General features: G+C 43.1%; 4 protein-coding genes across 5 annotated transcripts; 2 read left to right on the top strand and 2 right to left on the bottom strand.

Moving 5' to 3' along the window:
• The first annotated feature begins 1452 nt into the window (after positions 1 to 1452).
• Positions 1453 to 7244, top strand: RBIS (ribosomal biogenesis factor). The gene is made up of 5 exons (XM_082234083.1): positions 1453 to 1603; positions 3384 to 3500; positions 4673 to 4789; positions 5118 to 5195; positions 6901 to 7244. The coding sequence occupies exons 2-4, from the start codon at positions 3387 to 3389 to the stop codon at positions 5184 to 5186; spliced, it is 300 nt and encodes a 99-aa protein (XP_082090209.1). The 5' UTR covers positions 1453 to 1603; positions 3384 to 3386; the 3' UTR covers positions 5187 to 5195; positions 6901 to 7244.
• Positions 5245 to 19770, bottom strand: E2F5 (E2F transcription factor 5). Its single transcript, XM_082233915.1, has 9 exons — positions 19267 to 19770; positions 14294 to 14403; positions 13325 to 13486; positions 12470 to 12513; positions 11585 to 11649; positions 10481 to 10742; positions 9975 to 10163; positions 9145 to 9189; positions 5245 to 5977 (listed from the first exon to the last, which is right to left on the bottom strand). Exons 1-9 carry the CDS (start codon positions 19456 to 19458, stop codon positions 5868 to 5870), a joined length of 1179 nt encoding a protein of 392 aa, XP_082090041.1. The 5' UTR covers positions 19459 to 19770; the 3' UTR covers positions 5245 to 5867.
• A 3302-nt stretch (positions 19771 to 23072) lies between these two features.
• On the bottom strand, positions 23073 to 43834 carry LRRCC1 (leucine rich repeat and coiled-coil centrosomal protein 1). 2 transcript variants are annotated; one of them, XM_082233770.1, is made up of 19 exons: positions 43689 to 43834; positions 42669 to 42874; positions 41194 to 41259; positions 40511 to 40678; positions 36785 to 36954; positions 36463 to 36663; positions 35286 to 35479; positions 34399 to 34594; positions 33396 to 33544; positions 31017 to 31221; positions 29628 to 29767; positions 28744 to 28945; positions 27847 to 28032; positions 27496 to 27670; positions 26742 to 26905; positions 26245 to 26453; positions 25910 to 26047; positions 24793 to 24928; positions 23073 to 23303 (listed from the first exon to the last, which is right to left on the bottom strand). In XM_082233770.1, the coding sequence occupies exons 1-19, from the start codon at positions 43745 to 43747 to the stop codon at positions 23181 to 23183; spliced, it is 3087 nt and encodes a 1028-aa protein (XP_082089896.1). In that variant the 5' UTR covers positions 43748 to 43834; the 3' UTR covers positions 23073 to 23180. The 2 variants fall into 2 exon arrangements, with proteins under 2 accessions (XP_082089896.1, XP_082089897.1); XM_082233771.1 differs by having other exon boundaries at positions 42669 to 42869; positions 43689 to 43775.
• Positions 43835 to 51855: 8021 nt separating this feature from the next.
• On the top strand, positions 51856 to 60383 carry SLC7A13 (solute carrier family 7 member 13). The gene is made up of 5 exons (XM_082234931.1): positions 51856 to 51979; positions 52348 to 53645; positions 56818 to 56949; positions 58191 to 58555; positions 59578 to 60383. Exons 2-5 carry the CDS (start codon positions 52922 to 52924, stop codon positions 59809 to 59811), a joined length of 1455 nt encoding a protein of 484 aa, XP_082091057.1. The 5' UTR covers positions 51856 to 51979; positions 52348 to 52921; the 3' UTR covers positions 59812 to 60383.
• The last annotated feature ends 10167 nt before the right edge of the window (positions 60384 to 70550 follow it).

Below are 70550 nucleotides of genomic sequence, written 5' to 3'. Positions count from 1 at the left end.
AATTGCGGTCAATATATCACACAAAAAGAAGACAGAATTCTGGGCTGACCCATGTGCCGTTCAGCAGAGGTCCAGGCAAGCTGAACACAAGCCATTTCTCTTCTTTTCTGTCTATGACTTCTTTAGCATTGTCTACAGCAGTTCTGGGCAAAGTGATTGCTTCTTAAAGGTGCATCCATGTGGCATTTAGAACAGCACATGAGTGTGCAGGTATGTATGTATACATCCAGTGCACACGTCATATCTCCTTATCTGAAATCCTGGACAGCCAATGCTAGTCAGTGTAGACGATTCTAAGATAGATGGACCAATGGTCTGTTCAGTATATGGCAGGTTCCTATGTTCCTTATCCTTATTCTACAGCATGTGTGGAATAGACCTTAAACAAACTGTGTGAGCTAAAGGGAACCTCTATTTGTGCCCCTAAACACCAGTTTTTAGGGTAGAGTAGACTATAGTGGTACCTCGGGTTACAGATGCTTCAGGTTACAGACGCTTCAGGTTACAGACTCCGTTAACCCAAAAATAGTACCTCGGGTTAAGAACTTAGCTGCAGGATGAGAACAGAAATTGTGCTCCGGCAGTGTGGTAGCAGCGGGAAGCCCCATTAGCTAAAGTGGTACTTCAGTTTAAGAACAGTTTCAGGTTAAGAACGGACCTCCAGAACGAATTAAGTTCTTAACCCGAGGTACCACTATATTGCCCTCATGCTTTACTTGTAGGCTTGTGATTGGCCACTGGCTGAAACAGGATGCCAGACTTGTGCACACAATACAGCTTTTAAGCCCATTCGAAGCACATTTCACTCCTCAAAGAATTCTGGCCACTGTAGTCTGTAACTCTGTGAGGTGTAAACTACAGAGTCCAGAATTCTTTGGGTGAGGTGGAAATGTGCTTCAAATGCGGTTTAATGTGATCCAGCAACTTTCATCGAGTTTTTAAATATATTAAATTTAAGAGCGCATTGCCACCTTCAGTTTGGTGCTGACATTGCAATTTGGGCTATGTTATCCAAAGTGCCTAGGCAGGTTTTCCCCAACAATTCCATTTTAAAACTGAGATTCCCAAAAATATGTGATCGTCTGCAAAATATACAGTTTTCTACCCTTATTTTCCGAGCATAATTGCCTCTACTTCCAGTGTTCAGACACTGAGTGTTGCTGCTTATGCAGTGAAAGCCACAAGAGAGAGGTGTCAGCTAGCTTGAGGGAGCCCTGAGGCTTGCGAAAATACTCAAAATACCCAGTGAATCTCCTTTTAGGAACTGCCAAAACAACCCAATGAAGACTGAATATGCTGAACGGGTAGGGAATGCTGACTGTGTGCATATGTAATGTAAAATCAGGTAAAAACAGAAGTTAGTGGCTAAGATCTAATCAAACACGCAACCCTGCAAGCTTCCTCCAGGCGGGCACAGGCAAAGATTGCGCCACCCAGGGGAGCTCTCCGCAGACACACAACTTCTGGCTCGGGCATGTAGCTGGGGAACTCCCCGTCGCTTTCGGATGACGTCAGGCGCCGGCGCCGCACGTGGTGTAGTAGGCAAGGGAAGAGCCTGGAAGCCGGACGAGTTTGCAAGGCGTTGGCTGTGCGTGCAAAGAAGGTAAAGCCGTGGGAAAGGGGGGGGGCAGGGAGGGAGGCGTGGGCTCGGACTTCAGGGTGTACCCGCGTTTTACTCTCGTGCAAGCGAGATATATAAGCGGCGCAGAGTGCAACTGCGGAACTTCGCCCCCCCGCAGGAGGCAGTGACGGCCACCAAGTTTTGTTGGGCAAATATGTGAAGGGCTGTTAATGGCTCCTTACCCACGATGGCTGTGCTCTCCCTTCAAGGTCGGAAGCAGCAATGCGCCTAAATGCCAATGGCTGGGAACCGGAGGAGGGGAGAGGGGCTCTTGCGCTCACCGGGTCCTGCTCAGGGCCGGATTTAGGTTTGATGTGGCGCTGAGGGTTAAACCACAGAGCCTAGGACTTGCCGATCAGAAGGTCGGCGGTTTGAATCCCCGTGACGGGGTGAGCTTCCGTTGCTCGGTCCCTGCTCCTGCCAACCTAGCAGTTCGACAGCATGCCAAAGTGCAAGTAGATAAATAGGTACCACTCCGGTGGGAAGGTAAACAGCGTTTCCGTGCGCTGCTCTGGTTCGCCAGAGGCGGCTTAGTCATGCTGGCCACATGACTGTATGCTGGCTCCCTCGGCCAATAAAGCGAGATGAGCGTCGCAACCCCAGAGTCGGTCACGAGTGGACCTAATGGTCAGGGGTCCCTTTACCTTTAAGCTTCTGAAGGTAATGGGGCCCTCTATATGTCCAGCTGCCCTTTGCCAACAACAAATTGTCGCTGTCTTTTGTGTTGAATATATGCTATGTGGTAATTTATGGACCACCTAACAGGTATCTAAAGCCATTTGCACACAACAGAATATGTATTTTATCAAAGTAATTGTTGAAGTGAAATACAATTAAGAGGAAGTACATTAATAGTGAATTGGGGGGGGGGCAAGAGAGGGGGCCCCTAAGCAATAGCTTGTTTAGTTTATACGTACTTCCAGCACTGGTCCTGCTTGAGGTTTTCCTGAGGACCTCTGTGTGGCCTATAGGAGAACAGTCTGCTGGACTGAATGGGCCTTTGGCCCAACCCATCAGACTCTCCTTGTCAATGTAATGTTGTAGTGTATCCTCAGGGCCTAAGAGGAGTGCTCCTGTTTATAGCTGCAACCAGCCCGGAACTCTTATTGGGGAGATTTTCTTCTTCTCCCGTATGCAGCCCTACTTCCCTTGGTGTGTTGTAGTTTCTCAGATGTTGGACTACCGTTCCCAAGATCTCTGACCATTGGGCATCCTGGCTGGGGCTGATGGGAATTGTAGGTTAGGGACTCAAGGTTGGAAAAGGCTGTGCTAGAGGACTGCCAACGCAACTGGACATTTTATGGCTGTGCGTGAGAAAGGGCCCACAGTTGTGGAGAGGATATAACTCCTTTTTCTTCTAGTGCCCCTTTATAGAAAGGATGGGTGCGACCCTGGTTCTCCAGATGTTGTTAGGCTACAGTTCAGATGATGGTCGCAAGATCTGGCTGATTCAGATTACTGGTTGCACCCTGGTGGCCCTTTAAACTTGTTGCTTACAATCTTAATACACTTGACTTAAGTGTGCACTTGAATTCTGGGCTGAATTGTGGCTATTATGTGTCGTTTCTTAGCACTTGAATAGCCAGGAATCTGGGTTTATAGCTTCATTTTATGCAAGTCTCAGTTGCTTTAATGGGACTTCTTCCCACATTAGTGTGTAAAACTGCAGCCTTATTTGCATGAAAGATTCAAGGAGCTTTTAAGTATTATTGCGTACTACAGCCAAAACACATTATTTAAACTCTTGAAAACAATATTTTAGGCAATGGGCAAGAACAAGGGGAAAAGTCAGAAGCCGATGAATGTATTCCATGTGGCCAACAAGAAAATTGCGAAGGTTAAAAGGAAAGCAAAGCCAGTGACAACAAATCTAAAAAAGGTTAGTTTTAGAAGATTCCTTCTTGCTATTGTTTTAGATTCTTCATTAGGAACATCTTAACAACCTGTGCTGTGCATGATAAATGGAAACAACACTAGTTTATGGCATATGCCATTCTTTCTCAACTGTGGGTCCTCAGGTGTTGAACTACAACTCCCATCATCCCCTTCTCACTAGGGATGATGGGAGTTGTAGTCCAACAACACCTGGAGACCCAAAGTTGAGAAAGGATGGCATATGCAATTGCAGAGTGATGGAAGGTACAGGACATTCTACTAGCCCCATTCTTGACTTCAAATCCAAGGTGAATGAATGCAGGGGACGGGGAGGGGGTTGTGCCTGCTGACCCAACATCTCCCTAACTTCAACTGAGGTTAGTAAGGCCAGAAAATATGACCCAGTTCTCCCTCCATATGCATGTAAAGGCAACAACAATACTCATAGAATTGTAGTGCTGGAAGGGCAATCTTGTCCAGCCCCCTGCGATACAGGAATCTTTTACCCAATATGGGGCTCAAACCCACAACCCTGAGATTAAGAGTCTCATGCTGTACCGACTATGACTTTCTCTTGGCTGAATAAAGACACAGGTCACTTCTAGATTACCCATTTAATGAGCATTCACCCTGATTTATTTGCTGAGAGATTAGATGACATTGCCTGTTTAATGATTTGTTTGTGGAGAGATTAGATAACGCTTTGATGCAAAGTAATCCCCCATTTTCCAGCCACTCCTCATCACTTGAGATGTCTGATCTTTTGGGAACATGGGTTTGTTTTAACCAGAGCTCCAAATCAGCTTTAATTGTACAGCCTGAATCGGCTGGAATGGGATTGAATTGCCCCAAGAACAGCAACGGTCTGGAAATGCCTGTAGTAATTTTCTCATGTTTAAAATCTATAAGCCTGATTCTTGGAAGTGAGTGATGCAAATCTATTTCTGTATATTTTTGAAAGACTTCACCCTGCCTCAGCCTAATGAACAAGCCGTTATGTAAGAATGGTTCCCTTGGTGAACTTTTGAAATCTTAGTATAGTTTAGTGTCATGTATATCCTCCAAAGTTATTTTAAAACACAACACATTGAGTTTCTATAGCTTACTGCACAGAAAATGCTTTTAGGTTGATCTTGAAATACAAAAGCCTAAAATTTGTTTTCTTTTCCCCCAAAGATTAATATAGTGAATGATGAAAAGGTTAACATGGTGAATAAGGTATTTACAGAAGTACAGAAAGAAGTTAAGCAATTGTCCAAAGCCATTTCATCAGACTCTCCAAAGAGCTTTCAGGTAATTCCTTTGCCTTATACAAAAATAAAGTAAAGCCTCTTTTCACAATGTACTGGAGTTATAAGAGGAATGTAAACCCATTGTGTTACTTGGAACTTTGTGATATTAATTTATTGCATTTGATTTTGGCATGGAAATCTGTTCCTATATGTTTGGCTCTAGATATCCCCTTTTACTCTTTCATTTGGCATCTGTTATTATATTTTGTTGTGTTACTATGCTGCAATTTAGGCTTCAGTTTTCAATGAGTTGGTGGTTATAAGCGTTTTCTTAAATTATACATGGACACTGGACCCAAATCACTGAGCATGTGTGTTTTCCTGATCAGATTCCAAAAGCTATGGAAGGTGAACCAGCCAATGTGGATACTGCTACTGACTTGCTGTCCCAATTGTAGCACCAAATAGTACGTATTACATCAATATTGCACCCCCTGATAAATCGGCAAAAAGCAACTCTTTGTATAGTTTTATTTTAAAAATCTTGTTAATGTACAAGCATTGGCACTCTTTTAATACAAACTACAAATAGTGCTTTCCTAAATCTAGGAATGTGGAATGTCAGAAGTAAAAAAACAGGGAACAAAATAAAGTGCTAATTAAAAAGGCACTCCACAAAAGTGTTCACTGAAACAATGTAGCATAAACTAGTTAATGCCCTTCATTCTACAATTGGCAGTGGAAGTTTTAAGACATAAAAGGGCAGAATTTTGGAATGATTGTAGAGGATTTCCAGGTGTATAAAACGCAGCAGTCTGGAGTTGTACAGGAAGCAAAGTTGGGCTTATGAAACTTTGGTTCCTAAAGAACAAATTAAAAGGAAGTGGGGCTTTCAAGTAACTGTATTAAGCTACTGTAACATCTCTAGGAACACCATTCCCTGCACTGCAGCAAAAGGAAGCTTCTGTTTTACTGAGTTTATAAGTTGGTCAAAATAATGAAGTACAAGGAAGAATGTACACCCAGCGTTGGTGAACTACAGAAGTTTTACATTCATTATTTTAAATACTTGTGTTATGAAATTAAGTCTACAATATTATATCGTTAGAGGTAGATGAGGCAATCTGGCTGCATCAAATCTAGTAGTTCAGTATCTGCACATCAAAGAGGTCACAGACTCCTTCGTTATCATCCAGGTTGAAGTTGTAGTCATCTCCAGGAGTAGGAGACAGCCGTAAGAGGGGGAAGACTGCAGAGGGGAAAAGAAATATCAATTTAAGCACAGTTTGTGCCACACAGCTACAGTACCAGTCCTTGGCAAATGAACACATAACTATCCTGATTCCTAGTTCTGAATTAGCATTATTATTCTCCCGGCCTCCAAAACCATTATCATTGCTGCCACATTCATCCAACATCCTGGAATCACCCAACATCCTGCAATGCTGTTTAGGCATAAGACTCTGCTGAGAATGAGGTTGGCAAAGATCCTGCTCCAGTACTGATCTCCACAAAAGACAAATAGAAATTCATGCTAGCTTTGACTACTGGGTAGAAAGGCAAAGAACTGGTAGAAGGGATACCCATTTTGTTACTTAAAGCATACAGTGCAAAATGTGAAAGTGTCTTTATTTTAATTTTTTTATTATGTATTTCTTTAAGTGTTTAGCGACTCAAATCTTGATGGGTCAGCGCAGCAAAAGTGAATACTGTGCAATGGAATTTATTACCCTCTGGCGAAGTCCACTTAGCATGGGCATGTAGAACAACTGTGTACATTATCTTGTGGAATTTTATGAACAAGTGAAATCAAGTAAAGAATGACACAGAGGTAGTTCCTTGTCCACAAGCAGCCTGTATAAGGAACTCACCTGGACTGCAAGATAAGCTTTGGACCACCACGCAATATACTGCCATGAGACCCTTTTTTACAGGATGCCCCACAAATCATTTCAACACCAAAGCACCATTTTTACATGATGCACTATGGCAGCTTAATTACATTCAAGTCAAATTATAGGAATAAGGAACTAGCAGTGTTGTGCTATGAAATGAGCTTTAAACACATATAATGCAAAAATGTAGATTGGATGATGTTATGTGTTCATTTGCAATACATTTACTGTACTGAAAATGTAGAAATGTTAAATTGTATTTCCCCCACCCCCTCAGGTGTGAAGCGGAAGGGACAGCTCACAACCAGCTTATACAATTTGGAAAAAGCAGCCGGAACGCCTCTGATGGAATCAAAAAGACATGAGATGCGCTGGTCTTCAGGCAACAGCAGAGATGTTGCACGAGTTATTTAAGATGAAGACTCCCATCCATATGGTGCACATATAGAAGGGGGCCAAGTCAATTTTATGAACAGGTGGGCTAAAATTGTGGGCCTCTGAAACAGCAAATGCACTGAAGTGAAACAACCATTTTAAAATAAGCATATCAACCACAATTACAAAATTAAAATTTGTTTGTTAGCTTGTTAATGGAATGCAACAAGGTTACAAAAAACAGCAGTTGTTGAATTTGCTTGCTTCATTCAGAAAAAAAGTTATGACTCCTTCAATCAAGATTCCGTGGAAGCAGGGTGGCATAATAGCAGGGCTATGAAGAATAGTTGAACGGCTGAGAACATCTATTTTTTATTTACAGCTGAAGTGCAAAACCATTTCACCGAAATGCTAAAGATCAGAAACATCTTGGTTTGAGAAAACGTAATCAAAAATGAAGCTTAATTATTATAGGGGATAGTGGGACAACCTAAAGCTGATTTGGTGGTGGAAAGCCCCACATCCTCCTAATTCATGGGCAAATTCAAAAGGGGAAAACACTATATATGGCATTTGAGAAATTGGTTGGGAAAGCTTTGTACCAGGCATGCTGCTCGTACAGACTCCTTGTACACAATTTGGCAGAGCAAACATTTATTTTGCAATGCAGTTCATGCACCACTGGCAATTATTAGTGTTGGAACATGACGCTATTTGGATGTGCAAAAAGAAAACTCAGGCAGAGTCTGCTCAAGCATTTCATAAGGGACATTCTCCTGGTGAGTTTAGTTTGAGATTCATGTTCAACAATCTCCCTGTATTGGTACAGGGGCATCATGGGTCGAATCTTGACTAAGATTGTTAAATTTTAGCCTCCCATGTGTGAAGTGCGAAACAAAATGAAACTTTGGAAAGGAGGAAACTACTAGCAAGGGGAGTAGTAAAACTGGAGGAGTGAAAGTCTATTTCAAATGTACATGTTTGTAGACTGCCCATGCAACAATTTATGATGATCCAACTTCATCCTTGCAGAACAGATGACACTCTTAGAGTGTTGGAAACCAGACTTATTGGGTGATTGTTAGAAAGTCATAATTTATCTCAGGCTAAAGTGAGAAACTCAAGCATACCATCCTGACCTTTGAAGGCTGGTGGGTAAGCTGCTGAATAATTCTGCAAACAGCATGTTGCAGTAATTCACAGGTAACAATTTGCAAGTGGGAAAGGCTGTCAGCTATAGGTTCCCGCGCCATTATTATGAAAACACACTCAATTAGGTTAGTACAATGGGTGATCTGCTCATTCAGAGTCTGTAATAAAAGGATGCTGTTTCAGTTAACCCTGATGAATCCTGGGAGTCTGGAATTGGTATTTAAATCTGGAGGCAATGGGTGGTTGCCTGGTGTTTTCAGTGAGCTAAGCTCCCAGCTGTTTGCTGCTCTGATTTACTCAATGTAAATCTTAGTGCTTCTGAGTAGTGCCATTCAACTTGCTATATTACTCATCCAACAAATTATTCTAGAATGTGTCATGTGAACAACACAATCTGAAGCTACACTCTGATGCAAACTTTTCAGACAGTAAACCCCACTGAAATCAGCAGGACTTACTTCTGAGTAAACACACAGAGGATTGTGTTGATGATTCTACATATTTAAGAAAGTGGGAACTACAGTATAAAATATACTTTGGACCCTAAAGAGGGCTGTGGTTAAAATTGTGGGCAGAAATAATTTTAAAAGCAAACTGCAGTCTTCTACCCTTTCCTTATTTTGTTAAACGTTTTGCATAGGCAAATGGAAATAAAAATGATAATTTGTGTGACTTTGTTCACATATTTCTTGCATTCCTAAGGAGTGTCCCAGCAGTGTCACCCCAGCATTGTTTATAATGAAAGATTGGAGGAGGGCATACGTACTAAAGTTAGGGAAACTCACTGCTTTGTTAACTGCAGGCAGCAGAATGCCCACATGCTCTAAACTCGAACAGGGTAAAATAATCATGATATCTAACTGCTTCAAGTACATGTTCACCTAAAACTCTAGCAAAGGGATGTTGAGCTGGCATTTGCAGGGAACTGTTAACTAGTGAATCAGAGACATCACACTTTGTAAAGAAGGATGAGACAATGAGAACATAAACTTACCATCAGAGGACATCAATTCATCAATGATATCACTGTTAATTATCCCTATGAACACAAAAAGCAAATTCATGGCTATCCACATAGACAATAAGATCAAATTGGCTAAAAACAGGAGGGAGTTATGAGGCTTTCATATTTCCAGTTGGCATGTGCAGTTAGTCAAGTAAATGTGTTAGCTAGCTACAGGTATTTAAGGCTCCTTAAATTTTCCATGGGCTTTTAATATTACATGTAGTCTACTCTCTTTGGATCTCTAGTGAAATGGAAATATAGAGTGGCTTAACACCCAGCAGGATTCTCAAGTGGATTCAGAAAATTACAAAACAAAATGCCAGGTCAGTTATGAATAGTATTTTGTAAACTACCATGCACCACCCCTGTTTAGCCTGCCCTGAAGGAGTAGCTAGGAGCGAATCAAGTACTCCTTTATAGTATTTTCATAATAAAACATGCTTAGTTTTTATGTGCAGTTCTGTTCAAAATGCTTTACATTAGCAGTAATCCTTGCCGTCATCCTTTTAATCAGCCTTCCCCAACCTGGTGCCCTCCATATATTCTGGATTACAACTCTTATCATCCCTAACCATTTCCACCAAAACCATTTGCCCATGAACATCTGCTTCAGCACCTCACAAAACAACTACAAAAGCAAAGATGCTCTCCTCGACATTTAGCCAATGTTAAGACCGTAAAAAAATTTAAATCCCACAGCTCAACTTTGTCATCAAATAGCACTGGGCTGCTTTCTTTTCCTGTTTTACGCTTCAGGACACCAGCAACTGTCCTCCCCCCCCCTTCAAAGTTATAATCAAACGAAGTATGTAATTTACCTCCAGGCTCATCCATCTTTGCAATGTCAAACGCATTCGGCTTCAGAATACTATTTACGTCCAGCGGAAGGAAGGACTGGCAGGTATTTGAGCTAGGTGTAGTTTCTGCTATAAGGCTGTTATACAGCTCAGAATCTGGAATGCCAGCATAAAGAGTTTCAGGAGTCTGGCTCTCCTGCAAACTGATGTCTACAGGGTGGGAAAGTTCACAGTAGAAATCAACAATATTAGTTCAACGCAAATTTCTGGAACACAACATTTCTGATACAGGCACAAATTATTTGTTACCACAAGCTCACATTTTAATATTGGCATGCACTTGATTTTAGCAATGCTAATGTGAATAGCAAAAATATGTCTAACTAATTCTTAATACATGGGTTTTGCTGCTAGATTTTAGAACAGTCACATGTAAGCATTGTCTTCCACCCACAAATCCTTAGCTCAACCTGCCCCCCCTTTATATTTTTAATTTGCTGCTAATTGAGAAAAGGGGAAATCCCTACCTGCTGACATATCTGTAACTGGTGGTATCCGTGAAAGGGATTGACCCTGATGAGGAGGATCTCTAGACTCCAACTTTTGAGGATCTACATTCACTTTAGGGGAAATCAATTGAGCTGGCAACTGAGATGGAGGTTGCATGAGGTCATCTGGAGGAGGTACCGGAAAAACCACTGGCTTTGAGGAACTGGACTCTTTGTTTATAAGCAGCACATGGATAGGCCCCGAATGACTCTTCAGATTGATCTGATATTTGTTTTGTCTCTTTAGAAAGGAAGCAGAGTTAACAGGTAAAGTCACCATTCTTTATGGCAGTAGGCTTAGCAATTAAGCCAAACTGGACTGAAGTAAAAAAAAAAAAATGCAGGTGAAAGCCGTGTACTGAACAGGTGAGAATGTGCTAGTTGAGAAGTTGAATTCATAACGATGATACAAGTACACAAGTATACCCCCTCACCTCTAATCTACACCATAACCCAACATATCTTCACATGGTCAAGCTGTTTGGAAGCTAATTGCACACTGAACACGCATCCTGTCTCAGAACTGCATCAAAATTTCAGTAAATGTTTCTGCTGCCTGTAGTGATAATGCTTTTGCTTTATACTAGTGAAGCGAAACCTCTGGCCCCCGAGCCTAACCAGGCCTGCCAGAGCTTCCCATTTGGCACATGAAGTCATTTGAGCCAAGCTGCAACCACCTATCCTTCTCCTGGTGTCGTATGACAGGTGAGGGACAGGCAAAGTGATGGCTTCAAATAGTGCCAAAGGAAACTTGAAACTGAAAATGTGGAGCAAGTATTTCCTCCTGGAAATTCTAAAAAAAAAACCCCAAACCTCTATTGTGTTTCACTCAGGCTCAGCATAAATAACTATCAATAATAGTTGAAGTGATGAATGCTGCACGTTTCAAAGAAACATAAAAAGTTAACAGAACACAAACTAGGTATACTTTTCTATGTTATTAATTTAGCAAATTTATTCTGTAAGCACAAGCCCCAGTTAGAACATATACACTACTTGGGTCCAAAACCTTTTTTTTTTTTTAAAAAAAAATATTATTATTATTTGCTAACCACACAGATTAAAAGAGTTGTTTATACATACCACATGAGGTACAGGAACTTCTAACTGTGTGCCAGAAGGAGCCTGAATTGCTAGTAGTGTATCCCCTGATTGTGGAGTAATTGTCAAGTGTTAGCTGAATGCATGCACACACATTCCCTTCCAGGGAGGTTTTGTTTTGTTTTGCTTTGTACTGCCTGGATGACATGGCCAATGGGTCATGAAAACATGTCAGAACAAATATACAAAATAAAATTCGGCATACTTGCAAAGGTTAACATGATTAAATAAGATATGCTATATTTCAGTGTGGAAAAAAACAGTACAGGATGGCTACACTGTGTAAAGAGAAATCATGTTTTTAATGGAATAAAGTCTTAAGTGATCCTAAACTGGCCATTTCACTTCCCCATATTCTACCAGCTTTATTTTTCCACTCCTATTGCACACAAAAATCTGGTGCTGTCTTTGCTTTAGCACATTTACTCTGGAATCAAGGGCCACTGTATTCACACAGGGCTTTCTTGTGTTTTAGGTTTGTAGCTGAAGTCCAGGTCTACATAAAGCAGGGGCAGAGAATATGCAGCTCTCCAGATGTTGTGAGGCTGCAACTCTCATAAACCACAGCCAGCATGGGCAGTAATTAGGGATGATGCTACTGGCCTATAAACTCACATCTGGAGAGCCACAGGTTCCTCACCCCTAGCAGAAAGTGAAAGAACTGGCCTGCTAAGGAGTTTTGAGGATTTCTTTTGGAATAAAGGTATATCCTGTCTCTGAAAATCATTCTGAAAAACAGAAAGCTAACAAACACTATTTTAAACGAATGCTATCTGATGAACTTTTAGCACTAACTGATAAGGTGAACACAACTGGGTTTTCTCCTGACACCATTTAACAAACATGTCAAACTTCTCAGCAACTTACCGTTGAAGCAGTCACATATGTCTTCATGAGTGATGTATGAAAAAGTGGTCTGTGTCAAGGAAAGTTTCAAAATAACATGATACTGCTGAGCTTTTTCAAGTACGTTTTAGGAAATTTACCAGGCTAGTTAGGTAGTTCTGTTTCAATATTTTGCCTGTCATACCCTGGACTAGTAACTGAAATTGCAGAGTTAAAAACACATTCATTTTAATCATTAAACAAAATTTATATACCATTTGATTGTAAGAAAGCTGTTTAGCAAAAAACAGTCTCTGCCTGTTTTATATCTCGGGTATTAAAAAGTCCCATTAGCCTGAATCCAAAGGTGCTGTTGCATGAATGGAAAAAAAATCTGTTCAGACAAGTCACCCAATTCACTGCTGCCCAAAAAAGGACTCTGAGGATGAGGGATGATCTGGACCAAGATGCAAGATGGTACAGAGGGCTGCAGCAGTGGGGGAGTAAATGAAAAAGGAAGCACTGCCTTGTATGAGAATGCTTTCCATTCTAGAAACAGCACCTGTGAACACGAGACTTCTGTGTAAACATTGAATGGGATCCAACTGGTAGCTAATGATAAGCTACCAATATACTTTTGTCCTTAGTTGGCCATGTGTGCCATTTTGCCTCCTGATGGGCATTTCACATCCCTTATTATTCCACTAAGGGTCTATGTTCCCACAACTCATTTTGAATAGCCAGACACAAAATTAGTATCAACTGCTGTCAAACCCCTCAAAACTCCCATTTGAGAAAATGCCCACCACTTATTCCATCTCCATTTTCTGTGTTTCACCGAGGCACAGCAGCAATAATTCCATTTGCAAGAGTTACACAGCATGTTTCAAAGGATATCATTTATTTGTGGAATCATCTTTGACATTTTTTATGCTTTGCTGTAACCACAGTTTCTGCTGATCCAACTCCTTTTCTTTTAGCTCCAATTCTTCAATTTCTGCTTCAAGGTACCTCAGTCGGTCTACGACTTCCTTCGTATTGCAACCAGCACCTACACCCCTTGAGAGAGCGCAAAAAAAATTCAATGCTACTGTAAATGAGAAACAAAAAGGCAAAAGTAGAAAAGATATCATAGCAGCAAAAATTTTAATTCCATAAACAGTGTAATATCAAGTAAGTTTCAATTGCCCTTTGATTCTGTGTGATGTGAGTAGGGGGACTTTCAAAGGTTGCGCACAAGAGAGACAATCCATCACTTTTTTCGGTTTTCATGTGTGGTTTTCTGCTGAACTGTGGAGCCTCTGTTGCCCGACCACCAACAAAAGGGTTTGCATTTGTGGCAGGTGAAATATACTTCCAGGTCCTGACAAACAACTGCCTGGAGACTAGTGTCTGCAGAGAATACAAAAGCTGGTACAGTGGTGCCTCGCAAGACGAAAAGAATCTGTTCTGTGATTCTCTTCGTCTAGCGGTTTTTTAGTCTTGCGAAGCAAGCCCATTGATGGCTTTTAGCGGCTTTTAGCGGCTTATCTGCTGATCGGATCAGCTGATAAGTGGCTTAAAAAGGGGGGGAGGGGAAAAAAACCAGCAGGAACTCGCAAGACATTGTCGTCTTGCGAAGCAAGCCCATAGGAAATTCGTTTTGCAAAGCACCTCCAAAACGGAAAACTCTTTCGTCTAGCGAGTTTTCCGTCTTGCGAGGCATTCATCTTGCGGGGCACCACTGTATTGCTGACATATATTGCTTTCATTACATGTATTACCTTATTTTCGTTACATAAATACCTAACAATGATAACATTCATCTGTGAAGGAAAACAGCATTCTGTATTTCTATGTAAGAAAATTAAAAATCAGTTATCTTACTTCCACTGGATGCTGTTTTTTGACTTTTTTTCTATGAGATCTATCCCTTCCAAAACATTGGTGATGTCGTAGATCCGCCTTTTTTGTCTTACAGCAAGTGTGTCGGCAGCCTGGTAAGATAAAGAATAATTTATGCAGATGAAGGGCAAAAGGGGAGGCTCATTAGACAGCTTCAGTGAAGCTGTACAAGCCTCCTAGAGAATATTAATCACAAGCCTAAAAGGGTAAATCTTCAACCTGCCACAGTCACAGATGCACAATTAGATGCGTTAGACCACCCTCTCTGACTCTTGGACAGGGACAGTAACCTTCAAGCAAAATGCCGAAAAGAATGACCTCCTTAAAACATGTCCACAGAATTCCACACATGGGAATGAGTTCTTTCAGAATTAGCCATGCATGAGAACAAGGGAAATGGAAAGTGGGGCTGAAAAGACAACATGCTTTTCTTGATCAGGATGTAAAGGAATAATCTGTCATTTCATTTCTAAATATGGGAACAAGATTTGTGGAAGGGAGTAGGATGACAATTCATTGTATCAAAGGAAGATAGGCTTCTTAATGTCATTTATGGAAGAGCAGTGTTATTATGGGGTTTGCTATCATTCCAAAATATAATGGCAATGGTTAAGATTGAACCTCAGTAACGAACACCACCAAACAAATGAAACCATGGACCTTTTGAGTAAAAGAAGTAATGAGATAAAAAGGGGGGGAATCAGGAATGCTCAAGAGGTATGCTCTAGAACACTTTATGTTGTTGAACTGTTGCTGAAAGCAATAGCATAAAGAGTAAAATTTAACCTGCAAGTAACAGCCAACGTGATTAGCAGCCTAAGCTCTGAGCCTCAAATTTTTGCATTGGCATGGGTCCAAGACTCTTACCAATGTAAATTCTTTAAGGATCAAGCTGCCTGAAATTTTCACCCCCTGCTCATATTTCACCAGAGACAAATTTCACTTTAATATTTTTTTGTGAAAGACTCCTCCTTTGCTTCACCCCCTAATCCAGTTGTTCATTAACCCATATACACTTTTTGGCAACAATGAAAAACACATTTTTCAACTGTAGCTTTTTCATCCATATCTACCAGCGAAGAAGCTGTTACTTTGATCCAACCTACAACCATCAATTAAGGTGAAGGTAAAGGACTCCTGGACAGTTAAGTCCAGTCAAAGGCAACTATGGGGTGCGGCACTCATCTCGCTTTTCAGGCCGAGGGAGCCAGCGTTTGTCCACAGACAGCTTTTCGGGTCATGTGGCCAGCATGACTAAACTGCTTCTAGCACAATGGGACACTGTGATGAGTACCAGAGCGCACAGAAACGCCGTTTACCTTCCGGCCACAGCAGCACCTATTTATCGACTTGCACTGGCGTGCTTTCGAACTGCTAGGTTGGCAGAAGCTGGGACAGAGCAATAGGAGCTCACCACTGTCAAACGGATTCAAACCGCCGACCTTCTGATCGGCAAGCCCAAGAGGCTCAGTGGTTTAGACCACAGTGCTACCTGCGTCCCCTAACCACCAATTAAGGGCTGTTAACAACAGCCTTCCTCTCCAAATTCATGCTTATATTTGATCATTCAACACTAAAGACACAATCCTAACCACAAAATTAACATTCCGCTTTCCATCAGTCCAGCTCCGCTGGAGGGATGTGTGCAGAGAAACCAGACTTTTGCATAGTTGGAATGAAACCTACTGTACAAAGCTAAGAGTTACATTTATTGCTCTTCCCACTTTTGCCTCTGGTCCATCCACTTCTGATACAAGCCTTTTTGCAATGTCCCCCATAAGGAACTTCAGCTCTTAGGTTGAAAAACATTCCTCATTCCTGCTTTAATTGGAGGGAAGATGGAATCTTAATGTGGCAATGTGCACCTAAGACCTAGTTTGTACACTCAAAGATTATTTCCCCAAGGTGGAGTGGATGCACAAGACTCCCTCATCTTACACACATGTAAACCCCTACATAATATATCCCTTCCCCTATCCCCTTTTTTAAAGGGGAAGGCGTGTACATTCTATTGGCTCCGATGAAGTTAGCTAAATTTAAATCCCACTGAAATCTTCAGTACATCTAACTTAAGACTAGATCCATCCCTTTAGGTAAATATGAGGAGCACTCGTGTTACATGCCCTTTATGCTGAGTGATTGATGGAAGAAGGTGAACACACATGCTATTCTGCCACGAAAAAAAGAGACTTCATTTGGGCAAGTGTATGAATCTGCCCTTTGTTGGAGTATAATTATAGTTACGTTTACTTTACCCAGCTGAACATAAATGTCAGCTGAATATCTATTGAAAATACCCTTCATTATGTAGTGCAAGAGCAAAGAACCAGTCTACTTCACTAGCAAAATTATTCTGGTAGGTTGATCCTAGGCAAGTTTACTTGAACACAAGCTTAAAAGCTGGAGCTTATTTCTGGGCAAGCCTGCATAAGTTTACATATTGCTGTTTCTGTATGTGTATAGGGGTGGGGTTATTGTTGAACCTGACGTCTGTTTTTAATTAAGTGGATTACAGACCTTTTGTTACAGGGGACAAATAAAATAAGGAGTAGAAAGTTTACCAGAACTCTGGAGCAACTACACAATTTATTGCAACTCACCTTGGAGGAGGTTGCTAATAGTTTAATAGTAGTTTTAAATGTTTTACAATCTTTGCCTTGTATATTTGCTCAACAGTTCTGGGAAGGAGACCATTGTTATTCTCACAGAAATGGGTGGCAGTTTGCCATGGGCCATCAATAGAATGGAGAACTAAATAGGAATTTGAACCAGTGTCCAATTCCAGGCCTGGTGCCAGCTGATCACAATTCCCCTATTAGCGGTTCAATTAAAACCCCTCAAAATCTCTCAAAAAAGCACTTCATTTTTTGCCACAATTATTGTTATTATTAATGATTAAATTTGTATACTGCAGGTCTCAGGGCGGTTCACAGGATAAAATCACAATATAAAAACACAAAATACATAATCATCTCATCAGGATGAGAGAGAAAAGATGTGGCAGGTCTCAGTCTCAGCCAGGCTATGGCGTATATCCCCAACCATGGCTCAGCTGAAGATATGCTGGGGTAACTTGCACAACGTGGCTTGGCCAATGCAAGTCCCCCAGAACCGGCTTCCTGGTGGTGGGATCGGCCAGAGGATACTTAAACTGGATCCTAACTCTGTTCAGCTCAGTCACGTGACTTGGCAACCTGGCGGAACTTACACTGGCAAAATGGGTGGTGTGAGTCAAAATCTATTTTGTTTCCCTCTGGCAGGCTTGGGCCAGCTCAGGTGGCAGTAGCCGGGCTCTCGAACGGGGTTGGATCTGGCACAACTTTATGTTGGCCTAACTTAAGACAGTGTAAATTACTGTGGCTTCCCATAGTTAGGACTATCCGCTTCACATAAGATTCTGCAAGTTCCCCACTTAGATTATAGAAGAAAGCAGGATTCAAGCCACACTTCTCCAAGGGATTCACTCTATAGCCCTTCTGGTTTTGATTGTTCCTCAATATGTAATACAGTGGTACCTCGGGTTAAGTACTTAATTCGTTCCAGAGGTCCGTTCTTAACCTGAAACTGTTCTTAACCTGAAGCACCACTTTAGCTAATGGGGCCTCCTGCTGCTGCTGCGCCACTGGAGCACGATTTCTGTTCTTATTCTGAAGCAAAGTTCTTAACCCAAGGTACTATTTCTGGGTTAGCGGAGTCTGTAACCTGAAGCGTATGTAACCCAAGGTACCACTGTACCAATGAACTCTACGGCTGAGCTACACCTCCGTTTCTCCTACTCACCCTAAAAAACAAGCTCAATGAATCCAACTCCTTCTAAAAAGCCCCACCAGTCATACGTCTCGCCAATCCAGATATCCTATAAGAGTTCAGAAGTTACACACTTTTCTACTTAAAACCTTCCCCAGGATATATAAAAAGGGGAGAGGGTGTTATATACAGAGATAATAATAATATAATTTATTATTTATACCCCACCCATCTGGCTGGGTTTACCCAGCCACTCTGGGCAGCTTCCAACAAAATATTAAAATAAAATATTCTATTAAACATCAAAAGCGTCCCTCCACATGTTTCAAGAACGCAGGAAGGGTCATGTCCCCAACACTTCCACCAGCTTGTCTCTACATAAGTAGGCTTCTGTGCACAATGGGATAAAGAGCACATATTGGGTAAATACAAGTTTTTAAGGGACAAGCTGTAGGATTAGCAAGTGCAGCGGTTTTCAGGACTGGACTTAGACTAGAGTTCAAATCCCAACTCAGTCACAAAAAAACTTATTGTGCACCTTTGTCTGTGGAGGTAAGAGAGGGTGGGAGAAAAGAGCAGGGGTTACTCCTACAGCCCACAGCTCCTTTAGAGAAGTCAGGTAGACTCTTAATCTGAGGGTGGTGGAATCGAGACCCACGTTGGCAAAAAGCTTCCTGCACTGAAGGGGGTTGGACTAGATGACCCTCGTGGTCTCTCCCAACTTTATAATTCTAGGCTGGGGCAACCGAGAAGCTGGCAGCTAGGAGGAAACAGAGCATCAGTTTGAAGCAACCGAGCCCTAAAACCACTAAACCCACCCAGGGGCAAAAGCAAAACCACATACGCCAAAGCCTGAAGAAAAGGGGTGGGTTATTAAAAAGGTGCCTACTCCCAACATGGAACTTTCCCCCTCACCAGATCCCAGTCCAGAGATCTACCCGCTGGATCCCTCAGAATCTCAAGGTCCATCGCACCGCACGTTGTGTGTGTCTCTCACACAGTGCCGTAGCGTGGGTTGTCAGCACCCGGGGCAAGGCAAGTAATTTGCGCCCCCTAGCCCTAACCTCCAGATGTTGCGCCCGGTGCGGCCGCCCCCCCCTGCACCCCCCACGCTACGCCACTGCTCTCACACGCACATGCACGCCCCTCCCTCCGCGCCCGGATCCCACCCGCAGCGCCCGGACCCAAGCCCCCCACCTCCCCCTCACCGCTTTCAGGTCGAGCACGCCGTCCTTGGCCTCCTGCAGGAGGGACACGAACTTGGTGGTGAGCAGCCCCAGGCTCTTCTCATGCCGGCTGCTGTTGCTGCTGGCGCCCCCGGTGCCCGCACCGCCTTCCAGGCTCCCCACGCCGCCGCCATGGCTACTGGAAACCGACTCCGGCAGCGCCACCGCGGCCATGCTGCATCCCCCAGCCACCCACCCACCTCCTCCTCCGGCGGCCCCACGTGGCCCTCTCCCCCCCGGGCTTGCCCTTCCTCCGGCCGCGAGGGAGCCCGGCTGGTCCCCGCGCGGAGCAGCTGCCCCGCAGAGACACAAGAGCGAGCCCTCGTCCTTTCCTCGCCCCTCCGCCGGCTGGCCTGCAGGGAGAGGAAGTGACGCCGCCCGCGCAGTTGCCGGGAGACAAAGTTTTGTGTAGGGAAGAGCCAGAGGAAAGGGGGCAGCTGCTCCTTTCCCGAGAAGGTGGAGCCTGAGGGGGGAGAGTTGCGGGGTGGTTGCGCCCCTCTCTCGCCCCCCCCGGGGGGAAACGGGGCGGGGAGGGTGAAAAAGGGGCCTTCGAAGCGCCCGACAGTGGTGTTTTCACTCACTCGGGGACTTTTTCCGCGCAAAGTTGCGCTGCGCGAGGCACGGAAGCGCGCGCGCGCTTGAATTCCGCGCGGCTCCCCTCCTCCCGAGCAAACTTTTCCTGGGGCGACACTAAGCAGCCCAGACTCCAGCAAGATGATCAGCCCTCCTGTATTTCCGCTCGGAAAGTAAAGCAACGACGTCAAACCAGGTGACGGCTTGAGTCCCAGGCAGTGGCGTAGCGTGGGGGGTGCAGGGGGGGCCCGGCCGCAACATCTGGGGGTTAGGGGGGCGCAAATCCACGGGTTAGGGGGCGCAAATTACTTGCCTTGCCCCGGTGCTGACAACCCACGCTACGCCACTGGTCCCAGCAGTCGCTTTCCTTTGGTTCCCGTTGCGAAACTCCCTGCAAGTGGTGAGCGGCGGCGGCGCTTCCGCGCTCCGGGCTTGGTGGGGTTTGAACTCCCCTTTTGCTGCTGCTTAGCCAAGCGCCCAACCAGGTTGCTGTTGTGACTGTGTGAGCAGGAAAGGTTGCCCAGGGTGGCTGACCTTTTTTTAGGGAGCTTGCATCACGCTTACACATTATCTCAGTACCTTGTGGCAGTAAACTCTCTCTATTCCCATAGGTTGAAACCACCACAACCAAAATACCCCACCCCCCAAAAAACCCCCCATGCCTTGCAAACAGAAAACTTGCACACCAGGGAGAAATGCTCAAATGGAGACTTTAGGTGATGCTGATTTCCTACCTGCAGGGAGTCATTTGTTTTAATGATTTTAAAATAGAGAGGCGAACATTTAGTTCCTGCTGCAGGCTTCCCATGCCTGATCCAGCAGTGTTCTTGTTTATAAACTCTGGCTTTTTCAGTTAAAAGGATCAGGTGGTAACTAATGGAAAGCTATTACCAGCCAGAATAGACAATACAGGGCTAAATGGACAAACAGTAGTATCTAGGGGGGAAAACTACTTTCTCCACTTTATTAATGCAATATTAAGGTGCCAACTTATTATGAAGTTAACCATTCCTGGTCCCTGGCCCAGATTCTCCAGAATAAACCGACCCCTTTGATTGCATGCTGCCACCCCTGATATTCAGGAATGGGGGAAACCAGAGTTAGGCAAGCAAAGAGGCTTAGTAATCAGATGTCACATTTCTCTCTTACAATTTATTTTAATGGAGGTTTTCTGGTTGGATCTCTCTGCATCTAGCATCAATATGAACATTACAAGTAAACACAACAGCAACTGATCCAAAGATCACCCGTCAAAACCCAAACACTCCTTAGTAGTACATTTACAGAAATAAATAGCATCTCCCTTATCAAACTGAACATATATACCACTGCAACCTTTTTAATGAAAACAATACAATGGTCCAGTTGCTAGTGACTTTTGGCAAAATACTTGCAAGAATGTTTCTCAACCAATAATTCATAATGTTTAATTTGATTATAACTGCATTTCTAAAGATGTTCCAAGTCACCCAGGCTGCACAGGTCAGAGAAAAAAGTACTTTCACACTTTCTGTTAATGAGAGGCTTTCTTTGTTTGCAGAAACCATCCTGTTACGTTCACAAATGGGGCAAGTTCTCATGGGTGCTAAAACTATTTTGCTTCTTGATCTTTCAGTCTTTATGAAAACAGATGTTGGGAGGAAAGCATCCTTAATTTCCTCAGACAACATAATTTATCTCCACATGAAACAAGCCCCAGAAAACCTAAAAGTGGGAAGCAAATACACACACACACAAACAATTGTTGCAGTTTTGATTTCCAGGCAGACCTCCTTAAGATAATAAAATTGTCCCTTTAGGAACTGGGTAATATAACTGCAATGTCTGAGCTGAGGAACAGAATAGATTAGGTAACATGGAAGCTTAGACATTTCCCTTCATTTAAAAAAATCCTTATTGCTAGCTTCAAAGGAAACCCTATAGGAAAGGTTAATTGCTACTAAAAGACCAGGGTAAACACCAGTGTGTGCACACATCTGCCGAAGGTTGCAGTATTGGCGGCCACATGTCACAAAGTCAGATATGAACATGCCGAGATCCTGTCTTCAGTTGACTGGACAATGTGCATTGCTGACACATGGAGCTGCCTTTTACTGGGTCAGGCAACTGAGCCAATGTGGTTGTACTGGTTGTTACAGTGTCGGATTAGGGCCTGGGAGACTAGAGTTCAAATCCCGACTACCACAAAGCTGCTTGGTCCAGTCGCTCACTTTTCAGCCTAACCTGCTCACGAGGTGGTTGTGGGGATTAAAGTAAGGAGGGGGTGAAATAATGTAAGCCACCTTGATATGGAGTATAAATGCAGTCAATAAATTTAGCTCAGTATTGCCGGCACTGGCTGGCAGCAGCTCTCTAGGTTTACAGGCAGGGGTCTCACCCAGCCCTGCTTGGAGATGCCCTTGGGGATTGAACCAGGGACCTTCTGCGTGCAAAGCAGATGCTCTGTCCCTGAGCTACAGCCCTTGCTTAAAAGCAGTGGTAAGATGGTAGTCCTCATGGCTCCAAAGAAAGGGCTGAATTAAGTAGGAACACAAGAGGCTGTCATTTATCAGTCAAAACATTGGTCCATCTAGCTCAGTATTGCGATATTCTCGGCAGTAGCTCTCTCGGATTTCAGGCAAGGGCCTCTCACAGCCCTACTTGGGAACATCTGGGATCGAACCTGGAACTTTGTGCTTGCCTGGTGCCCCTGAGAGCCCGTCGCCCGGTTGCCATGCACCCCTACGCCCGCGGTTAAGACGGCCCTGTGTGTGAGCCTTCATTGCTTATCTTGGCCTCACACTTAGCAGAAATAAAAACACCCTGAGGAGAAGGGTATCTTGTGTCCCAGAGTGCTACGTTGTGCTGCGAGACAGTGGTTTTGAAGAGCATAAGTAAATTCAGACACCTGCCACTCCAGTCAAGAGTGGAAAAAGTAGGTCAGTTGCTGGATGTGGATGCTGTTGCGGCCATCCCTCCTGGCTTGGTATCCCGCAAGATACAGCAGTGGTTCCTCAAGACCATATTTCTCACTTCCCCATATATAGGATTCTTCCTTTCAGCACTATGGCAGAGAGCAAAGACCACTTTTTAAAACCTCTCCAAGTTTCCAAAAGTTATTCAAGCCTTTGAATCGCCTCTTTAGTAAATCAGTAATTTAAGGTAACTATTTATTTTGAAAATATTATACATAAAGTGCAGATATAAGTCATGCCAATATGCAGCATTTTTTCCCCCAGAAGACTAACTTTGAATAAACGGCTAATGTCATAGTTGGGTCCATCAAGGCTGACTATCTTACTGAATTTTGTATGCCTCTACAGGAGTGTCACATTCCCTGTACTTCAGAGCTCCTGCTGAATGTCACTCAAAGCAACTGTCAATCTTTTAATTTTCTCTTCCATGGCCTTTTTATTGCTTGCAGTCTCTTGCAAGAGTTGACGCATTTCTTCTTCAACTTGGTAAACCTGAAATAAAATTTACATCTGTTATAAATGACACCCTTGTGAACTTGTGGTCTGTTTGTGCAATGAAAGATACGTAAAATATAATAGGAACTTACAACATTATTTCTGAAAATGTTATAGAAAGGTAGGTAGAAGTTTGAAATTGGCTGAAGAGGTTACATTTGTGAAAGCACCAACATACATTTCATGTAGACTACATAAAAGGTAATGCCTATCGTGCAAAACCTATTACACTTTAAAAAGTTAAATATATACTTTAAATGTATACATTATACAATACATACCTGAAACATTAATGGGTTGCAACCAGGGAAAAGCATACATACAGCAGCTGATGGAAGCCGATTGCCTTTTCAGATACCTCCCGGCTTAGTAGGATTTCCCAACCCAGAGGTTTTCAACCTTTTTGAGTCCGCAGCTCCCTTCAACCAACTACATTCTCTCTCTGGCATCCCTGTGGGGCTCAGGAGCCCTATTAAGTCACCCCTTGCCTGCAGAGCTGGCAGCCTCTCACCCGTTCTCAAACACCCTCCCCTTGTGGAGGCCTCCTCTCCTCTCCCCTCTCCTTGGGAGTCCCTGGATCTCTGAGCTCCCCTCCATTCGCCTGCGGAGCTTATAGCCAGGGCTGCTGCAGTAGACAGCTGTGCAAGCCTTTGGGAGGCAGAGACACGAAAGAGCATCAGAGGAGGGAGGGAAGGAAAGAGGGACAGAGGTCAGTGTTGCCCGTGGCACCCCGAGCACCATTCAAGGCACCCCAGGGTGCCCACCGCACACTGACTGAAAACCACTGCCCCAACCCTTTTTTTTTGGGGGGGGGGAAGGATATGGGCTACTGGGGAAGAGAAGAAAGCCAGCTTCTGCCAACCCCCTTCTGTAGGCTTTTATTTAGATCCATTCCAATTTTCAGTAAAAGTTCCTCACAAAGACAGAGGACCACTACCAAGTACCTGCACCCACTAGAGAACACATTCATTCTTGAACTAATTTCACACAAACTTCCAAAAGTTTCCTAAATGGGGAAAAAAAGGGTCTCTAGCAGCCCTTTCATTTGATTTTTTAAGAATGAACAACCAACCACCATTACTGAGAATTATGCAGTGTGCTTTTCTAGATCTATCAGTACACATATGACTTTCAGCAAGGCATCACTCGTCAACCTTAAGGCCACGTGAATACTATTCAGTAATAGGCAACAGCCAGCCCATAGAAGCTTTACAGGTTAAGCCCCATCATCTTGAATACAGACTGTGAGTAAATGGTAGTGGGTGACATTGTCAAAAGCACAAATTTTATTTATTTTTTTCTGATCCAACTATATCAGAAGGTTGGATTTCCATATCCTGCATCCGCTGATCATTCTTCTGCAGTAGCTGCAGTAATCAAGGCGTTATCTACACATTGTTAGCAAACAAAAACTAGTAGATTTATTTGCTTAACATATTTTTTAAAAGTGAAGCAACATTTGGGTGCTTTTAGCATTATCTATCACCTTTTCATTTGCTGCCGCAATTTGCCGTTGTTTTTCATTTGCTAGCTGCAGCAATTCTGCTTGATGCGCTGCTTGCGTTGATTCAAGTTGTCTTCGGAAAGCATCATCCATAGAATGCAGCTTTTCCACCACTGCCCTAAACACAAAATGAACTCTTAAACCTTATATCTATATCACTATTGGGATATGCATGTTGTGTAGACAACTATTCTCTTACAGTCAGAAAAAATATTCTTTACTAAGTACATCCCAGTAACTCATTCACATATTGTAAGCAGCATTTTCTGACTGGATTTTTTCTACTGTAATCTCAATTTTCTAGATATTTTGTTACAGAAACCACATTAGCAGAGACAGTGTATGTATACACTAGAAATTTGGAGAAATATGTGAAGGGGGGAAAGCATGGATCTGTTGCAAGTTTAAACCATAAACCTCTGGGATGCCATCCATGCTTCCCATGAACAGAATTCCTCACTCAGGAAGCTCTGCTGAAAGGAATGGGGGGCAGAAGGCAAATTTCCTCACCACCCGCATTATTTTAATTCCTCTGGTGCAGCTGTTAGAAGGCAAAAGGGCCTATAGAGTAAGCAGTAATCAGAAAAAAATGGCTTCCACCACATACTTCCAACCAAAACCTCTGTTGGATTGGAATTCCTTCAGTGAATGGAAAGAACCCTTTTTATTTTTCCCCACATATAAAACAGAAATGTACTAGGTTTCCACAGGAGAACTCTCTTTTTACAAATACCAACCAATATTTATGTCACCTCCTAGAGTTCATAAAATTGGGCTAAAGAATTGCTTTCAAATTTTGTCAGGCTACAGGTGGTCCTTTATGAATTTTCAATTTAATTAGGGATAAAAACAAACAGTATTGTAATGATAGTTGTGAGCACCTTTCACCAATGGAAGTTCCAATATATGTCCATACTGCAAACAAGAAGCTTCCCCCAAAGCCACAACCTCCATTCAGGAAAGAAAATTTCTTCCTCTAATTTATCTAAAAGACACCCTGTTCTGCAAGATCTTTCATGAAGAATACATACACCAAAAATATGACTGTCTTGAATGAATTCACAGTAATACAATCAGAAAGACAAATATAGCAACTTACTTTTGTGCCTGAATACTTTTATCTCTCTCCTCAATCAGCTGCTTCTCTTTCATATCAAAATTTTCTTTCATTTGTTTGACTTGTGCTTCCAATTTGCTCAACAATCCTCCTTTATCTTGCCACTTTTTATTCATTGCACTGAAATGTAATGGACATTTTCACAGAAGCTTCAGAGACTTACTCGTACTACAATGAAAACCATATCCCTACTTTTTCAAGTTTTTGTAATGGGAAAAGAAAAGTTACAGCTTCCCATCCTGCCTCAATATGGCCTACTGACACTTTAGCATTACTAATATTAATTTAGCAGCATTTAAGACATTACTAGTTAGTACCTATAAGCTTTCTTGATATCTTCGAGCTCTGTTTCTTTTTCCTGCAACTGCTGTTTGAGTTCCTCTTTCCTCTCATTTTGCCTTTCCAATTTTTCCATGAGATCATCCAACTGAGTCTCTCTTCCCTCCAGCTGCACCTGAAGTCTCTTCTGCATTTCAGTACTTTCTTCGCGGTGCTTTCTTATCTGCTCATCTCGGTCCTGTGAGGCCTTGAAAACAATTTTATCAATATATTTGCCCTGGACCACAGCTAAAACTTCCAAGGTTCAAAATGGATCAACAGGAAAAAACTCTGCTTACTCAGTCTCCTATAGTTAAAAGCAGAGGACGCTTGCCAGAAAAGAATGGCCATTATACCTCTATCACTTGATAACATTTGAAGACAACCCATGCACAATTGTTGTGCCATTTCTCTGCTTTCCTCTCATCATTACAAGAACCTTTACTGTATTCAATATCTGTTTTCAGGCAAGTTTGTTAAAAAAAACAACTCTTACTTCTTTCAACTTTCTAATCGTTTCTGTTTGATCCTCCACTATTTTAGACTTAATCTTCAATGCGTCGTTGTTGCGCTCGTTTTGTTTTCTCAGAGTCTCATTCTCACTAGTTAGTACTTCTATTTTGGCTTCCAGTTTTCCCCGATCTTGAGCAAGAGATGCTCCTGGGGAGGGAGACACAAAACAAAGTCTACCTTTTCAGTGCTGCAGATAATGAAGTTAATTTGTCGTGTTAACAGATTGCAAAGCAATCAAAACCACCCCACTCTTCTTCGTGTCTGAAAACTAACATTGGGCATCCAGGCTTTCTTAAATGCCTCTTTGCTTAGGCTACTGTAGTAACTGTTTGAAAACTGTTAACCTGCTTAGCTTAAGAATGAAAAAGCACACCCAAGTCTCATTAACAGAACAACCTGTCCTTAGTAAATAGTATTTTGGAAATTAATTTCTGGAAAATCATGATACTGCTGGAAGGACACCTAGACACTTTCAGCAGCTCTTATGTGTGTGATACAGGAGCATGCCAGATTGGGGATGAATGCCTCTACTGTGTAAAGCACTACCAAAACATAAAGCTGTGATGCATTAGGAAATAGATGCAAGCAATGCAGCTACGGAGCTTTTTGCCAGTACAGCCCATTGCAACACCATTAGAATGTAGACACTTTGCATTCTTACAGAGGCTTAACATGCAGGTTTAAGTTTCACTTTGTTCTTTATCAGCATCCTACCAAAGCAGAATACAGGTATTTACCCTGTTGCGCCAACTCTTGTCCCCATATTTTCCTCTCCGCTTTTAATCCGTCAATTACAGATTCCTGGGCTGTTATCTGTGAAATAAGTTTTGATTTCTCCTGTTTAAGAAGCTCAAGTTGAATAGTCGCCTGCTTATCTTCCTCCACCATATTTTCAAGAGTTCGGATTTGACTCTGACAAAAAGAAAAAGGACACATGCCATTGTGAAAGAAGGCTTTCACTGTATTTGAAGCTGCAGTGCCATTCAATGTTTCATGCTGTTGATTGACAACAGTCTTCTGTGTATTAACACAAAATGCAGTGTACAGAAGACAACATACAAAAGTTAGATAAGCCTATTAATGCATACTCTCAAGTTATGTGTCATTTCTTGCTTCGATCTGACTAATTCTGCAATCTTCATTTTTTGTTCTTTAACCATGGATGTCAGCTCTTGGATTAGGGTGGCCGATTGCTTTTCTTTTTGCAGAGACTGAGCAAGAAGATGCTTATGTTCTGCCAGCTCGGCAGCAACATTGTCAAAGCCTTCTTTAACCTATTTCAGCAAGGGGAAACAAATTGCAAATTATTAGAAAGGTTATTGCTACGTGTGAGTTATTTCTTACTCAATAAAAACTGCAATGTAACTTTCGAATGGACAAGAGGTTAATTTGAAAACACATGACATTAAACACCGAATATTACCTTGCATTTTAGGAATTTTGTAACTTGACAAGTGCAATCTTATCCACATCTACACAGAAGCGAGCAGCATTGAGTTCAATGGGATTTGCTCCAAAATCAGTGCGTATTGCAGCCTGAGTGTATCTTCAAAGTTTGCATAAAAGCACTAATCAATTTTATAGCAGCTAATTAACAGATGTTTGTTTAGTAAAAACTGAATTTATTTAGTTATTAAATTTGTATACTGCCCTTCATCCGTAGATCTCAGGACGGTTCGCAACATAAAATTACAATATAAAACCCCCCAAAATATATGGATCTTATTGATTGTATTTATTTATTAAATTTATATGCTGATATATCTTCCTCCCAAAGAAACCCAGGACAGCAAACACATGTGTGATAAAATAACGCAATAAAAATAAAAACACAGATAAAATAAAATGGAGTTCCAGAGCACAGACTCTTTACAAATGTAGAATGAACTTATTGTTGCAAATGTACTGCTATGAAAAAAGGACAATCATTTCTGTTTTAGCAGAATTCCTAATATAGATCTCCTCATACACTTTCTATTTCTTACCTCAGTAAATCTTCTGGCCTCTATCGTTAATGCAAAACGAAACTCATCCTCTAGATCCTTATACTTTTGGTGCAGCAGAGTATTCTTCCCCTGCAGTTCTTTAATATGATGTTCGTGCCGCTGCTGCTCTCTAGTCACTTCTTTTGACAAAGCTTCTTGGAATTCTGAGCCAGTCAATGTAACTCTAGTTTCAAGTTCTTTTCTGGAATAACAAGACCTATGAGTAAGAAGCTACACAGTAAAATAAATGAGGAGTGCATGTCTGCAGATGGGAGCTCTTCCATACAGTGGTACCTCGGGTTACATATGCTTCAGGTTACATACGCTTCAGGTTACAGACTTAGCTAACCCAGAAATAGTGCTTCAGGTTAAGAACTTTGCTTCAAGATGAGAACAGAAATCATGCGGCGGCAGCAAGAGGCCCCATTAGCTAAAGTGGTGCTTCAGGTTAAGAACTGTTTCAGGTTAAGAACGGACCTCCGGAACGAATTAAGTTCTTAACCCGAGGTACCACTGTACTTTGTAGTTCTTAGACACCACGTATGCGGAGATGAGGTTCAAACGGTTCTTCAGATCACAGATGTTAATTCAGATACAAGACTGCCTGGATAGCACTTCACTTACAACCATTTCTTACCACAAGGACTTGCTCCCTTTAAAAAGGCGTCTTTGTCAGTTTATAATCTTTCTAAAAACAGCAAATTGTAGTTTTGGTTTGCTGGGAAAACCTAATGAATTCTTCTTTATGAAGTACAGAATTAACTGTCTCTGCACTCTCTCTCTTTTAATAAAATAGTCTACTGTCTGACACAAAGCTGACCTTTTTTTTAAAAATGCACAACTAATGTATACCCGTGCTTTCTGGATTGTCTTGAGACACATACCTGTGTTCCTGCTCTCTCAGCATAAGAAGTTCATGGACTTGTTCCACCTTCTCTTTTTGTTGTTGCAAAGAAATTCGAAGCAATTGCACTTCTCTCTCTGAAGCTGAAACTTTTAATTCTGCAGCTTGAATTTGCTTCCTCTGTGCAATGTATCAAAGGAAGATAAGGAACACACTATCATGGTTGCTGAGAGTTGGTACTACAAGCAAAACATCTTGGCGGAGCTGCCAGCTTCACCATGAGACATCATAGAAATCTTTCTGGCTAGCATGTACTCCTACCCCCTAGAAAACCCATGAAGCAATTGGGCTTGAAAACAGCCTTATATCAGTAGCAATGCAAGAGAGTTTCAAGTCAAATTGCCATGTGTTTTTTTTTGTGTGTGTGTGTGTGTGTGTGTGTGTGTGTGTGAGAGAGAGAGAGAGAGAGAGAGAGAGAGAGAGAGAGAGAGAGATTGGCAGGCAGGCAGGCAGAGGCAGCAGAGATTGAAGATGGAGGATTAAGCATCAATATTTCTATCCTCAGCTGCAAACTCCATGAAGATCTGGCTTTAGTTTTGTCCTCCTTTCCTATATCTGCTTTTTGATGTAGCACAACTAGCAAGTGGCACTGGGAGTTGGGCAGAAGGTACCGTGGCTCTCAGGCTGAAAGAGCTTCCCCTCCCATGGAATACACTTTTACATTACTCCCCATGCCCCCCAATCACATCTTTCATTGTTTGGCTCACACTCATATCCATAGTACCATTCCATAGCTTTATTCAACATAAAGTTGAACATAAATAGCCACACATCCCTGCAATTATACAGGAAGCTTTTGAAGGTCTTTCAAATTTCAGTGATGCCCTGTGCAAGGTCAAGGATAGCCCCCCCCCATCGCCTTCCGTCCTGCTTAATACACTATGTATGTCATAGTTGTAACATCCTGTGGTGCCCCCTAGGCTCAGTGCCCGCTGTAGCGGAACTGGTTGTGCTGCCCTATAGCCAACTCTAGCTTTTGTACGAATGGAGCTGCACAAGGTTTACTATGTGGCAGCCATTTTTCCAGCTGTAGAGATTACAGGAGCTGGATATGGTGATGCTCTCCCAATGCAAATGCAGGGTTATTTAGTTCTTTGCTCGATGTCATGTTACATCAGCAATGGGAGAATGAAAATACTGACACTCCAGTACTAGAACACACCAGATAAAACAGAATCTCAACATGCTTAACCAAAATATGCTCTAGAAAATTTTGAGTTCCAAATCTATGTAGGAGACAGAATTTTGGCAGGTGCAACTCATCATGCAGAGGTGCTGAGAGATAAGATAAAATAGACCAGTCCTCCCTTACACCTGATTAACTGAACTGTAAGCACTTATTTTCTTCAGTGAGAAACAAAGGCTGTACCTCTGAGGCTTGCCGCTGTGCTCTTTGAGTCTCCACTTTGGACAGCGTTTCTTCTAAAGTCTGAAGTGCCTTTTGTTGCTCCTCCACTTTATGTCGTGATTGATCTAGTTCCCTGTGAAGTCGTTCAACTTCGTCTTTCAGATGCTGAATGTCCACCTGAAGTTTGGTTTTCGCATTTCTTTCTCTCAAAACCAGCTCTTTTAGCCTGAAAAACATCCTGTTCATTCAAAATCACTACTTTTTCAAAGTAAGAAGTGGCGCTGTTTAGGAATGTATGAAGAGATGCCGCCATAGTATTGTATAGCTTTCGATACTCGGTGTATCACTTAAGGTCAAATCACAGTTGGCATTTCCAAAGCATATAGGCAAGCCACGCTTTAAACCTGCTCATCTGCTCCCCGACTCCCAGTGCTCAGCTTCTGACATTCACTCCCATCTCCATGGAACAGCAACCTCCAGAAGCAAAGGGCCAGACATAACTATGGCTTGTCCATTCAGATATCATGCCAGAACAGTTCAGCTTCCTTAACCATGATTTGGCATGATGTCTAAGTTGAGCTGTAGTTAGACAATGGATTTATTTTTTACATATTAAAATTATTATATACCACCTTTCATTTTAAAAACCAAGGCAGATTATAGGAAAATAAAAAGGCCATTTTAAAAAGCCGTATCAGCAAACATCAGTTGATATTAAAATAGCCAGAAATGCTAGGATCCAGTATTAACAGTCAGGAAAAGCTTGGGTGAAAAGGTATGTTTTTAGTCACTGGCAGAAGCACCCAATAGTCGGTGCCTAAGTGATCTCCGGTCAAATTACTGTTTCCTACAATATTTGTCATGCTCCCAACCTAAGCAATGAGTTGTATGAACCTAAGCAATTAGTTGATAGAACTAAGTGAGGAGGGGAAAGCTTTTCCAGAAGGGCAATGAGAAAGCACTCAAAGTTCAAGAGGAAGAACTGTAAATATTTAACTCAGGAGTTAAATCATCTGCCTAAAACTACTGGCATATACTTTGGCATCCAGCTTTGTCCAGTTTCAGCATTTCTGCATCAAGCTTGTAGAAGACCTTTTGTTGCTGTATTCCAAGTGAGATTCTATCTGGCACAGTAGTGCCCATGCTAAATTGCAGGGTTTTAGGGAGGAGCATTTTTCAGTCTTACCTAGAGAAGCCAAGGATTGAGCATGGAACATTTCACATGCAAAGAATATTCCTCTACCACTGAGCTATGGCCTCCTTGTCAGATCGTGTTAGCCAGGTCCAGGTATGTCCATTAAGGTTGTGCATACTCCAACATCCCCACAAGCACAGAACACACAAAACTTGACAATAGATGCTGAATTCAGCAGCTTGGCTTTCACTTTCCTTCACAAAAAAACAAGCAACTTTCCTGTTCTTATAGGCTGAAAAGGATGTGGAATTATCCAAGTGACAAACATTCAGAAGAAGGTGAGTGGGAACTGCAAAGGTAGCTTAATAGCAAACACAGCCCAATATATATTTTAAGTGGGCATGTTCATCGTCAGGAAATAATGGCCTGATTCACACATTACACTAAGCCATGGTTTGTTTGACAAACCACAAGTTTGCCACAAGTATGAAGTTGTCCCACAGATGATCACACAAACCACTTCAGAGGATTCTAGAAACCATGGCTTGTTTCTACAAAGTTTGTTCTGCAGCTGCTATGGCCTTTGTAGTTTGGTAATCAAACAAACCTTAGCTAAGGAAGGGTTCGTATGCAATGTCAAGTCACAGTTAAAACAAACCAAGGTGCACAAGCCAACAGCAACAAGCTATGCCTTCACATATTGTTGGCAGGAACAAACTATAGTTAAGCCACAGGGAAGGGCTCGGATGATTTTTTTAAAAGCCCATTGGTTAATAAACCAAGAATTAGCATTTTGTGCAAACCAGACCAATATCTGAAATGCAATGTTGTAAAAGTAATATTCTTTTTTTGAAGGATAAACTATGCACAGAAGTTTTGCAGATAATCCTCAGTTATTCATGTATAGTCAAATGCCAGAAGTGCTAACAAGGATTTTTCAAGCACACTTCAAAATTATTTGAAGGCAAAGTCAATTATAATATTGCTAATAGTATCACCCTGATGACGAGGTTGATCAGTTTTCTGAAAAGCTGCACCTCCAGCCACCTTTGACACAAGGTGTTCTTCTGTTGAAGAGCAGTAGAACAGAACAGGATAGTGGAAGATTTATAGCCTAAAACACACTGAAAGTTATTGATTTGCAAATAAACCTACAGACACCTATAGAAACTTGTTGTATTTTATTGCTCTGAAGAAATGCTGGGGGGGGGGAACTGGTACTAAATTAATTTTCAGAAGGTCATTTGAACATGCTGGATCCTTACCGGTCTGTAGTATACACAGCCATACTTTGAATACCCTTTTCTTCTTTTGCTTGGTCCTGCAGCTCTTTGATATTTTCTCTCAGTTTCTTTTCAGCTTGTTCAGCCTTCCACCTTTTCTCTCTCTCCTGATCCAGCTCTTGAATCAGTGCCTGAACAAGACAGAGATCCCATATATTCCAAAGGAGAAGCTACAAATGCAGAAGAATTGTTTCTACTAAGAAGAAAGGTGGATGTATTTTGGGGCAGGAAGGGTGTTGGCGCAGAAGGGAGATGATAGACACCCACTTTATTCTCCCAAAAGATAATGTGCTATATGGCCATGACTCCGACACTGCAGGCCGCTACACTATAGGAACGGTTTAAAAACTAGGCTACTAGACAGTTAAGGCAAAGGGATTGCTTTTGCTTAACAACTGACAAATCCCAACTTTAAAAACCAATATTGGGCATATCAAGAAATGATCTACTTCAGCTCCAAATAAGTAGAAGAATGAAGGTCAGCAAAGGTAAAGTCTAGTAATCCTGGAAAAGAAACAATGGGTTTCATAAAAGCATGAGAATGTCCATGTGACAATGGTAGTCAGGTGCATACTGCAAAAGAAGAGCCAGTTCTGAGGTTCAAAATAGCAAGTAGAATGCTGAAGGAGGTGCTGATGCAAGGAGAAAACATGAGAAAGCAGATGTGAGAGACGTACTGCACTTCAAAGTTTAGTCACTCTCTGTACCATAAGCTGCTTCTGAAAATATCTCTACAGATGTATTTCTGTGATCCTATAGTGATATCTATAAGCCGATTCAGCTGCAAGAGATCCTGTCCTCAGTGGACCAACAGCTAGAACACTCATGTTGCCTTACAAGTTTAGGAGTTCTCTCCACTTCGATTTAGAAAGTTACTCCTACTTCTGTTGATCAATATTTATATTAGTGCCAGTTTTTATGGCTAGTGTGAAGACCATGTTAGCCTTAAATACCTTGAAGTAATAAAAGAGTAAAATATACCTACCCTGTAAGTCGACTCTTCTTGAGTACTGGAATCTAAACGTTTTAGTTTTTTCATTTGGTTTTTCTGCACACCCAAATTCTTGGGCGATCTCCCCACTAAATCTGAGCTCGGAACTTCTGAAGTTGGACTTGAATTTTCTTCCTCTTTAACTTGAGATCCTCGGGTTTTTGACTTTACACAAGTCTGCTCTCCTGCCCTAAAACGATACATAAATTAAACTCACACATCAATACTTGGACAAAAAAACTTCCAGATGTTACCAAATGCATTTAGAATGCCTTCTAAATACTTAAAGGAGAATTTTTTGTGCTTTTACTTGATCATAAACGAGCACACAAAACCATTTCTGTTGTATTTTTAACACCCAAACTGCTCTCCGAACTATTATCATTATTTATTAAATTTGTATATTGCCCTATACCTGCAGGTCTCAGGGCGGTTCACAGGATAAAACCATGATATAAAAACACAGACTACATAAAATAAAGATAAAAACAGCCCCCCCAAACCCCCCACATTTTAAAAGGCCATTGAATGTCAGTCAGCCAAAGGCCTGATTAAAGAGGAATGTTTTTTCCTGGCGCCTAAAGATATATAATGAAGGCACCAGGCAAAACTCCCCGGGGAAAGCATTCCACAAATGGGGAGCTATTGCAGAAATGGTCCATTCTTGTGTTGCCACACTCAGGACTTCTTGTGGAGGAGGCACAAAGGGCCTCAGAAGATGATCTCAGGGTACCAACTAGAAGTACCTAAAAGTCCACTGAAAACATTATTTTAGACATGCCTATTCAGAAATCCACCAAGTTCAATGAGGCTTACTCCCAAGTAAATGGGTAAAAGACTGCATGTGAATATGGAAGCACACATCAACAAACTGAAGATACCTGTCTGAAATTTTGCCTCTCTGAGAATGGTACTTTGTAGACGAAGTGGCTTTTCGATAACTGGGGATCTTGCTCCTTTTAGCTACCTTTCTGTTCTCTTTCCCACTTTCACCACCACTCTCTGAAGTGAGATCTGTGTCCCTTTTTGCTTTGAGAACATTAAGAGCAACGCCAGCCTTTGAAGTATTAGTCACCTAAAAATAAAAGGATTTAGAGCTCATTTTTTATCTTACTTGATCTTTAGACCTATTACTTTTAGACTGTCTTGGGTAGCTGATTACACTGAATGCCACTTACAGCAGGATAATCTGTGAAAATGTATTAACTCCAAAAGTAAGAAGTGTCCATTATTACTTCAAGCAGCAATTAAGCGAGGTTCTTCTTCCCTTTAAGTTCCCAAAATACCCAGCCTAAGCTCCTCAACTGCAAGCTTCAGCACTTTCCACTCAGACCATAAGAACAATTTTGCTCTCAAGCGCATGACTCATACTGCACTCTGAAGCTTATTCGCACTGCAGTTCTGGGACTACCGAAGCTCAAGTGGCTTGTTGATCATACTCTGTCTGAAGTCATGGACTACAGACCTTTCAAATTCAGACCTTTGGTATTAAAGCAAGAAGAATGAGCCAGAAGCAACCAAATGGAAAAAAATGGGTGGGGAAGTCAATTGTTTCAGACAAGTCAGTTGGTAGCTTTGCTGCAGTCATCCCAAGCCTCTATAAATGGGTGCACAAGATATAAACTATATCTATGTCACATAGAGCAACTGTTTCAATTGTAACTCTACGGCTGGATCTACACTGATCTGTAAAAATGTTATTAAATATAGCATTATATAACTCTCAATGCAGTTTCCCATTGTCGAAGGCTCACTGCTCCACAGCGCCCTCTGTGTCTCATTTTAATAATGCATTTTAACGTTATAAACAACCAGTGTAGATCCATCTTACATTTGGGGAAGATCTGTAGCTCAGTGGTAGAACACCTGCCTTTCAGAACAACCCAAGTTTAATTCCCGGCACCTCCAGGTGAGTCTGGGAGAGATGCAAAGTCAATGTAGACAATACTGAACTAGATGGGACTATTGTCTGACCAGGTACAAGGCCGCTTCGTATGTTCCAATGCTCATCAGCAAACAGATATCTGTCAAGCCAGAGGGGGAAATGTAAACCGTTACCTTTTCCAGCAGCTGTGATATCTGATCCTCTAGTTTTTTTATTCTCATGTCACTGTCCAGTTTAATTCTTTCTGGCTCGGAAGAGGATATGCCCTCAGGGGAAGAGCTAGTGGCGGGCCAGGTTGGCGTACAGGCATGCTGGCGAAACTGAGCTAACACCTCATCAATACAGGGTGTCATCACTGGCAAATTGATACAAGTCTGTTTAAAAGAAACAAAGCATAAGTGATGACTAGTGGGGGGGGGACGTACCCTGCTTTGACATTTTCAAAGACAAAAAGGCCCCCCTCCACTGCCCCCCCACATGCAGGAGTCACAGCACCTCATCTTCATCTGCAGGAGAACTGGATGAAGCCAAGCAGTCTAAAAGGCCTTCTAAGCACTTCAGATCTGTTGAATTTGCTTCTGCCAAGTTTACTGGTTCACCAAATATATTCCTTCCATCTAGGATGGTTAGCTGGGGTAAAGCCTGAAGGAGGATCTCTCTGTAGCCTAAGAAGAACAGAGAAGCTATTAATACTACTACTACTACTAATAATAATTTTTATTTATACCCCGCCCTCCCCAGCCAAGGCCGGGCTCAGAGCGGCTTACAAGCAAAAATAAAAACAAGTTAAATGATTACAACTTAAAAACAAAATTAAAAAATACAACATTAAATATTGAAACATTAAAATATTAAAATGTAGCCTCATCACAGAGGGAGAAAGAAAAGAAAAAAGAAAGAGAGGGAGGGAATCAAATTGGCTCCAAGCCAAAGGCCAGGCGGAACAACTCTGTCTTACAGGCCCTGCGGAAAGAAATCAGATCCTGCAGGGCCCTGGTCTCATGAGACAGAGCGTTCCACCAGACCGGAGCCAGAGTTGAAAAGGCCCTGGCTCTGGTTGAAGCCAATCTAACTTCCTTAGGGCCCGGGACCACAAGGGTGTTACTATTTATGGACCTGGAGGTTCTCCGTGGGGCATACCGGGAGAGGCGGTCCCGTAGGTATGAGGGTCCTAGGCCGTGAAGGGCTTTAAAGGTCAAAAGCAGCACCTTGAATCTGATCCTGTACTCCACCGGGAGCCAGTGCAGCTTGAAAAGCACTGGGTGAATATGCTCCCATGGCAGAGACCCCGTGAGGAGTCTCGCTGCAGTATTCTGCACCCGCTGGAGTTTCTGGGACAGCTTCAAGGGCAGCCCCGCGTAGAGCGAATTACAGTAGTCAAGCCTGGAGATGACCGTCGCATGGATCACTGTGGCCAGGTCGGGGCGGGAAAGGTAAGGGACCAACTGATCGATGCGGCGAAGGTGGAAAAATGTCGCCTTGGCTGTTGCTGTAACTTGCGCCTCCATGGAAAGGGAGGCGTCAAGGATTACACCCCAACTCTTAACGGAAGGCAATGGCACTAATTGGGCTCCCGCAAAAGAAGGGAATTGGTCCCTCATCCCCATGCCATCCCGACCTAGCCATAGGACCTCTGTCTTCGAAGGATTTAGTTTCAATCGGCTCCCACGAAACCATCCAGCCACAGCTTCCAAGCATCTGGTCAGTATGTTTGGGGCTGAGTCAGTGTGGCCATCCATCAGCAGATAGAGCTGAGTGTCATCAGCATATTGGTGACAGCCCAGCCCAAAGCTCCAGATAATCTGGGCAAGGGGGCGCATAAAGATGTTAAAAAGCATTGGGGAGAGGATTGCGCCCTGCGGCACTCCACACACCAAGGAGTGGCGCGACGACATTTCCCTCCCTAGTGCCACCCTCTGTCCCCGACCAGAGATAAAAGAGCACAGCCAGTTACGGGCTATGCCCTGTATCCCCACGTCTGCGAGGCGGTGGTCCAGAAGATCATGATCGACCATGTCAAAGGCTGCTGACAAATCTAAAAGGATCACCAGTCCTGACCCGCCTCGATCCAGCTGTCTACGGAGATCGTCTGTTAGGGCAACCAGAGCCGTCTCGGTCCCAAAACCAGGACGGAAACCAGACTGAAAGCCGACGTTTCCTCCAGAAACCTACCAAGCTGTTCAGCAACCGCTCTCTCAATTACCTTACCCAGATATGGAAGATTTGAAACTGGGCGGTAATTGGATAGGTCTAAGGGATCTAATGAAGTTTTCTTTAAGAGTGGACATACCACTGCTTCCTTCAGTTCCCCTGGGAATGTCCCCGTGTCAAGGGACAAATTGATAATTTCAACCAGGGGGGTCCGCACAACATCTGGACACTCCCTAATCAGCCAAGACGGGCACGGATCAAGGAGGCAGGTGGTGGGCCTACTAACTTGGAGGAATCTATCCACATCACCAGGGAGTATTCGATCGAAATGGTCCAACACTGGACCTGAAGTCAGTCAAGGGGCCTCTAGTTCAGTCACTGTATCTAAATTGGCAGGGAGGTCACGGCGGAGCAACAGGACTTTCTCCGCAAAAAAGCTCGTGAATGCCTCACAGCTGTGGGTCAAATTTGTGCTTAAATTTGGTTGAGAGCCAAATTTGTGCTTAAATTTGGTTGAGAGCCAGTGTGGTGTAGTGGTTAAGAGTCACGTAATCTGGGAAACCGGGTTCGTGTCTCCGCTCCTCCACATGCAGCTGCTGGGTGACCTTGGGCCAGTCACACTTCTGTGAAGTCTCTCAGCCCCACTCACCTCACAGAGTGTTTGTTGTGGGGGAGGAAGGGAAAGGAGAATGTTAGCTGCTTTGAGACTCCTGAAGGGGAGTGAAAGGCGGGATATCAAATCCAAACTCTTCTTCTCTTCTTCTTGTTCTCCTAAGGACGTTATTGCTCTAATTATTCTAAAAAGTTGTGCCGGACGAGAGCTAGCGGATGCAATGGAAGCTGCAAAGTAAGACTTCTTAGAAGCTTTCATAGCCATCTCATAGGCTTTCATAAGCGTCCTATAAGATGTTCTTGAGGCTCCGTCACGAGCTCTGTCACGAGCTCCATGCTTCAGTCTAAACATCACGAACAGTGAGGCAAATTCATTTCAGTATAGCATATCTGACTATCCCAATACCAGAGGGATGGGGAACCAGTTTCCCTACCAGATGCTTTGGGCTACAACTCCCCATCATCCCAAACAATTGGCTGTGCTGGCTGAGGCTGATGGGAGTTGGAATCAAGTACAGTGGTACCTCGGGTTACATACGCTTCAGGTTACATATGCTTCAGGTTACAGACTCCGCTAACCCAGAAATAGTACCTCAGGTTAAGAACTTTGCTTCAGGATTAGAACAGAATTCGTCTTCCGTGGCACAGCAGCAGCAGGAGACCCCATTAGCTAAAGAGGTGCTTCAGGTTAAGAACAGTTTCAGATTAAGAACGGACCTCCGGAACAAATTAAGTACATAACCCGAGATACCACTGTATCTGGAGGGTCACAGGTTCCCTATCCTTGTATTATCTGAAACACCATTCACTGAAGAACTAAATTATAGGCTCCAATCCATTCCCGAGATGTTCTTCTGGCAGCCGAAAGCCTCAACCGCTCGCAGAAGGGCTATTTCTGAATGGAGCAAAAGAACACCGCATGAGAAGATTTCAAAGCAGTTCTGCTGTTTGCGCAAGCTCTTTCTCAAGACTTTTTCATTGTTCACTGAACTTTATATGGTACAGTCTGCGTCTTTCTTCTCAGCATGTTTTTTTTATATTGCAATGCACCCTTATGAATATTTTGCTTATTAAAATACTTATAACCCGCCCTATAATGGATCTCAGGGCGGAATACGAAAACAGCAAATTGCAAACCTGCTATAGCCATTAATTTTAAAATCAAGCAAACATCAATACTAAGCTGCAGTCAAAGGTTTCCCCGGTGCTGAACTAAGATCAATGCTAGCGTCAGCCTGGCCTCTGAGGGGGAGACATTCTATAACTGGGGTGCCACAGCCATGCTGCAAGAAGTCTTCTGCAACCTTAGCTCAATTATTCATGGACCAGCACTTGTGCTTTTCTCTTTCTGCCAACAGTTATCTGGATCCAAGTCATGATCTGGTGATCAGCTGGAAATGCCAATCTTCAAAATGCAAACAGAGTGAGTCATAAATGTTTCCTGTGCACTACTCTTACCTATTTTTGCACACACTGGGTTACTTTTTCCACTCTTCTCCAAAGAAAGATTTGACAGGTACTGTAATCCCACCAAGCACTGGAGTAAATGGTTAATATTACTTATACAATTGCCGTGTAGCTCAAGAGAACTAATTTTAAAATTGGCTCCACGAAGGTACAAAAGTCCTGTAAAAACAGACACAGTATGTCAAAAAACATTTTCAACAAGAAGGTGTGTAAAGACAAGGAAATCCCTTCTGGATCAAGCCAAGGGCTCATCTAGACCAGGATCATGGTCTCACAATGGCCAAATATGATTCTCAGCAACTGGAATTTGGAAGCATAGTGGAGGTAAAACACAGGCATCATGGCTAGTAGCCACTGATGGTCTCAGCCTCCTTGAATTTGTCTAATCCTCTGCTGACGCCACCCAAGTTGGTAGCCATCACTGTTTCCTGAGGGAATGAGTTCTGTAGCTGAAACGATGCATTATGTGGAAAAAGTACTTCCTTTTAGAATAAACCACTTTTCTTCCTTTCCTTTTGTAAAATACCCCATGAACACTTTATTGGCAATTGTTAGATGTATGCAGCAGCAATAACAATTCTCGCAAAGCCATCATGGGAGTTAAGTCACATCAAACATAGTAAGACTTACTTCCAAGTAGATATGCAGAGGGATGAGCTGCAAAAATCTCTTACCTGTAAGGTCATGTATGCGGTTGTAAGACAAATTCAATCTAGTTAAGTTAAACAGCTTTTCCAGTCCTGGGAAAGAAAAAGGTAAACAAAAAAATCACTGACCACAGAGATCAGATAAAGAATATATGCCATTAAGATAATGTAGAAAAAAGATAAAGTCGCAACAGTTACAGGGGTCCACAGTTTAGGGTTGGTCGGCAGCCAAGCCAGAATTTATGGTTACTGTCTCTTGTTCCTGACCTCACATTATGTCCCTAGTGTCCAGGGCTCCTTCGGGAGGAAGAGTGGGATATAAATTTAATAAACAAATTATGTCTCCAGTTCTGAGGTCCAACACAATTGTAAGACGACACTCCCACCACTTTCTATCTCAGCTTGGAACTGGGGAAGGAAACAGAGGATTGTTTGAGGACTGGGCTAGCAAAGCACTTGGAGCATCTTGACAGAGTTGCCAAGAACCACCATAGGAAGCCCCAACTTTCCAATCCAGCTTGGAGGTGGGGAGGAGAGGGGTCTTCCTCTTATAATTAATTATAAAACAAAATAGCATGAGTTTTTATAAGAACGTTTAACTGTCCCGGTTCTGGGAGAAAAGCATAAATGAATAAAATAAATAATAATAATAATAAGTTCACAAGCCAGTGGGTTGTGTTTGAGTGTGAAACGAACAAGTTACAGTGGTGCCTCGCAAGACGAAAAGAATCCGTTCTGTGATTCTCTTCGTCTAGCGGTTTTTTCGTCTTGCGAAGCAAGCCCATTGACGGATTAGCGGATTAGCGCTATTAGCGTCTTATCTGCTGATCGGATCAGCTGATAAGCGGCTTAGCAGCTTAGAAAAGGGGGGGGGGAACAGCAGGAACTCGCAAGACATTGTCGTCTTGCGAAGCAAGCCCATAGGAAATTTGTTTTGCGAAGCACCTCCAAAACGGAAAACTCTTTCGTCTAGCGAGTTTTCTGTCTTGCGAGGCACCACTGTACAAACCAGGTGTAGGGTACCGGATCTTGCTGAACTACAACTCCCAACATCCCCAGTCATTGGCTATGCTTGTTAGGGCTGATCAGAGCTGCAGTCCAGCAACACTGGGAGGGCCAGAGGTTCCCCACCCCTGCCATAAACTAGAGTTTGCAATTGAACAAGCAGTAAACCAGCACACACTGTTGAACTGCTCCTACTGCATTCCTCCTGAGCACAAGTAGGAGCAACAAACCACAAGCCTTGGCTTATTGTAACATGTGAACCAGGATTTGGAGTTTATTTCCTCTCTAAGCAAACCAAGATCTGAAGCCAAGCAGTGGTTCACACACTGTAGCAAGCCAAGGCTTGTGATTTGTTACTCCTGCTTACACTAGGGGAGGAGTACAGCAGGAGCGATCTGGAAGCTTGCACTAGCACTGATTTTCCGTGTCATCCAAACACAGTCATTACATGTGACATGCACACTAGGAACAGAAAACCAGTCAAGCCAAGGACTAACCTTCAACCTTTGTTATCAAGTTGCAAGCTAAGTTTAAGGTACGCAGGTTGGTCAGGGAACTCAGCCCTTCAATCCAATGTATGCGATTGGATGAGAGATCCAGATGCTGCAAGTTCAACATATGACCAAGACTTTCAATTCTGGAGATCTGGTTACTGTGCAAGTTGAGCGTGTGAAGTTCTGAGCTTAAAGGTATCTCCGCTAAACTACAAATGAAAAAGCAAATGGTATTAGGATGTAATAATTTTTTTTTGGGGGGGGGGGAAGGCAATAGAGAATCCTACCGTAATTAATAAAAATAAGCAGTAAGTAGCCTATCTCAAATGGTCTGCAAGGCAGGTAAGCATGGTCATTTCCAGTGCTCAGGCCTGGCTCTCTACTCTGGCTACTTGTGCTCAATTAGGCTGCACTCGCTTGGGGATGAAAGCCAATGTGATGTATGACCAGCTTTCTGCTTGGACTGGGGAGAGATGCAAGTTCAGATCCCCACGCAGTTGTGAAAAGTCAATGGAGGATCCTAGGCCAATTTTTCTTTCTCACTGCTACCCCACAGGGTTGTTGTTGTGAGAATTAAATGGTGGAACTGCCCATGCATTTTCACCCCGCTCTTCCCATAAGGTTCATCTCATCACAACTTCCAATCTTCACAAGCCTGTGAATTAGGGCTATGCGCTGTGGGTTAAACCACAGAGCCTAGGACTTGCCGATCAGATGGTCGGTGGTTCAAATCCCCGCGACGGGGTGAGCTCCCGTTCCTCGGTCCCTGCTCCTGCCAACCTAGCAGTTCAAAAGCACTAAGTAAAGGAACGCTCAGCGGAGCAATTTGGGGCCATTAATGTTAAAATGTCCACGGAGCCTCCCTCCCTGGACGCCCCAAGCACGTGCTTCTTTCGCTTGATGGTTCATCCTGCCCTGCTGGGACCCGAACCAACGGATTCCTGTATTGCGAGGGTTGGACTAGATGACCCCTGGGGACCCCGCCCAACTTTACGATTCCGTGACTCCGCTGCAGCCGCTCACCTCTTGACGCCTTTGTCCATGAGGCTGAGCTCCCCCGAGGCCGCTCCGGGCTCCGCCATCCCGCTCCCGTCGGCGCCGCCTCTTCCCTCGGAGCTGCCCCTCGCCCTCAGCCGCCGCGGCGTTTGCCGCCCTCCGCTTCAAATCCCTCCCACCCCGTCGCTGGGACAACCGCGCCCGCGCAAGGCATGACGGGAAGCTCGAAACTCCTCCCAGCGGCTCTTCCCTGCGAGCGAGGAGAAAGAGAACCCTAGCGCTATGCAAAAAAGCAGATACGCACGTCGCCTGAGCACTTCCGGGACGGAAGTAGGATGCGCCGCAGGACTCTACGCGTTTCTCCTACTACAGGAAGAGAAAGTGAAGGGTAGTGCTTGGGGCTTTGCGCCACGATTCAGAAGGGCCGGAGCTCTTCTCCCCCACTCAGTTTCTTAGGATCTACCTATCTCTCAGGTTGTTTGGCAAGGGGGGGGAGGTGTAAGTCTATGGATAGGATAAAAGGTGATTAAAAACAAGACAGTTCGTCCTCCACTTTCTGAGTTTTTTAAAGGTGGAAAACGAGATTTGTAAATATATATAGATATCAATGTAAACACATGTTGTCAGTGCAACACAGCCCATGCAGCCAAGAACCGCTTCTCTAAAGTGAACCCGGAAACTCCAATCAGCTTGGTGCGTCACTCTTCATTTTTATTGCGTTTGTGAAACATGCCGGGAGCGGGCACCTTGGAGATAGAAAGAGAAGAGTGGTTCTCTATTTTTGAGACGGGCGGCTGCCCAGCATAGGCTGACGTTCAAATGGAATCCGGAAGTTCTGGCCATGTGCACATCGTAATTTTCCCCATATCTGTTTGGCTCAGGGGAAACTTCTACAGTATCTTTGGGGGAAAGGAGTGGGGCTGCAGGCAGCCCACAGCGCTAGAAAAAGTAGATCTCTCCCACTCCCTTCCCTTTAGACAACAGTTTAATTTGAGGTCTCTGTTTTCCGCATCCCTACGGAGACGAATAACGGGGCTTGGGAACGCGTGTTCCAGGCTGAACCAGATTTACGTTACAAGCAACCTGAGCCCTGCATCTATCGTAACAGAACCGTGTTCAGAAAAGGGCAACCAAAATGTTCGAGGGGGGGGGGGCGACTCCCCTACTTTAGAAAAGTAGCAGCTTTGGGGACTTTTTAGGAGATTGCGGACTCTTCTTCCTTGGAGGTTTTTAAGCCGAGCTTGGATGAGCATCTGTCATCGGTGTTTTGTCTGAGACCCTCGGGGTCTATATCCAACGGAGCTGAGTGTTGGGAAATTCAAGGCAGATATAGCAATGTACCTCTCTATGCAGCACATTGTTTATCTGTGGAACTCGCTTCCACAGGAGGCAGCAGTGGCTACCAACCTGAGTGGCTTTGAAAGAGGCTTGAACAAATCATGGATGAGGAGGCTATGCATGGCTACTTCTTGCCATCATGGCTACGCTCTGCCAGGCAGGGCAAGACTGCTGCTTCAGGTGGCAGAACAAACTCCCCCCCCCCCCATGGCATACCCACAGGCATCTCACCGGCCCTGCCAGAGCGGAGAAGCGTCACTGCCGTTAGCACTGATTTGGGTAAAGATCCCATCCATTTTGTGCCCCAAATTATGTGAGATCTTGCCCTCTCCGCATGCAGTTTTCGATAAATAAACTCCAACTCGCTCTCCTGTTTTCCTGTAGGAAGCTCTGTGCAACTGGGGACTCAGCTACACTGACAAAGAAAAAGTGCTTTATATGTGTTGTTCTTCTAACACTTTGACACCAGGTGGCGCTGCAGAGTTCGGTTTTTGCCAACCCGATTTCTCATACAAAGTTTGCAACGTATTAAACTGAAACGCTTCTTTGATGTGTCCAGATCCAAAGTGCAGTCCCGCTCCAAAATAAACATGACAACACCCTTTACATAATGTGAGAATAGGGCTTGAGTGGGACATTTGTGCAAGGTCCTCCACTCCTCTTTTCCCTCACAACTGTGAGGTAGGTTCAGTTGAGAAATGGCAATTGGACTCAGGTCACCCAATAAGCTTTATAGCTGTATGGGGATTGCTGTTTAGAATCTGATCTTCCCAGGTTCTGCATCTGTTCGGAAGCTATTTCAGTTGTTTTAAAATGTTTTTATTGTTTTTATATATGGAATTCTTTTATATGCTTTGCATGTAAATGTTTTTACACTTTTCTTGTTTTGTTACTGTAACTTCTTTATATAGTTGTATATATACATTTTTTAAAAAAAGTTTTAAAAGAACCCTGAGTGACATAGCTGGCACCCCTTAGGGAAAATATGTACTCTTTCTCATAAGGCACATGTACAGATATTTGCCATCCTCCAGAAAATGAAGAGTTTCTTCCCATCATTAATCTGAAGGGCACACATGTCTCCAAATTGCGTTGCCATCTGTGATGATACTAAATGAGCTGAAATGCGTATGTGCCTAATTTCCACTGTCTTAATCATGTTTGTCACCCAGGAGGGGGCAATCTGGATTTATCTCTGTCCTCCTTTCCCCAACACTGCACATTAGAATCAATGGAGGGCAGCGGAACATGCAATACATTCATTAATGGAAATGACCAAATAAATCCATGATAGAAAACCTCACGCCTTGGGGATTTGGGTTGCTTACAGGTGACCTGTATATTGAGCATTCATCCTGATTCTGTTTGTACACAACTTGCAGGGCATTTATATGATGTCAGCTGTTTATTGAGCATCCATTCTGATTAGTTTTCAGGGATGTAGTACAATGTTATATCCGGAGCATTTGCTATCTTGCACTTTTTTTACCACCACAAGTGTGGTGTTCATTTTATTTTGGGGAGGAAAGCAGGTTTATTGTGCAAGAGTGCCAAAATCACTTTAATGGCACAACCCAAATTTGGCCCAGGACTTCACTTCCAGTTACAAAATAGTGGCAATCTGGAAGCAGCCGTGGTCATATATATTGGGCTCTGGAGGCGAAAACTTAAGATTCTAAGATGGATTTGTGAAATTTTAAAAGTAGTAGTCTTTCTTTTCTTTCTGAGGCCTCCACTGGCTTGTCTGGATTTGCTGCAAGTTCAGGAACCATTCAGTCTTTTCAGTTCAGGACTCTTTGAGATGATCTGACACATAGGACTTGGGATCATCTACACAAGTACTGAACAATCATCCACGCCCAAAAGTGCAGAAAGTGCAGTCCCACAAGTAATCCTTTATCATGTGATAGTTTTGTCTGCTTCTTCTATACTAAACCACTTCTGTGTTCAGTAACACAGGAGGACATCTATGGAAGTGATTTCCTGGACTGCACAGCTTCATACTTTCTCAAAAAGGGCTTCATGCACAGTTTAGAATGGAATCTTGGAATCGTGGCTTAGTCAAATAGGCTGGATTATGACTTTAACACAGTTTGTCATAGCTACTCCTTAGTGTAACCTTTGGTCATCCAGATGTTGCTGAACCACAACTCCCATCCATTGGCTACCACTATCACACAGGGCTTCACAAAGTGGCACAAGAAATGCCCAAACACTACAGTGCCAGTTACAGATGGGTAGCCGTGTTGGTCTGCCATAGTCAAAATAAAAAAATTCCTTCCTGTAGCACCTTAAAGACCAACTAAGTTAGTTCTTGGTATAAGCTTTCGTGTGCATGCACACTTCTTCAGATACACTGAAACTGTTTCAGTGTATCTGAAGAAGTGTGCATGCACACGAAAGCTTATACCAAGAACTAACTTAGTTGGTCTTTAAGGTGCTACAGGAAGGAATTTTTTTATTTTGACTACAGTGCCAGTGGGAGAAAAAGTCCATTCACTGGCATAAACTAAGGGCTGCATCTCCATCCATTGGAAAAGAGCCTCGGATGCAAGGGGCAGAAGGGAAACGAACCAGCTGGGTGAGGACAGTCTAGCTCTGGGGTCAGGCTAGGACAGTGTTCCCCAACCTTTTTTGGGCAAAGGCACACTTGTTTCATGAAAAAAATCTCGAGGCACACCACCATGCCAGATGGGGAAAGGTCACTTTTTACTTATGTAAAAAAAAAAAAAAAAATAGTAACAGCATAGAAGGTAATGGTTAGGCTAGCATCCCTCTTCCAAATATGCTAGGTTTTTATTTGCAGGGACTGTTCTACCTGGGAAAGCATTCAGCACTGTCATTCTCCCATCTGCCATCTGAATTGGTACTATTCTGGGTCAACTTACTCTGCTGCATGTGTAGATGAAAATGGCACCAAGTGTGGGGGAGGGGGCAGAACAGGTTTTAGATACAGGATATTAAGCATACACGTACTTCAGATTGAACTGGTTGCTTGCTTTGCAAATTTTCATTTCCCAAATGACTGCCTTGGCAAGCGCAATACCTACCAGGCTCAACGCCGGTCTCGCGCTGCCGCTTCCCGCGCTCTCAAGGACCCAGGAGGAGGAAGACGTGAAGGGAATCCCGAAGGTGCGAAAACCTCGCGCATGTGCAGGCCTTCCGCCTGCGACAGCCCAGTAGGCCGGCCAAAGCGAGCGGCGATGGGATGTGGGAGGGAGCTCGCTCGCCGCCCCGCGTGTGCCTATGTGGGGCACGTTACAGCCCCGTGACGTCAGCGCCACGCACGCAGCCAGGCAGGCAGACGGCGAGAGCCCCGCACTGGGCGGCCTCTCCTCGCTGCCGCCGCCCCGCCTCTCGCCGCCCGACTCGCCCGCCTCCCTCCCACGGCACACCAGGCAACGTCTCGCAGCACACTAGTGTGCCGCGGAACACCGGTTGGGAAACACTGGGCTAGGAAAGCAGAGGAGCACTGGGGCGGGAGGCAGATGCATGGGGCGGATGGAGATGGAGCTCTGCCACCGCCTTCTACAAGGTCCATTAATAGTTTTGTATGGCTGCCTTTCCCACCATGAACCTGCCTGAACTCTGAGATCTGAGGCCCTTCTGTGATTGCCAACTTCAAGAGTACAGTGATACCTTGGTTTACAACCATAATCCGTTCCGGAGGTACCGGTTGTAAACCAAAACAGGTTGTAACCCAAGGTGTGCTTTCGCCAATGAGGCCTCCAAAAATAAATAAATGGTTGTAATAAAAAAGGGGGTTGTAATCCAAAAAAAGGGACACACACTTCAGTTTGATGTGGTTGTAATCCAAAACTGTTGTAATCTAAAATGGTTGCAAACCAAGGTACCACTGTAAGTCCAGAGCGTGGCAACAACAGGAATGCTGTCTCCAGGGAGGCTTGCCTGACACCAGTCTTGTAATTGTTTCAGTGCCAAAGACATTTCTGTGTGATATACTGTTAGGTAAAGGGTAAAGGAAAAGGGACCCCTGACTATTAGGTCCAGTCATGGCCGACTCTGGGGTTGCGGCGCTCATCTTGCTTTACTGGCTGAGGGAGCCAGCGTACAGCTTCTGGGTCATGTGGCCAGCATGACTAAGCAGCTTCTGGCGAACCAGAGCAGCGCACGGAAACGCCTTTTACCTTCCCGCCGGAGCGGTACCTATTTATCTACTTGCACTTTGATGTGCTTTCAAACTGCTAGGTTGGCAGGAGCAGGGACCAAACAACAGGAGCTCACCCCATCACGGGGATTCGAACCGCCGACCTTCGGGTCGGCAAGCCCTAGGCTCTGTGGTTTAACCCACAGCACCACCCGCATCCCTTGATATACTGTTAAGTCTGTTTTAATAATGTGCATGGGATTTTATTTTTACTTTGGTTGTAAATTGCTTTAGGACGCAAGAAAACTATACCCTTTTAAATGTGTTTGTGGGGGAAGGGGAGTTTTTTTTGGTGGGGGGGGTTGGTTCTTGTTTATATTATATGTTTTGTGTTTTTATCTTGTATTTTTATATTGCGAACCGCCCTGAGATCTATGGTTGAGGGGCGATATACAAATTTAATTAATAATAATAGATATAACAAACCTACACTTTTATAAAACTTGTAAACTGCCCTGTGATCTCCAGATTAAAGGTGGTATATAAATTTAATTAATCATCAAAATCCCTAGCCATTGGGCATGCTTGCCGCAGCTGATGGAAGTTGTAATTCAGCCAAATTTGGAGAGCCAAAAGCTTCCTCTTCTTTCCTTAGACTAAGCTGGCTACTGGTAGACTGGGAGAAATAGACGTTGCTATCAGTTTATGACAGCAATCCTATACATGTTTAATCAGATGCCCATTCAATAGCACCTACTCTCAGTTAAGTACATACTACCAGTTAAGAAGAATTGCGTCCCTGGGGGTACATCTCACATATCTCAGTGCAATACTATTTCCTGAACACACACACACACACACACACACACACAGGGGATTGTGCTGTAAATGCAATAAAAAAGGAAAATCAGTATCTGAATCATCAAGGAGCACAATGCAGTGCCAGATGGCATTTTTAGGGGTTTTTGTTTAAATAAATGGCACATATGAAGTCCTTGATGTGCTGCTGAGATCCAGTGAGACCATTTGCTAAATCAATAAGGAGTCAGTAAAGCTTTATGACCATATGCCTCTTGTAATGAATAATCAGGGGAGAGTAATGACAAAGCACATCAATTTGATTAATCAGATATTTATTGCATGCTGGCAGGTTTTGGATGAAATATGCATAGAAGAATTAATATTTCTGTTTATACTTTATTTCTTGATATCCAGTATCCCCTGCTGAGTTTATGTTTGATCTGAGTTAATGAACCCAAATATCTTTGTTTCGCTCTTTTTTTTGTAGGAAGTTTTATGGTTGCTTTTAAGCTTGCATAAAAAGCAGCATCAGCTGTACTTCCCTTCTTCTATACAACTATTGAAGGTGAAGGATCCTTGTCTGTTTTGGCATCTGGTCATCCAGGTCCACACTTATGAAGTTTCTCTTAATGCTTTGCCAAAATCTGCTTCCCATTTTCACCCATTAATTGCATTCCTGCGGTCAGGAGCGAGCAACACATTTATCATGTCCTTGGTTACCTTTTCTATAAGGTTTACCAAAAAAAGGCAGAGGATCCTAGTGTCACAGCAGTAAAACATATTTACAAAGCTAAGCAGGGTCCAGAATGGTTTCACATTGGATAGGGGACCGTGTGTTGAGATTTCTGCATTGCAGGGAGTTTGACTAGATGACTCTCGGATCCCTTCCAACTCTATGATTCTAAACATTTCCAAGAGGAAGGAAATCTGAATGTGCAATCAGAGTCTAGCTGTGTAATCAGATTCCAGCTCCCCTGTTTACCCACAGGCCTGTCTGCTTATAGACAAATCCTTTTGTTATCTTAGATACTTGGAACAAATGTCTATAATTGCCTTTGATCCAACTTGAGACTCTGGATCAAAAAATGTAATCAGTATAAAACTGGGATAGACTTTGCTACCAGGGAATTGCCAATAGTTTCTTTTAGCGGTGCCTCTGTTTCTACAGACATAATTGAGCACATGTGGAAGACTTGGCCTCGTCTAACACAAATATGCCATTTTGCTTGTAGAAGCCTTGTTTAAGGGAAGGTGGAAATGTACCCTTGTCTTACCGTTTTCAGTTTAAGCTAGGATATTGTACTATTGAAATTACACTCTAAATTTCTTTAATTTTTCTTCTGGTCTACACCATAAGTTTCGAGCGCTCTTACACAACTTTAGCAGTCATGGCTTCTGTTGGTATCGAAAGGTAAAAGGTAAAGGTAAAGGGACCCCTGACCATTAGGTCCAGTCATGGCCGACTCTGGGGTTGCGGCGCTCATCTCGCTTTATTGGCCGAGGGAGCCGGCGTGCATCTTCCGGGTCATGTGGCCGGCATGATTAAGCTGTTTCTGGTGAACCAGAGCAGTGCACGGAAATGTTGTTTACCTTCCTGCTGGAGCGGTACCTATTTATCTACTTGCAGTTTGATATGCTTTCGAACTGCTAGGTTGGCAGGAGCAGGCACCAAGCAACGGGAGCTCACCGCTCACCCCGTCGCGGGGATTCGAACCACCGACCTTCTGATTGGCAAGTCCTAAGCTCTGTGGTTTAACCCACAGCGCCACCCGCATCCCTGGTATCGAAAGGTATTTACTCTCACTGCTCTCCTATATTCTCACTGCTCTCCTATATACTGGACACAGTCACAGGGAACATCAAGTGTTACAGCACTCTGTAAATACCCAGGTCCATGGCAGGGAAACAACTCAAGAGCTCTCCTGCAAACAGTAAGTGTAGGCTTTATATGACTTGTTCAAGTAAAGCTGTTCCTTTCTTGGCAGCCCCACCTCAGCCTATTTCGTAGGACAAATATAAAGAAAGGAAAACCCTCCTTGTAAATCTCTTCCAGGACCTTTGCACATTCCAGGTAAGCAAGCTTTGAAGTAACGGGGTCCACTGAAGGAGGTCTGCTTCCCTATCTGTGCTCACCCCCTTCAGGGACTCAGGAGGGACTTGTTCCTTCACATTAGGACTGCAGCTTACTACGCAGTCAGGTTCCTCCGTCAAGAGTTTTTGCTCCATCTGTCTTTGCCTTGACAGCCTCCCCAACCTTGCATTTTAGTGTGAATTTCTCCTAATGCACACGTTTGCATGCAATTTTGCCCATTATCCACATAAAGCAACTTTCGCTAATACAATGCATTTTTGCTAATTATCCACATTTTTGCAAAGCAATTTTCACAAAAAAACCTAATGCATTTTTGCTTGTTTTTTGGTATCCCTCTGTCTCGACAGACAATGGTGTCCACCTCTGGAGGTGAAGTCAAACCACTGCGTTAGCAGCACCAAAGTGACCCTCCTTGGGGCGCAAGCCTGGGTACTGTGTATGGAGGTCCTGGGCTGCCCAGATGACGACCCCAGTTGCTGATGTGGTCCAAAGCAGAGCAAAATATTTGGCACTGGCTTCCACTAATATATGCATTTTTATGCACAGATTAACTAGCATATACCTTTTTTGTAAACTTTACTTGGCTGAAGAACTGCATTGCAAAATTCAGAGAAGTATGAATTCCCAAGGACGGCTGTTTTTCAGGTCTCTATTTGTTCCAGAAAATGTGCCTTAATTTGAGAACACACTGGTGATGGGGAATGCTATTTTCTATGACCCAGCCTGCTTCCTCGAAACAGCGTGGTTAATCATCAGCACTTTTCCTGTTAAACATAGGAGGATACAGGTTTGTAATGACCTTGCAAACCGTTCTAAGTAACGTTTCACTACAGTCAGAGGAGGAGATTAGGATCTTTGTATTGCTAACAATCCTTTTTTTGGTGTGTGCGTGGAAATAACAGCAAAAGAAAACAAAGTGCCATGGGAAACGACGGGTGTGATCAGGTAAATGAAGAAAATAGAAGCCAAAATGGCGAGATGCAACTCAAAAGAACCATAGGATATTTTGAAGGTGCCAGCTTTATCGTGGGCACCATTGTAGGGGCAGGGATCTTTGTCTCCCCCACTGGAGTGCTGAAATATTCTTTGCTCAATGTTGGCGTTGCATTGATCATCTGGACAGCTTGTGGCATCGTATCGTTGATGGGCGCTCTCTGCTATGCAGAGCTGGGAACAGCGTTACCACTTTCAGGAGGAGAATACAGCCACATCAAGAGAGCCCTGGGCTCTCCCTTGGCTTTCATCTTTCTGTGGACGGCCATGTTCAACAAACCCGCCTCAAATGCCGCTCGGGCCTTGCTGTTTGCTGAGTACGCTACCAAGCCTTTCTACGGTGAGTGCCCGGTTCCTGACGTGCTGAAGAAATGTCTGGCTTTGGCGGTCCTCTGGTGCCTCGGGATCCTCAATGGTCGAAGTGTCAAGATGGCTGCTTGGGTGCAGACCATTTTCACCGTCCTGAAGATGATGGCGCTCTCTGTAATCGCGGTTGGCGGGATTGTCCTGCTGATCAGGGGGAGGAAAGAGAACGTAGCAAGGTTTGAGAATGCCTTCGGCTCAGAGATCCCAGATGCTGCGCAGGTTGCGGAAGCGTTTTACCAGGGGCTCTATGCATATGGCGGCTGGTGGTCTCTCAACTATTTGTCAGGTATATCTCTCATTTTTGCTTTCAGTTGGCAGTTGTGATGTCTTGACTATAGAACTGAGGCTCCACACAGGTGTCAGTGACTTTTCTTGATGATGAATAGAGTCCTGTACAGCTTCCTGGCTGGTTTCTTCATACAGGCCTGAAGCAATAATTTTCTAGGCCAAGGAAAGAGAAGGAGGGAAGACACTGCAGGGTGGATTATTCTAAAGCAGTGAACAACTAATTCACAAGTACTGAGCACAGTAAAGCAGCTGGTTTAATCACACAGAATTAAACCACCTCACCACCTCACATTTCTGAACCACAGGATTACCAGGGTTTTTTTTTAAAAAAAAAATGTTTGCGCTACTGTCATTCAATCAGGGAACACATAGATAAGTGTTAGGCCCAATTCTGGATCAGATTCAGCCATGTGAAAGTATCCCTGCAGATGTTGAATGCTATCATCCTTGATCTTTGGCTATGCTCTCTGGTGCTGATGGGAGTGCAACATCATCTTGGGTGGTCAAAGGTTTCCCATCCCTGATGTAAACCATGGTATTGTGATGTGAGCCAGGGAAGTTGTGAGGTATAAGATCCTAAATGCACACTAAAGGTACGCATTGGATTCAGACAAATCCTGAATTATGATTCTAAGTCAGCTGCTGTGGATGGATTCAGAACTTCTCTGAGCTGAAGCAGGATCTCTCAGAAGCACCCTGAACTGCTGGGGACCTTTAAAGCTATTTGGGGTGATTAAGAGATCCAAATGCTTTTTTTAAAAGCTATACAGACCATGTGCAGGGGTGCGAACTTGAATAAAATATGTGATCATGTGTCTGAAAAAAACTGAAACGTGATGAAAATACAGGGTGTTCCTGCAGACTGACAGGACTAGATTCTAATCTAGGAGTTGCCAATCCTTTGGGGCACATGGGCTTTTTGAAAGAGTGCAGTGGGACCCATGGTCTCTAGCTTCTTCTCCCCTCCCCCTTACAGACAGAAGAGAAAGCATATGCATATGCATATGCATATGCACACGCACGCACGCACACACACACACACACTTTGGGGTTTTAAAAATATAGTCTAGACTCTAGGTGAAAGTCAGACATATTCTCTTAAATTTGCATGATTTTACATGGGACTCCACCACCGCCAGAAGCATCATCAATTTAAAGCTGATGGATTTTCATGATTTTTTAATAGGGTGGTAACCAAATCACCAGAAAATTTATACCTGTGGATATAAATGTGACCCACAGTTTTGAGGGGATCCCTCATAAAAATTATGAGGATGCATAAGAATCCATACCCCAAAAGCATGTTTTTTGTGCAATGACTGTGCTGGGGAGCACCAGAGCTGATTTTTATGGTCCAGGTGTGATCTGTGATTTGATGGTGGTGAGCATTAGGGAAATCTGTAGCCAAAACATGCAATATGAAGAAGAAGAAGAAGAAGAAGAAGAAGAAGAAGGAGGAGGAGGAGGAGGAGGAGGAGGAGGAGGAGGAGAGTTTGGATTTGATATCCCGCTTTATCACTCTCCTTCAGGAGTCTCAAAGCGGCTAACATTCTCCTTTCCCTTCCTCCCCCATAACAAACACTCTGTGAGGTGAGTGGGGCTGAGAGACTTCAGAGAAGTGTGACTGGCCCAAGGTCACCCAGCAGCTGCATGTGGAGGAGCGGAGACGCGAACCTGGTTCCCCAGATTACGAGTCTATTGCTCTTAACCACTACACCACACTGGCTCTCCAGTATCCAGAGGATACCTTTTATTGGATTTGACTTTTATCTCTTCCCTCTCTTTTTTTATCTCTCCCCTCTCTTTTTCTGACCCTCTGTTCTCACTCCCCACCCCAACACCCTCCTCCTCCAGCTCCCTGCTCCCTGCTCCCTGCTGCATCTTGTTTCTCCCCCTCCTGCCTCCTCCAGTCACTTTGTTGCCTCCCCCATCTCTCAGTCAACTCTCTGCATTTCCCTGTTGCTGGGCTAGGTCACTGTTAGCCAAGCTACAGAACTATGCTTAAGCAGCCATCATACCTGGCGCAAGGAATGTATATTTGTGCCAAGAACAGAAACATAAGATAAGGAAAGCGGTTGGCACATAAGTAACTACCTACTTGGAGCATTCCAAGGTGGTGGTGAAATCTTCCCTTTGGTTTGCACCTGGTTACAGCTGCTGTGAGTGTTGAACAAACCTAAGCAGTGTACATAATGTACGTATTGTCCTGAGTCTTTATATTTGCTCTGTTTCCTCAAGACTGAACTAGGGCCACACAGTTACTTCCTGACAGGCATCAATTTGACCATTGTTACTGGTTCTCAGAGCAGCAACCGGTGATGTAATCATTGCAAATTGATTCAGTAAAACACAATGGCTGGGATCTGAAATTCCACAAAGTTGCAATGAACACTCTTAAAATAATTCTCTTCTGTTTCAATAAAAGCTTTACATATGGAACATCCCAAACACTGTGGTTTAGAGAAGGCCACTGTTGCATGAGACGTCTCCATTCACCCCATATCTGTTGGCTTGGAGTTCCTCTAGAAAAATGGTCTTATGCGTGCTTTCTGATTTTACTCTGTTTTAGTTTTATAGTATGGGGAATGTTTTTGCAATGATCAACACGGTACTTGGAGAAACATAAGTTAGTAAAGAAAATATGGCAGAAGAAGCATAAATGGAAGTGAAATTCTTTGTTTTGCAAAACAACAGGATATGGGGGGTGGGGGGAGAGAATAGCAATAATCATGCCAGCTAAAAACATGGTATAAGAATAAATGTAAAGCAGATTTTCACAAGATTCAGCGCCAATTTTCAAATTCAGCATGTGGAAATTCACAAAAAGAGCATAGTCGTGAGTCTAGTAAAAGAAGTTACGATGTATGCTTTCTCCCTTTACAAAGAAATGTTTTGGAATGATTTCTAGGCAGAGGGCCTTCTCAGTGGTGGCACCCACCCTGTGGAACGCCCTCCCACCAGATGTCAAGGAAATGAACAATTATCTGACTTTTAGAAGACATCTGAAGGCAGCCCTGTTAGGGAAGTTTTTCATGTTTGAAGTTTTATTCTGTTGGAAGCTGCCCAGAGTGGCTGGGGAATAAATAATAAGTTCTTCTTTTCTTCTTCTTCTTCTTCTTCTTCTTCTTCTTCTTCTTCTTCTTCTACTACTACTAAATTTTCTATTTCAGAGGAAGTTAAAAATCCCAGCAGGAACATTCCATTGACTGTGATGACAACACTTCCTTTAATAACTGTGTTTTACTTGCTTGTGAACATTTCATACTTGACAGTTCTCACACCAAAGGAGGTTGTCTCCTCAGGTAGGCTGATTGGTTTGCATTTTTTATTCAAGAACTGATCATAGATATAATACATATTCAGTAGATAATAGAGATGGATGACCTGACAATTGTGTTTTCTCCATTTCTCATTTTTCCAGTCTTATGCTCAGTTTACTACTCTGCACCAATATGTGATTTTTTAAAGTCAGCATGTTAATGTGCATTTCTCCTTATTCTTGTATGCATTTTCCCCCAAATATAAACATTTTTTTATAAACGATTTCCCATATTGTTAATGTTATGTTCACATTTATACATTTCTGTGCACACTTTCCTCTACAATATGCATGTTTTGATTGGAGAAGTTCAGGAAAGTGAGAATTTCGAAGGATAGCTGTGTTTCAGTTTGTCTTTTGCTCCAGGAAGTACAAATCAGGCAGGTTCATATTAAAAAGTGAACCAAACCAAAACGAGGCAGGCCAGGGTCTCAAGCAAACCAAAGCAGAGATTTTGTAAATAAAGTCAGAGTTTAAAAAGCATGCAATTATGAACTATGTTAAAGGTGGCAGAAAATCAGAGTTATGTTTGTGTGTTTAACTGAAGCCCTATTTGGTGATTTTTGGAAGTGCATTTTAAATTGTCAGTTGTTTAGCCTATTCCAATCAGGCGTAAGGGATGAAGAATGAAACCAAATAAGCGACCGTTCAAGACTAGTTATGCAACAATGTGAAGGTAGCATGCTAGCCTTTTACTAATTTAAAACTATACCTAATATAAAATAATTCCCCTTTACTTTGGGATGAGACTCAAATCCCATTGAAATTTATGGATGAATTTCTCTTCCAAGTGATGATGCGTGGTTTGTTGTAAAGAAGACGACAACATAAATTCACTGTGACCAGCATTATTACTGATTGCTGTAGGTGTACAATCTTGTTTCTGGGAATACAGATGACATCACTGCAACACACTTCAGCAACAAGGTGTGTGTGTGTGTGTGTGTGTGTGTGTGTGTGTGTGTGTGTGTCTGTGTCTGTGTCTGTGTCTGTGTGTATATGTGTGTTTGCAATATCTACATAATTTGGCTAATGCCCCACCTCTTATGGCAACAGAAAGTACACAATCTGAAATACTGCCGTGATAGCCTGATGCAGTACCTCCAACTGCTAGCGCTTTAAATGGTCTGGCGGCCACTGAAACATGAGACTAAACTTGATGATCCAGGAGAGCTGTCAAACTGTAACCAGGAGTCTGCTAATGATGTCGATGTTTCCTTGCAGTTGCTGTAGCAGTCACTTGGGCCGACAGGGTGATCCCTTCAGTTGCCTGGATAATTCCTGCATCTGTGGCCATCTCCATATTTGGCGCCCTCAACAGCAGCGTATTTACACTCGGACGATTGACCTATGCTGGAAGCCAATCCGGACATTTGCCCACCATAGTATCCATGCTCAATGTCCACCACTGGACGCCAGCGCCAGCCATGATTTTCTCAACTGTCGTTGCGTCCATTTTTATTATCCCATCAGACCTAATTGCTTTAACTAATTATTTCGGCTTCTCCGTTTGGCTGATGATTGGATTAACTTGCACTAGCCTGATTGTCCTCCGCTACCGAGAGCCTAATCTACACAGGCCATACAAGGTAAAAAGAAATGTAAATACCTAATTAATTGCTGTATAAATATCACGCGAGTCTTGCAAGCTTTATGCTATGGACACTGTAAACTCAACCCCACTGATACTAGATGGGACATATGTGCATTAGAAATTGCCTTATGCTTAGACAGATGATTGGTTCATCTAGTCTATACTGTATACACTGACCAACAGCAAACCTTTTGGAAGGTCAGGCAGAGGTTTTCTTCATAAACCTTTATATAAACCTATATATATTAGGAGGTGAGCCTACTGAGTGAAGAGCATGCAATTATAGGACAGAATTCTTTTTTAACCTTGCCAAAAGACCACATCTTGGTATGGTCCAGAATCACATTTTGCCATTTTGGATAGAATTGTTTTTAAAAGGTAGATCTACACTGCCATCTTAGCCGTGTCCATTCAGAAATAAGTCCTGCTAAATTCAATGGGGCTTGAATTCAGAGAAGGTGGAGGTTAGAATTGCAGCTTTCATTGCACATGGGTGTGTATTAGGGGGAAAAGAAAATGTGTCCAAAATATAGGGGTGGACTCTAAGCAGTGATGCTGTGCACATATGGAAAATGGCAGGGGGACCTGTACTGAAAGCGAGACAGGCATTTTACTCAGCTACGGTTGCAGAATCAAAGGCAAATTTTGAAAGTGCAACACCAAACGAATGAGCCATAATGCAAGGATAGGTCGAGACAGGACCACCTTGCATCGAGACAAGCCAAGCTTCACTTGTGAAAAATGACTGAACAGTTATTTATACCATCCCCAGTGACTGTAGGAAGATCACTCAGTACTCAGGAAATGGAGGAAATCTCTTGCATAATGCAGCTCTGGAGAGATTCTGCCTGGGGCTCTTTCAGTTCTTACCACCTGTCCCCCAAAATAGTTGGTTGGCAGCACAAACATCATCTCTGCTCAGAATATGTAACGTATTTTATTTTTCTGCAGGTTTTTCCCCTATGCTTGTTCATATATCTGACATTTGCTTTCCCAAACTCCTTTTCTGTTTTGCAGGTTTTCTTACCTGTCGCTTTCGGGATGGTGGCGATTTCGCTGTTCTTAGTTTTAGCTCCTATAGTCTGGTCTCCAAAGGTGCAGTACATTTATGCTTCCATTTTTATGCTCGGGGGTCTCCTCTTATATGTGCCTTTTGTCCATTTTAAAATTCATTTTGCGTTTATTGACAAAATCACTTGCTACCTGCAGCTGTTGCTGGAGGTGTCACCTCCTCATTATAAATCTGAGTAAGGGCGAAGGTTCATACTTGGCTGCCTTTTTTTGGGTGAAGAACGTGGCTTGGATCTAGAATAGCACAAATGGAATATTGCTTCCTACAGCCTTCTCTCCAAGGGGTTGGGGGAGACAGTTGGTTTTAATGCAGACCCACCTAATTTGCATTTCTTGAAACAATACACAAACTGAAATGCAACGCACTGTTGAAATTTGCACTTCTGATTTTGCAATGCTGTTCTCCAACCCAAAGAAATGTGTACAAAAAATTGTGTAGTAGGGGAAATTATGGAGTAAAATGCGTATATCATACCTTCCAACAGCTTGTGTCCCAAAGTTGGGATACATGTCTTCTCACCTGTGCTCCTGGGTGAGTCAAATGTCCCACATGAGATCATGGAGCCCAAAATACATGATTTCTTTTGGGAGAGATCTTGCCGCGGAATCTCATGAGATCAAGGCACCCAAGTGGCTGCTGTGCTCTCATACAAGAAAATTGGATGCCATATTTTTTTCCTAGAACACTTTCAGGCTATGATATATTCATGAGACTAACACAAAAAATGCATTGTATTAGAGTAATTTGGATACAAAAAATCCCAAACTGATTTGTAAATATGGTGAACTGAACATAAGATTTGAAAAATGAGAAACAGAGAGAAACTAAAACTGACAAATTTGTCAGTCTGCATCTCCCTGGACTACCACCTCAAAGCACAAGTGGGAGAAAGGTTACACAATCCCCATTGTGTGAGCATTTTTCTGCATCCCACCCAATGTTTCTTAATGTTACATGTTAGTAGAGCTGTTACCTGGTTAAAGGACTCTGAATTTGAAAGCAGCCCATTGCCCCTTTTTTGTTGCTTGCATTTTAAACTTTATTTCAAAAGAAAAGAAAACCCAATTTGCTGGCTGAAGATTACTGTTCCTAGTAACCCAAACTTGGGTTAAACTGTGTTTAAGCTTTGTGTTTTAATGCTAATGGGACATTAGGTGAAGGGCAGGAATTAATAATAATATCATTGGATGGAATAATGTTTAAGCGTAACTGATTTCAGATTTTTTTATTGTAATTGTTTTTGGAAGGTTTTAGAATGTTTTTGCTTTTGTTTTCTAATGGTATATCTGTTTGCTGTTCTGGGCTCCTGGATGAGATATAAATTGAATAAATAATAATGGGAAAAACTCTTGGGATGTCTTTTTTTAAGAGCACATTCTAGTATGTTTTGTTTTTCAAACAATTAAACTAAAAACTAAACATAGTAATTGTTTGTCAAGTCGAATAGAGAGAAGCCACAACTTCTTTAAAAGGGCAGTGCCCAAACTATTATGTATTTTAAGGTTGTTATTTATTAGGTCTTCTTCTTTGGCGATCACTCATAGCTGTGTAAGATTGTCTTCCATGAACATGGTTTTAACAGTGAGTCCGTAAGTGACTGTGGAGGCCAGTTCTGGATCCACATGTCCTTCCACAGTGGGGACATTGGTTCCGGGCGGGAGTTGATCATGGTGAGGGTTTGCCAAGCGTGCCTTCATTTTAGCACATTTCTCCCTTTCATCCTGAGTTTGAGTGTCTTCAAAGCCCATGGCATCTTTGGTAAAGGCTGTTCTCCATTGGAGCACTCACACGCCAGCGTTTCCCAATTGTCAGTGTTTATACTACCTATTAGGTATGCCCCTGAGGATGTGACTAGCCCAGGAATTATTATTTTTCCAGAATTAAATTCACTGTCTTTTGCCCAGACATCAACTCCTGATTTCCCCCACAAGCTTTCTTCATTTCAGCAACCTAATTAGGGTGTTGGGGGAAGACCCACATTTTTTATTATTACAGTCGTACCTCGGGAGTCAAATGGAATCCGTTCCAGAAGTCCTTTCGACTTCCAAAACGTTCAACTTCCAAAGCATGGCTTCTGATTGGCTTCAGGAAGCTCCTGCAGCCAATTGGAAGCTGCAAAAGCCCCATCGGATGTTCAGGTTCCAAAAGAACGTTTGAAAACTGGAACACTCACTTTCATTTTTCGATTATTCAGGAGACGAAACGTTCGACTCCAAAGTCATTCGGGAGCCGAGGTATGACTGTACAGTGGTACCTCGGGTTACATACACTTCAGGTTACATACGCTTCAGGTTACAGACTCCACTAACCCAGAAATAGTACCTCAGGTTAAGAACTTTGCTTCAGGATGAGAACAGAAATTGTGCTCCGGCGGCGCGGTGGCAGCAGGAGACCCCATTAGCTAAAGTGGTGCTTCAGGTTAAGAACAGTTTCAGGTTAAGAACGGACCTCTGGAACGAATTAAGTACTTAACCCAAGGTACCACTCTATTACTATTGTTAAACAACTGGAAGCCAGGAATCTTTGCCTATATACATCACAGAAATCTACCAATACGACCCAGTCTCCAATCTCTCTACCCTTGCTCTATACATTAAGTTGAAAATCTTAATTATTTTGGTCAACTGCCATTTTGCATTCATGGGTGAGTTGATAACTGCCCTGAGGCTACAAAATGAAGAAGACTCAACATCAGATTCCATAGATAAATTTCATTTCTTCATATTACCCCTTGTTACTCTTGACTCTTTGACCCCACCCCCGGCATGGGTCACTTGCATGATCCATAAGAAACTATCCAATAACAGGGACATAGAATTTCAGAGGTTCCGTGGATGAGATATAGCCGTTTTGCAATCAAAACCTTGTACACATATCCTGTTTGAATACTTCACCTCTGTTTTTGCGTCACAACCAGCGGCGTAGCGTGAGTTGTCAGCACCCGGGGCAACGCAAGTAATTTGCGCCCCCTAACCTGGGGCAAGGCAAGTAATTTGCGCCCCCCGCTGCCGCCCAAACGACGCCGCTTGCCCGGAGGAGGAGGTGGGCAGAGAGGCAAGGAAAATGCAACGGCCCAGCAGCTGCAGCAGCACCGGCGGAGGCGGGGCTGTGAGGAGGGGCTGCCTGGCGCGTCCTCCGCGGTGAGCGCTGAGAGCCGCTGCCTGCCGGGCGCCTTCAGCCCGGACGCGCGCACAGCTCGTCGGTTCCGCGAGACATGCGGCTCCGCTACAGCCTGCGCCCGAGGCTCTTCGGCGACTCCGGAGGCAGCGAGCGCGCCCCCCCAGATGTTGCGCCCGGTGCAGCCGGCACCCCTGGCACCCCCCACGCTACGCCACTGGTCACAACAAATTATCCAATAATTTATTTTAATGCTTCGGTTATAGAAAACAGATGGGTGTCTTGAGTTCATATGTTTGAACCAGTCTGGGAGTTATGGCCATGGAAAACTGAACACAAATCATGAGTGTTCATGGACCTGTATATTGTGGCTCTTGCATATGTTTTGTGTCTGCACTTAAGTGATTCACTTGAGATTGGGAGTGTCAATAGCTAACCCAAAGTTCCATTTCACAAAACAGGTAGCAGCCTTAGGCGGCAGTGCTATACACAGGGTGCATGAACCCGGATGTGCTTTGCAGAAATGCAGCGATGCTACAACAGCGGTACGGGCAGTTATCCTTGAGCAAATAATTGGGTTTGGGATGCCAGGCTTATTGGTATTTAGGGAGCACCTATCAATACGTCCAGCAGATGGCACCACACAAACAATATCTGACCTGAAGTAGTAGGTAGATTATGCAGAACGCAAGAGAAACAGCAGCGACTCATTATTATTATTTTTGCAAAGTAAAAATGTAGATAAAGCATTTTCTAGGTCAGGAACTTAAAATCTATTCTGTCCGTGCCCTGCTTTTGAAACTTTTCTGAGCAACTCAGGACCACTTGACTTTAAAAGGATATTATTATCCCAAAGAATGTAACCATTGAATAATAACTGAGATATAGATGGAATATGTATACACACACACAGTGGTACCTCTGGTTAAGAACTTAATTCGTTCCGGAGGTCCGTTCTTAACCTGAAACTGTTCTTAACCTGAGGTACCACTTTAGCTAATGGGGCCTCCTGCTGCCACCTTGCTGGATTTCTGTTCTCATCCTGAGGTAAAGTTCTTAACCTGAGGTACTACTTCCGGGTACTACAGAGTCTGTAACCTGAAGCGTTTGTAACCCAAAGTGTTTGTAACCCGAGGTACGTACTACTGTATATACTGTATTCAGAGAGAGAGAAGTCAATCCCCAAGAATCTATCAGAAGTACACAGTGTCACTGCGAGCCCGGTGAGATGTTACTGCCTGCGAGGTCTGAAGGTACAAGGCCACCACTTGGCTGAAGCTAAGCAGGTCTGGGTTGGGTTAGTGCCTGGGTGGGGGACCACCTGAGAGCCATATGCATTCCACGCTGCCTTCGGCTCCATAACAATACATCACATCCCTGTAGGTCAAGGCCAATACAGTGGTGCCCCGCAAGACGAACGCCTCGCGAGACGAAAAACTTGCAAAACGAAAGGTTTTTTCGAGTTGCCTCGCAAGACGAATTTCCCTATGGGCTTGCTTCGCAAAACGAAGGAGGTCCCCGGACCTCTTTTGAAGCAAGGGGCGACAGGGAGAAGCGATCTTCTCCCCGCAGCCCCAGGTCCGGGGACAGCGGGAAGCGCTTCCCGCTGTCCCCGGACCTCTTTTGAAGCAAGGGGCGGCGGGAAGAAGCGATCTCCCCGCCGCCCCTTGCTTCAAAAGAGGGGACAGAGCGGCGCTTCCCCTCTGTCCCCGGACGGTCTCCATAGGAACGCATTGATTGATTTTCAATGCATTCCTATGGGAAACCGTGCTTCGCAAGACGAAAAACTCGCAAGAAGAAAAAACTTGCGGAACAAATTAATTTCGTCTTGCGAGGCACCACTATATAGATGGTCCACTTGGGGCAAGCTGCAGTGACAGGAGGATGTTGTTATGTTATGTTATGTTATGTTATGTTATGTTATGTTATGTTATGTTATGTTATGTTATGTTATGTTATGTTATGTTATGTTATGTTGTTATGTTATGTTATGTTATGTTATGTTATGTTATGTTATGTTATGTTATGTTATGTTAGAGAGCCCTTAGATTTTCTACTGAGTCCCCTAGGAGACAGAAAGTGCCTGGAAAGCCACTGTGTCTTGGTTGCTTGGCTACTTCTGCATCTGAACTGAAGGTAGCCAGAGCGCACAGCTCCTTCATTCTGCAGCAGGTAAATACAGGGAACCATGTGTGGCATTGTGACGTTAACATATGAGAGTGCTGGAGGTGAAATAGTTAAACAAGTTACCCAATCAGAACCCAGGGGGGTGGAGTCAGAGGGACTATAAAACCAGCTCTGGGAGGGGCAAAGGAGGAGTTCGTTGGGAGTTGGGTGGTTGGTTGGAGTGGGAGTGAATTGGGATAGAGTCTGTGGGGAGGTTGAGTTAGTGTAGCGAAATAAGTTGAGTCAGGAACAGTTAGGAGCTAGGAAGACAAGTAAATATCTGAGAGGTGGTTTAGTGAGTGAGAGCAGGTAGCGGAAGTCATAGGTCTGGATAGGCACCCCATGATTGTAATTGACCGATACCGTTTATGAAACCACACACTTGTTAAACTGCAATAAATAAACAGAATTTTATGTTCCAATTTAAACCTGACTGGACTCAGTATTGTACCAGGTAGGGCCTGGGTGGTGGCAGCGAGAAATAATGTGGTGGCACAGGGATCAATAGACAGTGAAACGTCCGGGAACCCTGTGTGATCGCCACAGGCATCATGGTTGCATCGCCCTGTAGGGGCTGCAGAAACCATCCTACTCTTGGGGGTCTCCTCTCCTCTGAGACAGTTGTGACACTGTACACTGGCACCAACTCAGTGGGCACTTTCAATTGGTTTTTAACCATCATGAGCAGCGGTTACATTTTTGGGGGTAGTGGGGAAACTCAAAAAAGAACTGCATGCACAAGCCTCATTAAATTCCTAAAAAATACAGGAAGACGAAAGGGAAACATCAAAATTAATGGGACACTGCATGGCAGACAAATTACAATACCCCTGGGAGCATTCAAATGGGTACTTGATGATGGGTAATAAATAACCACAGCAGTACTGTAAATAGCAATATCCATTATATAAGCGATCATCGCAACACTGTCAGAATGATCGAAAACAATAATGTTATTTTAGCAAACTGCCTGATCAGGCTGAGATCGTGTAAGTTTAATGAAATGCGAACTGCAACAGACTAGAAGATGAACTGGTTCAGAACAGCAAACTCATCCCAACTCATAAATCCATATCAGATCAGTAGTAAAGCAGATCTTAATAAATCCTAGAGTTACTCACTGGACGCAAGATTTGCTGGACTCAATATTTGTCAACTTAGGCATGTGAAAACTTCACCTGAATCACCCACCCACCTTGTGATTAGGTTGCAAACACAGCTTATGCGTGCCTCTGATAAATACTTTCCCACCTCTAATCCCTCATCCATACAATACCGTTTGTTACAGCACAGTTTTAATCTGAACTAGCACTTTTAAAAGAATCCATAGAAAGTGACCTCCGTTCATACCAAGGACATCACGCTTCATTGTATTTTTTCCAGTCTTCCAATTAAAATACCAATTAAAATATTTGGCCAGGATAACCTTAGATCAATAACAGACGCCTAAGAGTCGGAAATTCTGATTCAATGTAAGGCTGCAGCACAGCAGTAATAGACCTTTCTCCACCAAGAACTCAAATGTTGAATAAATGTAGTCCCATTAAAATAAGCATTTCTTTTGAGCATTTGAAAATGTAGCTAATTCCTCTATGGGGAAGCTGGGCATAAACTTGAGTTGTTTAATTTGTGACCTCTTGAGCCTTGTTGCTGATCAGGTTATTTGGAGGTTAATCACACAACTGTTGGTACCACACAACTGTTCTTCAGCAATATATAACTGAGAATAGTGGAAGCAGAACAAGAATATCTGCATTTATATTTGATTATTTCAGAATGTATTCTCCCTTCTACTAGTTATAGCAGAACTACATATGGTATCGGAACCTATTCCCATTAAAAGCAGGTATCTTACAATCAACCACTCATTTTTCCTGATTTTGACAAGTTTTGTCTAACAGGAACAGGGACAAGAAGCATGTGACTTTCCAGATAGTGTAGGACTCCAACTCCCACAAGCCCCAGCCAGCTTGCCCAGTGGTCAATGTTGATGGGAGCTGTAGTGCAACAACATCTGGTGGACTATGGGTTCTCCATCCCTGTATTAGAGATATAAGCCCTAGAAGCTTCTCTTATTGCAAGCAGAAAAAGTAGACAATGATTCTCAGGATTTCCAGAGTCATGAGCGAGTTGTGTGCTTGGTCAGTGCAACCACAGAATCACACAGCCCTGAATATAACAGACCAACGGCACGTGCCAAGATGCCTCCATAAACTCAGCTGGAAGAATAAATGCTATTACGATGAAATTTTGCAACTTAAACCCAAAGCTTAAAATGAATTCACATGATGTATTTCTGTGTTAATTATAATCCCGTATCCCCCAGACGACTATTAGACATTTAATGCCTCCTTGTTATTCTCATTCCGTTTGAGAAATGCTTGAAAATGTTCCAGCTGTAAAGTGGGTGGATAAAACAGCTGCTTCACTTAATACTTTAAGCCTTTTATGCAAAGACCTATTTCACTATATGGATATTTTAGACATCATAATCTCTCACGTGGAGGTTATACAGCATGTCCTGCAACTCAGACTGTATTTGCACAGAGATGGTTTCACATTCCTGTTGCTACAGCTGTAAGAATAATTTGCAATGAGCAGCCATTTGTGGGGGCCTCACCTGTGTCAGGACCGTCTGTGGGTTGTGTCATTCTTTGAATCTGTTCCACTGATTGCAGGTCTGGAGATAGTTCTGTCAATACAAGGGACGTTATTGGTGGATGATGTCATGTGTGCATATAGAAAATGTCTGAGTTGCTGGCAATTTTCTGGTCTGCCTCCTGAAAAATGCAGATCTCTCATATCCTGCTTCTGATTCCAGGATTGCAGCAGCAGCAGCAACAACAACAACATCCTATCTCCTGAATTTCATTTTGAATAAATACCAAGGCAGTTAACAAATAAAAGCCAACAGCAAAATAACATGTATGAAATCGATTATCTAGCTACTCATAATTAAAATACATAAAATACACATTTCAGCATCCACTGAGGATATCTGCTCCAAAGACTTGTTTGCTGACTAACATGTTCAAGGGAAATTAGGCTTTCCCTTTCAGAAATGTGTACCCTTCCTTCTGTTTTCAGAGTATATAAAGACAGATCCAGAAACTGTGGCTTGAAGTTGATGATAATACCCCATGCACACGTATTAACAAAATCTGAATATGCGCATTGATTTATTTTCAGGCTTCTCAAAGATTACTTAGGATTTGTAAGGGATTATGAATAATAGTTGCCAATCCTCTTTTTCTTCTTTTACTAAATACTGCAAACCCCTTGCTGAAAGTGCTGCTTGAAGATACGCTGGGGAAAGAATGGAAGAACCCTAAAGAAAATAATAATAGGTATGGGATAAATATAAAAATTTACTCGAGACATAAACACCACTTTGGCTTTCACCATTGGAAGCCATAGTGGTGAAGAAGAAGAATATGATGGAAAGTTGGGCAACCTATAGAAATTTACTAAGCGAGAAGGTGGAGAATTTAAATTAAAAGAGTTTAAGGATTTGTAAACAACATGGATACAATATCATTTGAATGAAGTATTTTGAAAAGATATGATTATTGTTCCCCAAGCCCCTGTTTCATAACTAGAGAGATACCTGTTAGACTGCAATGTTAAGGTGATGTCTAAAATGTGTAAGATGTTACTGGAATGGGAGACAAAGGACGAACAAGTGAAATCTTCAATGGGCAATAGATATTGGTCATAACATAGAAATGAAAGCATGGGAATGACTGCGGAATACGGATATAAAATTTACAGCATGTTATGGGTTACGAGAAAATTATATGAAAATATTATATAGTTGGTATCTAACACCTAGTAGACTGGTGAAAATGTTTAAATCAAAATCGAATAAGTGTTGGAAATGTAAAGAAAAAGAAGGTACATGTTTTTCACATGTGGTGGTGTCAGGAACTGGGCAGAGGAGAAATGGTGGAGGCTGCCTCCCCATCCTGACCCTTCCAGGGAGGAGGAAGAGGAAGACAGTACAGATTTACAACAGGGGTTTGAGGCAGGTAGCAGCTCAGAGGCAGATGAGGGGAAAGGTTGGGAAATCATGGGAGAGCCAGAACAACACTCAGCTGACATGTTGTCATTGAAAGCATTCCAGACCCTCCATCTCCCAGAACCCGGCGAGCCTTAAAAGTAGGAGAGCAAAGAGCTCAAAGACAGAGGGCATGTAACAGCACCTGTAGAAGTGACGAATGAGGAAGTGGGAGAGACGGGGGCGTGGGGGTGGAGATTCACTCAGGACAATGCCATTATCTAAGAGACTGGGTTTTATAGCCTTGCTTTGTACAGATTGAAATAATAAAGGATGGTAAGAAACTTTTCCTTGTCTTTATACTTTCCTGGGCAACCAGTGGGGAGCTGCTGAAAGCCTCCTGACAGGTGGTCTTGTAATAAGGTTAAAGCTTACTCAGAAATGATATATAATGAATTGAAAAAGCTGTTTAAGATAACATTTGTAAAAAAACAAAAACCCGGAAGCTTTTCTATTGGGAATTATAGGATCAGAACTACCTAAACAGTATATTAATTCATTTATGTATGCAACTACAGCTGCAAGAATGTTATTTGCTCAAAAATGGAAAGAAGAAGAAGTCCTGAGAGAGGAATGGCTACAGAAACTAATGGATTATGCAGAAATGGCAAAACCTTTCAGAAGAATAAGAAAGCAAGACAACACTTTTAATAAAGGAATGGAAATAGTTTATTGAATATTTCCAAACAAACTGTAAACAGACTGAGACATTGGCAGTATTGTAATAACTTGCAGCTTCAAAAAAACATATATGAGAACAGATGAATAAAATAATAAGCCAAGATAATTTGAAATATGCAGGGAATGATGAAAATAAATTTAAGGAACCGCAGAAAAAGGAGGAAGTTAGGTTTCAAATGTTAGAATTATTGTTGAACTATTGTTGAAATGTATCTAAATGAAGACTATAAATAACATAGTAAAAAAATAAATAAAATAATAATAGAGTTTTCTACCAGTAATGCATGAATTGATCTCTTTCTGCCTTAGCTATACAAGGAGCTATAGGAAAGATCAGGCACAGAATGATTAAAGAGAGATGAGGAATTTGTGGCCCTCCAGCTCTGACCCTCCTATAACTCCCATCATTTCTGGCTGTTGGCCATTTCAATTGTGATACCAGATCTACTTGTGTGTCACAGGAACATGTGTAATTTACACATCTGTTCACAGAAAATGGGGCAATTAATGATAATCCTCTTGGAATCCTTACTGGAGACAATTGCATGCTATATCCAGGATTGCACCAGCTATAAATAGCATGCTTACTTGGAGGAAAATAGAAACTTTTAAAAAAACAAAAACTTTTTTCTTTTTTGAAAAAAAAGAATAAAATAATTTAAGAGTAAAAATTATATATTGTGTGATTTGGGAATGTGACCTTTCACCCCAGTGCTCTAAGAAATTATTTTCCTTCTTTGTGAGCCACGGAACGTCCAAGTGTAATGTATGAACATAAACTCCATCTGTCCTTACAATTCAGTTTCACCCATGACAAAGCACACGTATCAATAACTCTGAATGTTCTGCTGCAAAATGGCACTCTGCAGAATTAGTAGACCATTACTTGTAAGGCAG

This window comes from Podarcis vaucheri, assembly GCF_965113315.1.
Source record: "Podarcis vaucheri genome assembly, chromosome: 8".
NCBI lineage: Eukaryota > Metazoa > Chordata > Lepidosauria > Squamata > Lacertidae > Podarcis > Podarcis vaucheri.
Note: the sequence above shows the minus strand (reverse complement) of the source record. Positions and strands in the feature narration are given on the sequence as shown.

Coding starts and splice junctions, on each gene's coding strand:
- RBIS (XM_082234083.1), top strand. CDS start 3,387: ATGGGCAAGAACAAGGGGAAAAGTCAGAAGCCGATGAATGTATTCCAT. Junction 3,501..4,672: donor TGACAACAAATCTAAAAAAG/GTTAGTTTTAGA, acceptor TTTCCCCCAAAG/ATTAATATAGTGAATGATGA. Junction 4,790..5,117: donor ACTCTCCAAAGAGCTTTCAG/GTAATTCCTTTG, acceptor TTTCCTGATCAG/ATTCCAAAAGCTATGGAAGG.
- E2F5 (XM_082233915.1), bottom strand. CDS start 19,458: ATGGCCGCGGTGGCGCTGCCGGAGTCGGTTTCCAGTAGCCATGGCGGC. Junction 14,404..19,266: donor GCGTGCTCGACCTGAAAGCG/GTGAGGGGGAGG, acceptor TTATCTTACCAG/GCTGCCGACACACTTGCTGT. Junction 5,978..9,144: donor TGAATTGATGTCCTCTGATG/GTAAGTTTATGT, acceptor TCCCCTCTGCAG/TCTTCCCCCTCTTACGGCTG.
- LRRCC1 (XM_082233770.1), bottom strand. CDS start 43,747: ATGGCGGAGCCCGGAGCGGCCTCGGGGGAGCTCAGCCTCATGGACAAA. Junction 42,875..43,688: donor ATGGACAAAGGCGTCAAGAG/GTGAGCGGCTGC, acceptor TTTCATTTGTAG/TTTAGCGGAGATACCTTTAA. Junction 34,595..35,285: donor AGAGGCAAAATTTCAGACAG/GTATCTTCAGTT, acceptor GTATCGTTTTAG/GGCAGGAGAGCAGACTTGTG.
- SLC7A13 (XM_082234931.1), top strand. CDS start 52,922: ATGGGAAACGACGGGTGTGATCAGGTAAATGAAGAAAATAGAAGCCAA. Junction 53,646..56,817: donor GTCTCTCAACTATTTGTCAG/GTATATCTCTCA, acceptor TTTCTATTTCAG/AGGAAGTTAAAAATCCCAGC. Junction 56,950..58,190: donor AAAGGAGGTTGTCTCCTCAG/GTAGGCTGATTG, acceptor GTTTCCTTGCAG/TTGCTGTAGCAGTCACTTGG.